Here is a 72,089-nt window from a genome sequence, read left to right on the forward strand (position 1 = left end):
CCCTAAAGTACACAAATGGTTTAAAAAAAAACACAGATAGTATTATGGCCTGGATGTTTTCGTTGTTATTAGAGACAGGGTCTTGCTATGAAGCCCACACAGGCCTACAGCTCCTACAATTCTCCTCAGAGGCCTCCCAGGCACTAGGAGACAAGCAGGCAATCACAGTGCCCAGGCGCTTTGGGTCCCACATGTCTGCTGAAGGTGTGGTCTGCAGCTGGTGCAGTTTGATGGACCTCGGGAAGCCGTGCCCTGGAAGGAGGCTGCTGGCATCTCTCACCCCTTCCGGTGTTTCTCTGCTGCTGGCCAGCATGAGGTGATCAGCTTTGCTACCTGTTATGATAGTCTGCCTCACAGGAGCCCAAATAGCATAACCAACCCCCATGCTCAAAGACCTCCATAGTCAGAGCTAAAGTAAAGTCTCCCCTCCTAAGTGACTTTCTGGTGTGTTGTCAGGGACAGACGGACAGACAGACAGATGGACAGATGGACACTGACTAACGTGGTGCGTCACCAGACACTCAGCATGTGCGGCACTGGATATGCTCCTGCTTTTGAAAAACACAAACAACAGTTGGGGAATTTTTATTTTTATGGGTTTTGTTTTTTGTTTTGTTTTGTTAAGGCAGGTTTTCTCTGTGTAGCCCTCATTGTCCTGGAACTCACCTGTAGACCAGGCTGGCCCTGAACTCAGAAATCCTCCTGCTTCTGCCTTCCAAGTGCCGAGATTAAAAGTATGCACCATTATGCCTAGCTAGCTGTGATTTTTTTTAAACAAAAAAGATATAAACATACAAGAAAGCTTTGTAGGATTATAGCAATAACATTAAAGTCATAAACAATTAAAAGCATAATTGGGCTTTCTCTAAAACGATCCACACTTCAGAGAAACTGAGGGGAGTATTTATTTATTTATTTATTAAAGATTTCTGCCTCCTCCCTGCCTGAGGGGAATATTAAATGTGTTCATCTCACTCTTAGTCCCCCACAAAGGAAATGCGCATATAATGACAGCTCGGAGACTGGCTAAAGTCAAACCACCTTGAAGAATTGGAAATGAATTTGTATTGTATGAAGAATAATTGCTGGAAACAAATGAATTCAGGCTCTCAAACTTGGAGAAACCACTGTTTGTATAACAGACCTTCAAAGCACAACAAAAAATTAAACCGAGAAGCATTATCTTAGCTGTGTGAAGTTTACAGCTGGCATGGGAAATACACAGCGAGTTTCAGAAAAACTTAACTCTGAAGTCCTTGGAAACAGGCTCCAAAATAAATAAATGTTGGGGAGAGGAGGAAAGGAAGGAAACAAGTCCGAGCCCAAATTCTTCTTATTTACATAAAACGTCTTTTTTAAAATAAAATCTGTTATGCTGATGCATATCTGTAATCTCCTACTTGAGAAACTGAGGCAGAAGGATTGCTGTGGGTATGAGACACCTCACAGACCTAACGTGTGAATCCATCCCAAGCATATGCAGACGCACACACATAGGCACATGCACACATGCACACACACAGGCACACGCACACACACACAGAGGCACACACGCACACACACAGGCACATGCACACACACACACAAGCACATATACACAGGCACACACGCGTGTGCGCACACACAGACACATGTGCATATGCACGTGCGCGCACACACACTCACAGCTTTTAACTCAGATTAACTCTAGGGCTCCACACTGCTGGAAAGAATTCCCAAATCACAGTCCAGGTCATTAAAGGAAGGACATTCCCAAAGATGGTATAATAGATGTAGCATGAGCATGAACTTGTGCCGTCAGGATAGGGGAGCTGTTTTCAGCATGACACTGGGATAGAGCAGTGTGTGGACCTGAGGTTCTCACCAACAGAAGGAAATAGCGAGCCCCACCTTTCAGGGTTCATGAACTCCTAGAACTGTAGGCATGTCTTATAAAATAAATGAATTAAGATGGTGAATTTTCATTCATCTTAAGTTGTAAGTAGATTATTGTCCTTACCACCATTGCTGCTCCTGTTTGCCCTGCAGAGGGCAAAGTGCTGGTCACTGCTCCATTGTGATGAACTGGGGAAGATTTTACATTAAATAATTATGAAAATCTATAGGCATCTTTTAAAAATGTTTAAATATTTTAATGCTTTATTAACACAAAAGTGATGCTTGGCTTTTAGTTCCGGTGTAGACATTTGAGTCAGATTGTTGAACCTAAGTTTGGAGAGCCCCATAGTGGAAGTTTGTTGCTGGCATTCATCACAAAGGTGCCTAGCCATAAGCCCTAGCCTTCTCCCGGTGTTCGCAAACACTTTATACCTTTTTATTCTTTTTTAGTGAGAGTTGAGAGAGATAAAGAGAGTCGGGGCAATGGCTACATCGCCCCACCCCTTACATGTCTATCATTGGCCCTTCCTAATATCTGAAACTATGAGGCATAACTCAAAGAAGATGGAAACAAAATTATGTTTTATGTTACATCACGAGGGACAAAGCTCCTTATCAAATGATAATGGCAAATGTTCCCCTCTTCTAATGTGTCAGAAGCCACATTAATTCAACAAGCTGAGCCAGGTGGTGGTAGCTCACACCTTGAATCCCTGCACTGGGGAGGCAGAGGCAGGGAATTAATTAATTAATTAATTAATTGTTGAATTAATGTGGCTCTGTGAGTTCAAAGTCAGTCTGGTCTACAAAGTGAGTTCCAGGCAGTCAGGGCTGTTACACAGAGACACCCTGTTTTCAGAAACCACCACCAACAAAAATCAACACGCTGATTTTATCTGATGCTCATACATGGTCCTGGAAGTGGATTGATATGTTCCGCTAGTTTTCCGCTGCTGCTCTGGCGAACAAGCGCAGTTAGGTCCCTGGCTCCTACAGTTGTGGAGTTCACAGTAGGCCTACAGGCTGTATTCATTCTGGAGCAGCGGTTCTCAGCCTTCCTAATGCTGTGGCCCTTTAATACAATCATGTTGTGGTGACCCCCCCCCCAGCATAAAATTATTCTATCACTATTTCATAACTTTAATTTTGCTGCTGTTATGAAACATAATGTAAATATCAGATTTGCAGGATAGCTGATGTTCGAGCCCCTGTGAAAGGGTCATTCAACCCACAGAGGGGTCATGAACCACAAGCTGAGAACACTGTTTTAGAGGCTTTTACATCTGCTGGTGTAGTCTAGCCTTTCTTGAGGGCAAGCCCTGGCACACTCCAGCTTCTCCGCTGGCATCTTCTTATCTCATGTCTACCTCTATCCTGCATGCCCCCTTGTGCTCTGTGGAAGCCACTCAGATGAGGCAGGGTATCTCCCTTCTCCTCCAATCTTAATCAGTCCTGCTAAGTCCTTCATTAAAACTGTCAGGTACCCTGCCATGCCAGGCTTATACGTATGCGGGAGCTCAGACAAGGGCCCTGCTCTGGCCCCTGTGTGAGTGGTCCCCACATGGCCATGCTTGAAACACTGGGTCCCCGCTGCTGTAGCGATTTCAGAGGGCCATGGGAACTGTAGCTGATAAAACACAGCTCATGGAAGTACGAGAAGGCCTTGGGTGTCCCATAACAAATGTTTCCTGGGGAGATGTAAAACACGTGTCCACTCACCCCAAACACAGAACCCACAATTGACCAAAGTTTGGAAACCACCAAAGTCCAACTTGAGAGCCAATGAGTTTTATTGGAGTGACTTCAGGAATATGAGTGAAGGGTTACTTCCAGAAGCAGGAATAACTCTAAGACAGCTGTCTCACCAAAGCACTCACCAGCATGGGTGACAACACAAACCCTGGGAGCCTGGAGCACCCTGCACAGCCTGCAGGCAGTTCAGCAGGTTGGAGGGTATCCTTTCCAAACGCTCTGGTCTAAACCTCTTCCTGGCAGCTCAGCCGGCTCCTGCTTCTTCCAGGCGTCTGGTCCCAGAGTCCTCTTGGCAGCCCAGATTCCCTTCCTCAGAGGGGGACTCTCAGCTTTTATTGCTAACTCTGGAAGAGGTGCATCTTGTGAGTCTGGTCAGTTTCAGGAACTTCCTGAGTTGAGTTGCTTACCTTCCTATTTAAAGAGCACATCTGCAGGATGGAATGTCAGTCTCAGAGAAAACTTACACAACAGAAGGTTAAGCCAAGCCCCAGGTTCCTATCCCACTCCTTAGCATGATGAATGGCCATTGCCACACATTTGCTCCGCCCTGAGCTGAGCTGAGCGACTGAAACAGTGAACCAAACAAATCTTTCTTTTTATTGTTTCTGTCACCAGTTAGTGGAACTGTTTGGAGAGGAGTAGAAGATGTGGCCTAGCTGGAGAAGGTGTGTTACTGTGGGGCAGGCTTAGAGGATTCAAAACCCAAGGCCAAGCGTAGTGTTTCTCTCTCTCTCTCTCTCTCTCTCTCTCTCTCTCTCTTCCTCTCTCTCTCTCTCTCTCTCTCTCTCTCTCTCTCTCTGTCTCTCTCTCTCCCTGCTGCCTGTGAAGGATTTAAAGCTCTCAGTTACTGCTCCAGCACCATGCCTATCGGCTTCCCATGCTTCCCACCATGATGGTCATGAACTGACCCTCTAACACTGTAAGCAAGCACCTAGTCAGATGCTTTCCTTAGTTATAAGAGTTACCTGGGTCGTGGTGTCCCTCACAACAGGAAAATGGTAACAATGCACTGGCTAGCCTTATGTCAACTAGACACAAGCTAGAGTCATCTGAAAGGAGTGAGCCTCAGTTGAGAAAATGCCTCCGTAAGATCAGGCTGTAGGCAAGACTGTAGGGCATTTTCTAATCTAATGGTTGATTAGGAGGACCCAGGCCGCTGTGGGTGGGGCCATCCCTGGGCGGGTGGTCATGCATTCTATAAGAAAGCAGGCTGAGCAAATGATGGAGAGCAGGCCTGTAAGAGACACCGCTCCAGCTTCTCTGTGGCCTTGGCATCAGTTTCTGCCTCCAGGTTCCACCCCTACTTGAGTTCCTGTCCTGACTGTTGATGACTGAGATGTGGAAGCATAAGCTGAGCTAACCCTTTCGTCCCCAACTTGCTTTTGGTCGTGGTGGGGTTTTGTTGTTGTTTTAATGATTTGTTTATTTATATATTTTATATATATCGGTGTTTTGTCTGCCTACCCTGAAGGGACTCTGTTCAACCAAGTGTGTTGAGTATGGCTTTGGCAGGCCTTGCCCTTCTCCCTCATTCCCTCTGCAGGGCTGAAAACCATTAGATTATGTTACTAGAGCTAGCCTCCAAAGTCTATCCCCTTATTTAGCTACTTCTTCCCCCTGAGGCTGACTTCCAAGGTCCAGCTATCAAAGTATTAAAGTCTAGCAATGAAAAGCCCTCTTTGACTCTCATAATTTACATGCCCAACCTAAATATACCACCGCATCCTTGCCCACGCTAGCATAGACATCCCCTTTTTTCTCTTATTAAAAATTACACCTGCAAGTTCACCTGCTGTTTTTCTGCCTGAGTCAGAAAGCAGCCACTTTAACTTTTCTTCCCCACTTAATAAAGGATCTCTCAGTGAAAACATGTGTTTGGGTTTGGTTTATGCCCAATCTGGGTCTCCTTCATACTGGAGGAGGGCGTCAGATTCCATTATGGATGGTTGTGAGCCACTCTGTGGGTTCTGGGAATTGAACTCAGGACCTCTGGAAGAGCAGCCAGGGCTGTTAATTGCTGAGCCATCCCCTTGGCCACGGTGTTTATCACAGCAATAGTAACCCGAACTAGGACATGGTGACAGTGAGGTTTAGTGCTCTGTTTCCCGCATTCTTGATGGAGCTGAAGTATGCACAAGGTACATTAAGACCCAAGTTGTGTTTGCAAATCAGGACTCAGTTCTGAGTCTTGACCCAGGTCAAAGCCTCTGTCTTTTGTCGAGAAATACTATGTACTCTTTCTGCAGGCACAGACAGTGCCATTTGCATGAGCACTTGTGTTTCTCTGGGATATGGTTAGTGCATTGATTATGCTGACAGCATTTGATAAATAAGGCTCAGCTACGGATACAGTTCCTACACTGTCTCAAGCTCCAGCAGCCATAATTATAGTCTATTGTGTAGCTAATCATAGCCAAGGAAAATTTAGTACCTATTTAGCGGCCATCATACCAGTTTACAGGAAAGCAAACAAAGACCCAGTTCCTTATCCCTGGGGATTGTCAAGACAAACAATATAAAAACATCAGGGCCAGAATGGAGTCCAATGGGATTGCTGTGCAGGCTGGGAGTGACAATTAGCTGATTGATCCTTTTACTCTTGACTTACATCATCATATATCAGTACCATATGATGATAACCACATCCTAAGCATTACTTCAGTAACAATATCGATTGAAGCTGCTGCTGGGTTATCCACAGATATTGTAAAGGATACAGACAAAGACATGACATGTAGGTACATGCGTGTCAAGAACTCCTACCCACTACTCACAGAAGCACCCTCCTTTCAACTTGTGTTCAGGTCCCTGGGACTTTTTGTCATCTCCCCCCTTTATTGAAAATGGATTTTTTTTCTCATACAATATGATTCGAAGGTTACCCTTAATGTGCAACGTTTGGAGTTTAAACCCACAGAAACTCAAGCAATGACAGGTCCAGTGTAAGAGTCCCTCACACAAACAAGTCCAATTTTCCCTCCGTAGAGCTGATGAAATCACAGAGGAACACATAAAGCAAGGCCACAGTGGTGAGCTGGCCGACCCGTCATCCATCAACTCCTTCTGCAGATCGCTTTGGTCAGATTGCAAGTCAGCTGTCTTCCCAGCTAAATGTGCCATTTACATCTAGGGAGGGGCGGGGCTCGGGAGACATGAAAGAGCACATGGTGAGGGAATTGGATATATGGCAACTGTGGGGCCACGGGAAAGGGAAATGGAGACGGAAAGGAAGGGAGAGGAAAGAGACAGAAAATGTGGCTAGAGGGAGGAGAAGCGATGCCCTGGCACAGCTGGGTCCACCAGCTGCTATCAGTGGGGACACACCCCTGTGGCTGGTGTACAGGCTGTTGTGAGGCACCTGGGGCACAGCTGGGTCCACCAGCTGCTATCAGTGGGGACACACCCCTGTGGCTGGTGTACAGGCTGTTGTGAGGCACCTGGGGCACAGCTGGGTCCACCAGCTGCTATCAGTGGGGACACACTCCTGTGGCTGGTGTACAGGCTGTTGTGAGGCACCTGGGGCACAGCTGGGTCCACCAGCTGCTATCAGTGGGGACACACCCCTGTGGCTGGTGTACAGGCTGTTGTGAGGCACCTGGGGCACAGCTGGGTCCACCAGCTGCTATCAGTGGGGACACACTCCTGTGGCTGGTGTACAGGCTGTTGTGAGGCACCTGGGGCACAGCTGGGTCCACCAGCTGCTATCAGTGGGGACACACCCCTGTGGCTGGCACAGCTGGGAACACCAGCTGCTATCAGTGGGAACAGACCCCCGTGGCTAGAGTACCGCCTGCTGTGAGGCACCTGGCAGGGTGCTGCAAACTCAGGTCCCTGCATGAGCTGTATGTGCTCTTCACTTCTGCGTCATCTCTCCGGCCCCAGAAAGAGATGTCTTTAAACCATCTAGGATAAATATTTCACACTGACTTCTCACCTGCTGGTCTCTGGCTCCTAAACACAGCAACTAATCAAGGAGCCCATGCTCCCATTTAAAACAACAATAACAGCAAAAACCAACGCGTGCTCACAGAAGCAATTCTAATACACCCTCCCCCACATCCTGCTCCACAAGAGGGACTCCTAGCTGGGAGATGGGAGATGAAGAGGATCAGTGGGAGTGAGGGGGGACGGGGCGAGTATGATCAATAAGATTGTGTACATGGATGCAGTTGTCACAACCAAAGCCTTTGAAGAGTGCGGAGTGAAAGAAGGAAGGAGGAGAAAGTGAAGTAAGGAAGGGAGGTCTTTAAGCAAGAGCCCCACCTAAGGCTGCTGGGTTTCCAGACTCTGGAGCTGAGCTGTCTGGTTGACCTTTGGCCTTTGGAGAACACCTCAAATCTCCGCCCCACACTTTATTCTGGAAGGTTCAGATGACATACACAAGTCTGAAAGTTCCTGGAGTATCTGCAGACGTGGACTGCAATGTGCCCTTTGGCCCAGTGCTCTAAAACTGTCCAGACTCAGAAACCAGAAGTTGAACCTCCTGCTGGGAGAGACGTTTCACCCTAAAGCCCAGCATGTGCTGTCCCTGCCAGTGCGCTGCCCACGCTGTCTGGGGAGCAGCACTTCAGAAGGGTGTGTCTCTGGAGAGGGCAGAAGAGGCCATGTTAGAAGAAAGCCCATCTATCATACAGCTCATATACCGAGGCCGTTATTGTCTCGTCTGCTTGAATTTGCAGCTTTCGTGTTCTTTGTGGCTTTTCTGCTTAGTCTTCACCTCTATTGATGGCTTGAAAAATAATTGATGTCTTGCTCTAACTGCAGCATGATTTCCTGTTTACAGATCTCTCATGCAGCAAATCTTATCCCTGACTCAATTAAGGTGTGTATCATCTCTATGCCTTTTGTTCAGTTCTCTGGGTAACTCACTAGATGCAGTATATCAGTCCCAGAGAGTCAGAGACAGGATGCCACGGACACTTTAGCTCTGATAATCGCCCATGCATCCGGCCGGATCGTACACGCCCATCTCTCAGGCCTTTTTATATAAGGCAAGGATAGTGTTCCAGAAACATCACTAATGGCCCATTTCCCTTATTCAGCTTCCTTTGAGAAGATTTATTTTTATTTGGTTCTGCACCAGCAACTGGTAAGTGCACTCACAGTTTGTGAAACACCTTGTACACCGGCACACAGTGACTGGCGGGCAGAATGCCGCCATTTCTCTGACTTGCGTCACAGATGACGTGACGTATTTAACTGTTCCACACATTTCCTTTACTGACATAAATGCTAAACAATAGAAGCTTCACTAACAACCGAAATCCTACAGGAAAGAAAAGAAACCTGTTTTGCTTTTCTCTTTGTTGCCGTATGGTCGGGAAAGAGAGTTTTTAAATCTAAATATTGCCCTTCAATACTGCCCTCCAAGCAGATTAAAGGACGTGCCAACCAGTCTGAAAAAAATCCTCCAGAGCCTGCTCCATTGTGAACTTTCTTCAGTGAGCCTTTGGCTAGGCTTTTAGGGAGTTGCCATCTTGAACCCCAGACATGTATGGAACATTAATCATGGTAATACAATGAGAAAGTCCTAGCATTTGTTATCAGGTTGACTCCATAAAACAGTTCTCTGAGTTGAATAATACTCAGCTTCACTTTGTATGTGCGTGTGGAACTGGAAATTGAACCCAGGGTCTTGTGTATGCCAGGCGAGTACTCTGTGACTGAGTTACAACTCGGGTCTTCCAAATTTACTTTTAATTGAAATGTCTCTTGGTCAGTCTGGCCACATAGATAGGTAGGTAGGCGGGCGGGCAGGCAGACAGACAGATAGATAGACAGGGCTCACAATATATCCCAGGCTGCCTCAAACTCAAGGTTCTCTCTTGCCTCAGCCTGTGCTGAGACCACAGATGGGTACCGTCAAATCCAGCAGTAAGGTTATGATTGTTCAAGTTATAAGACCCTGAGATTCCCCTGAGTAGGGGCAAAAAGTAACCCTTCTTGTGTCGCATCATATTTGGTGGGCATGTGGGGCCTGCCATCTCATATCATAGCCTGTATCAAAAGTCTCACTTTTTGGTTACCCGCGTGGGATAACGCGTTCTTTCCTTTATCTGTGCTATGCTCACAACAGCTCTGTGAAGCTGGTATTTATTACTCTCCCCACTTTGTGGGGCTAAGAGAAGGGAAGGAACAGGTTTGGCTTGCAATGGGAGGCATTAGCTGTGAACTCAGGGTTGTCAGCATCCGTCACTTAAACTGCTATGCTAGGCTTTGTATTGCTCCATTAGCACAAGATTATAGGAATAGACTTATTGCCAAGTATTCGCTCTTCAAAACACAGGCCTTCCCTTCTGCTGTGGAATAGAAAGTGGCCCACAAGTCATACTTCCCGACAGCGGTATGACTGGTGCCATCAATTTGGACTATCATCACAAAATACCATGGTCCAAGTGGCTTAACCATGACGCTGAAATCCAGGTCTTCTGACTTCTTCCTCTTCCTCTCCTCTGCCCTCTCTCCGGGGACTGGACCACCACAGACCATGAACAGGCGCTCTAGCACTGACTTACACCCCACCAGAGTGTCCCTCTTCCAAGTGCGCCAATCCTACCTCTAGGGCTTCAACTCCTAAGCTGGTTACTTCCCCAAGGTCATCCCTGCAAGTCCATCATTCTAAAGGCTAGGATTTCAGCGCATGAACTTGAAGGGACACAAGCATTCAGTGCACAGCAATGATGAACATAGGGGACTAGCTAACAAGAGCTGTTCTGTCCTGTATGCTACTATATGTGGCTGTATTATTAAATATTTTAAATATTATGGAAGTAAATTTATTCTAGGGTGACTGCATGCCAAAAATTCCTTCATACTTATGAGTGTTTATACCTGTTATCCTGGCCAAATTATTAATAACACCCTCTTTTACTTTCCATGTTTAGATGATAAACCATATGGTTGTTCTTCATATTACCAGCATTTCAAATATGAGTTTTTCTTTTTCTTTCCTTGTTTTTTGTTTGTTTGTTTGTTTGTTTTGTTTGTTTTTTGATTTCTGGTTTTTGGTTTTTTGAAACAGAGCTTCTCTGTAACTTCAGAACCTGTCCTGGAACTCGCACTGTAGACCAAGCCATGAACTCACAGAGATTCACCTGTCTCTGCCTCCCAAGTGCTGGGATTAAAGGCGTGCACCACTACTGCCTAGCTCAAATATGAGTTTAAGGTTATCCTTGGATATATAAGGAATTCCAGGCCACTTGTGAGATCCTGTCTTAAAAATAATTCAAAAATATGATGGTACGATGCTGTAATCCCAGCATTTGGGAGAGTTAGGATGAACTGCCTGGAGTTCAAGGTCACGTGGGAAAATACAGCAAGATGCTGCAGTAAACACACCCTGCTCTCTCCCTGCAGTGGGAGAATACAACAAGATGCTGCAGTAAACACACCCTGCCCTCTTCCTGCAGTGGCATCTCACTGATCAAAGCCAGCCAAAAATGATAAAGGATTTGGGAATTGGTTATTGTGGTCCACATAATACTAGCTTTGAGGCATAGGACAGGATGGAGAAGGCTAGAAACCAGGTTAACAGGTTAACAGATGCTATCTGGCAGCTAGAAGTTTCGGGTGCGGGTGATCAAAATGAAAACCTGTAGCAATGAAGCAGATTGCCACTCTGGCTCCATCCTGATGGTCCCCATATAACATGACAGTCTGGCTCCATCCCAATGGTCTCCATATAACATGACAGCCTGGCTCCATCCCAATGGTCTCCATATAACATGACAGTCTGGCTCCATCCCAATGGTCCCCATATAACATGATACAGGGGCACAAGGAGCATTCACACCTCCTGATCTTGGTCTCTAAAATACCTTCAAATGCAGACATCTAATGCTCCCTGGAGGAGGGGCTGCTTCAAGGTGGGGACAGGGCAAAGTAAGATGAGTTTCTAGAGTAAAGAGAATGAAGGGGCCATGCCAAAGGTCAGCTTTGTGGGAAGTCCACTGGCCAAATTCGAGACAATCTGGAGAGATGGTCAGTTAGCTGCATTAATAGTCATCTCCTAATGAACAAAATCGGATATAAATACATCATAGCAATAGCTACAAATAAATAAACAAGGAAACTTCTACCTTTTATTACCCAGTGAACAGAAAGTACTCATTAATTAACTTTATAATAAAAAAAATCCTCAAACAACCGTGTGATGATGACAGTGTCCACAGTGATGCAAGTCCCGTCACCCTGGTGTGATACAATAAGAAAAACGCAGTCTTACCACTACAGTATTCCTAGCAAAGAATGACAAACTTAAATCTCAAAACGACATCAGACTAATTCAAACCAGGGCGCAATTACACTGTTAATAACCTGTGCTCTTTAAAATGACAGGTTAATACAAGATAAGGCTGTCTGAGTTGTCCCGGATTAAAGGAAATCAAAATTGTGGAGAGAGTAGTGACCATTTGATGGAAGTCTGTGAATTGGGGGTTTTAGCAAGTCACTGTTAGGCGCCTGGAGATGGTGGCTGTGAACAGGAAGGTCCCTGCAGCTCAGGCTCACACTCAAGTACCAGGGGGTCATAGTTTGTTCTGTCTACACAATTGCTACAAGAGGAAAAGAAAGATGGTGTGTGCGTGTGTGTGTGTGTGTGTGTGTGAGAGAGAGAGAGAGAGAGAGAGAGAGACAGAGAGACAGAGAGACAGAGAGACAGGAGTAGGGGTGTAAATAAGACAAATGGGGAGCCATGTTAACAGTTGGAGATTCTAGGAGGATATGTATACAGGAACTTCCCATTATTTTCTCAAGTTCTTTAACACTAAATAGTAATAGTGCATTAGTCCAACATGATGAAGTTCCTGCAGGGTCCTGCCTTTAGCACTACAAAGTTAAAACATACTTCCCAACATTGAATGCGTAGTCGTCATCTAGGACGCGCTTGGTCTGATTTCTCTCAGCCACGGAGAGCTTTAGAAGCTGAGCAGATAACTCTCAGACAGCCTGACTTTCCCTAGCGCTAGTGTAAGGACCGCCATGAGAAATGTGTTGTTTATTCTAAATGACCCAGAATGTCTGACCTGGTTGCTTTGGTTGCTGTGGTTGTTTTGCGTTTATTTTTATTTTTTGTTTTGTTTGAGACAAGTCTCACTAGGTAGCCCAGGCTTGCACTGGATGCGTGTCCATCCTCAGCCTCAGTCACTGGATGTCAGTATTACAGACACATCACCCTTCGCTTTGCTTTGCTTTTATAGTGTTTTGGTTTTATGAAACAGTCTGTGCTAGTTAGTCCTGTCAACTTGACACAAACCTAGACCTCTCTAGTAAAATGGAATCTCAGTTGAGAGATTGCCTCCATAGGATTGGCCTGAGACCTGTTTCTGGGAGCATTTTCTTTATTAATGATTGAAGTGGGAGGTCCCAATGGGGGTGGTGCCACCTGGGGCAGGTGTTTCTTTCCCCATGTTGCTTGTGGGGATGATGGTATATATCACAGCACTAGAAAGCAAACTATGGGTCTCATTTAGAGCAGATCGGCCTTGAACTACTGATCCTGCCTTACTCTCCCAAAGGCTGAGGTTCCAGGCTTGCTTCCTCTTACCCAGCTTACCTGAGGCCATGTGCAGCCATGGGATGTCATCTTCCTTATGATTTTATAAACTGACTCGAGTGGGCGTCTGAGAGAAGCTTGGATGCAAAGGTCCAGGAGTCCAGCGAGGGCAGTGAGACTCAGGAACACACTGGGTACGGACTGACTTAGGAACACACTGGATATGGGATTCACAGGGCATGTGACAGATATCCTGAGCATATGGGTAGTTGGCAGTGACCAGGTAATCTGGAAGAAACTGGCGGAGGCTCAGGATTTAAGAGGCATACGTGGAGAAAAGAAATGCTGACTAGGAGGGCAGGTGTGTGATCTATTAGACATCAAAGTAGAAATGGTCACGGGATTTGTGCCCTCTTGGGGTGACAGAAAGGTTGTTAGGTTTTGAGAGAAATATCCAGAAGTCATCTGTTTAGATGTCATTGAAGGCTGTGGGTAGGATGGGATCGCCGGGAAGGGAAGGACGTAGGCATGGAGGAGCTGAGCCTCTGACAGAGCGGTGTGGACCTCAGCATCCAGGAGGAAGCCAATAAAATGGTGAGTTAAGAGGGAGCATCCTCCAGAAAGAGCAAGAACACCTGTCTTGTGCTGTGCTGGTCTATCTGCCAAACACTTCAACAGGGAAATGAAAACGAGGGAGAACCAAGCATCATGTTCAAATTTGCCAAAGTGGTGGAGACACAAACTAGAATTTTGGCTCAAAGGAAAACAAGGCAAGGTACGTGCGGCAACTGGAGGGACACACAACTTAAGTGTGGCCCCGAACTGTGAGCTGGGACAGCTGGGAATGCAAGTGTTTGCTTTTAAATCTGATGACATCACGCTTTATACCAACGGGAACAATACACCTCTCCACTGGGAGAGGAGGGGCCAATGAAGGAGGAGAGGGCAGTCGGACAAAGTCCTTGAGAATGTGCGAAACAGGACCCAGAGCCCAGTGACAAGGTGAGGCCGAGCAAACATGGAGCTGGTGCTCATTACTTATTTGTTGAAAGATTTGGCAGTGTTTGGTTTTCAATCTTCAAATACCATACAGTTTTGGATATCCTTGCACATTCTTGGATCTACTTGGTGTCTTACTGCAGGACAAATGCCAAGAAATATCTTTCTTGGTCAAAATATTGAAATAAGCATGATGGCGTGTGTTTGTAATCCTAACTTACAGGAGGCTGCAATGGAAGAATCTCAAGTCTGAAGTCACACCAGACACACACACACACACACACACACACACACACACAAATCCCAAAGTTGCCTTCCAAATTGTCTGTTTTACTTGTAATTACATAAATTTATGTATGTATTTAATTTTAGCCCTGGGTGTTTGGCCAGGGCCTGTTCATGATAAGATGGGGTCTCCTTGTGAGGCGTACCCTCAGATCATCTCACTCTTGTCTGAAGTTGAGCTGGGGCAGTGGAGAGATGCCCCAGCTGTTTTCAGAGGACCTGGATTCAATTCCCAGCACCCACATGGAGGCTCACAAGTGTCTTAACTCCAGTCCCAGGAGATCCAGCATCCTCTTCTGGCCTACATGTACATGGTGGACAGACACACTTGCAGGCAGAACATTGATATACATAAAATAACAATAAGCATTAAAAATAATAACATTATTAGTATAAAAGTAACAATAATGGCCTAGAATTATTAGTTCTATCCATCCTAGTCTACACTGTTTAGTCTGTAGTACTTCTCATCTTACTGGGGTTAACTTGAATTTCTTTCCTCTCCACCTTCATTTCTCCTTTATTCATTTTTGTTGTTTGAGATGGGGGTCTCTCCTGGAACTCACTATGTAGATTAGGCTGGCCTGAAACTTTATTCATTTTTGATTCTTCATTTTTATACTATGGGGCCAGGATCTGGGTCTGGAGGTGTGTGAACTGTGGAGGGCTTAGTTCATAAATAAGAAACCCCACCAGGTTCCTACAGAGGTGGGCAGGTCTTCTGTGAGCTCAAGATCAGACTGCTCCCTGGTCTACACAGTGAGCTCCAGGCCACCCAAAGGTAGTGAGACCCTGTTCAAAAATAAAAAAGGAGAGAAAAAAGGGAAGGGAGGAAGGGAAGAGGAGGGGGGGAGGAGAAGGAAGGGGAAAGAAAGGAAAGGGAGGGGAGAGGAGGGGAGGGGAACGGAGGTAAGGGGAAGGGAGGGAAGGGGAGGGGAGGGGAGAGGAGGGGAGGGGAGGGGAGAGGAGGGGAGGGGAGGTGAAGGAAAGCGCTCCCAGCTGCTGCCTGGTATACCTGTTCATAATTAATAAGACTCAAGAGAGTTTCCTCTAGCCGCTGGGCACCCAGAAAAACATTTCCATTTCTGTTAAGGGTCAGAGGTTAAGCACGTTAGGATGGAAAGTTCCACTGAGCAGAAAACTGCTTTGCTGAAGAGCGTTGCTTACCTTACTCTGGCTGGCATTAGATTTTTTAAATTCCTTGCCATGGAATCCATAGAGTCTGGCTGGGGTTCAGGGAGGATGGCACTCATAGGTCGCAAGACAAAAGACAGCAGCTGAGAGGGATTGCTCAGACAGGAGACTGGTTTAGACCTGTTTGGGACGCCCGTGGCTGCTCAGAAACCGGGCAGGCAAGGTCTTGACATCTAATTTGACCTTTAGTGGGTGAGTCACCGGATTCTCTGAGATCACGTGTCAAATCTCTTAAGTCTTAGCTTTCACAGAGAAGCTGGGTCTGTACAGGCTGTCAAAGAAGACTCAGCGGGTGTGTTGGTTTTCTGGCAGGTGAATCTTTCCGGCTGCTGAATGCTGGATCTGGCTTTGAATGGTGAGATAAGGCACAGTTCCTCAGCCACTAGCTGCGTGACTCAGTTTCTAGCAAGTTCTTGAGCTACATAAGGACATGGATGGCTGGGACTGGGCTACAGACATTTCCCTTCTTTTGAGGGGTTTTTATTTTCCTTTCTTTCTTTGTTTTTGTTTTTTTTTTTTTAATATAGTTAGACAGAGATTCCCCAGGCTGGCCTTGAACTTATGACGCTTTTGCTTTAGGATATGGGCTTTACTGAAAATGTCCTGTTTTTAAAAAAGTGTTCCACTGGGACTGGAGAGATGGCTCAGCAGTTGAGAGCACTGGCTGTTCTTACAGAGGACGTGGGTTCCATTCACAGCCCCCACATGGCAGCTCACAACTGCCGTCACTCTGCCTCCAGGGGATCTGACACCCTCACACAGACACATATGCATATAAAACACCTATGCGCATAAAATAAAAATAAATAAATTAATTTAAAAAATTGTTCCACTATCTATGACTTCAGAACTCTTTACCTAATGTGCCTCAGCTGGGTTAACCTCCTCTCAGTACTGAGTCCCTCGGTCCTCACTAATCAAGTCCACCTTGGATCAACCATCCTGTGTTTCTAACATGATGGTTTCTGACTTCACTCTTCAGTTTGTTTAAATGTTTTTGTGGGAAGTGAGTGATATATTTGTTGTTGTTTTGTTTGTTTGGTTTTTCAAGACAGGGTTTCTCTGTGTAGCCCTGGCTGTCCTGGAACTTGCTTTGTAGATCAGGCTGGCCTTAAACTCATAGAGATCTGCCTACCCCTGACTCCCAAGTACTGGGATTAAAGGCGTGCACCACCACCACGTAGCTAGTTTTTTAAAGGTCACAACTATCTGACTTTGGATTAGACAATTGAGGAGGTGTAAAGTTTTTTGGTAAACTAACGCATTCTCAATTGAGTAGAATTGAAAATTCTTTTTTGTTCTGTTTTTTTGTTAAGACAGGGTTTTTCTGTGTAACAGCCTGGTTATGCTGGAACTCACTCTGTAGACCAGGCTGGCCTCGAGCTCACAGAGATATACCTGCCTCTGCCTCCCTAGCGCTGGGATTAAAGGTATGTGCCACCACAGCCCAGCTGCTGCTGTTCTGGGACAGTCTTATACAGCCAAGGCTAACTTCAAACTTTATATATAGCAAAGGATGGGCTTGAATTCCTGATCCTCCTGCCTTTAGCATCCAAGTAATGGGATCACAGGTGTGCGCCACCATGCTTGTCTACTAAGGTGTGCCCAGATGGAAGAGCGTTTGGAAAGTTGCCCCTTCGAGAGTCTGTTCCTATATCGCTCTCAATGGCACACATAGAGATACCCAGAAGGATCGATAGATTGCATTCTCAGTGAGTTGGACCACATGCAAGCATGCTTGAACTGGGCCACATGGCAACAGCTGTCCCAGAGCTCACTGCTCTGCAGTCACTGTGCTATTGTGACTAAGTGTACCTCTGAGATGGGACAGAGTTGCCTGCAGAAACCCAAGAGCCTCCAGGGACATGGCCCTGCCCCCCCCCCTCCTCCCATTGCTGTTGGCACTACTTGCATGGTGACTTTGCAGGTTACTGTGCGCCCTTCCCTCTGGGCCAGTTTCACTTACAGATTCCACACACTGAATCAGTTTTCCTTTAACTTGCCACTGGGTTGTGCTTTTTCCAAGGGCAGCCCCTTGTGGACCCAAAACCCAAGATCAGTTTTTTCTCCAAACATGAGTTTGCAAGCCTGACATCACTCCCCACCCTGCTGGTCCACGAGGCCTATGTCCTCTTAGAGATAGGGCCCTGTTCTTTACAGCGCTCTACCAGCCTGGTCCAAACTTGTAGTCTAAGCATCAGCCTTTATAGTGTGTGTGTGTGTGTGTGTGTGTGTGTGTGTGTCTGTGTGTGTCTGTGTGTGTGTGTCTGTGTCTGTCTGTGTGTATGTGTGTGTGTGTGAGTCTGTGTCTGTAGGAGAGTGACAATAACAATTGAAGAAAAAGAAGAGGCCCTGATTTCAAGAGGGAACAAGGGTGGGGTACATGGGAGGAAGGAAAAGGATGAGGAAACTGTGTAATTATATTTTAGTTTATGAAAAAAAGAAAGTGCAGCGTGGCCAGATTGCTGGCCTGCCTGATAACCGTTGCTAGACAGGAGTCCAGCTGCTCTTGTCCCCAGTGTTTCCATTTTTATTGCTTCTGATAAATGCTTGTTTGACTTTTATCAGGTTATAAATATCCATTTCATGTAACAGGTTTCCTCATTTGTCTCCCTTAGAGTCCATTTTGCAAGGAATTTTGTTGAAAGCAATGCCAGCCCATAGCTCCCCAGTCCAGGGTGTATGTAAGAACTCTATTAAAAGCCAGGGCTTTTACATGTATTTCATTTGTCTGCTTTTTTAAAGCAGGCATAATTCTATAGCCTATGCTGGCCTGTAACTCACTATAAACCCAGGCTAGCCTGTGACTCACTATAAACCCAGGCTAGCCCCAGACTTACAGCAATTCTTTTGTCTCAGGTTCCCCAGCACCAGATTACAGACACTCATCTTGTACTCATACTCCCCCCCCCCGTGTGTGTGTGTTTGTGTGTGTGTGTTTGTGTGTGTGTGTGTGTGTGTGTGTATACACATGTATACATGTTCATACATAAGTCCTCAAAGCTGCAGCTGGACATGGTGGCCAGGCCTGAATCACAAGAACTTGAAATGGCAGATTGTAAGGTCAAGGCTAGCCTGGACTACAGAGTGAATTCAAGGCCAGCCTTGGCAACTTAGTGAGATTCTGCCTCAAACTAAAAATCATTCAAAGGATGTAGTATATAATTCAGTGGTGCAGTGCTTGCATGGCAGGTACAATTTGATCCCTGGGGAGACGGGGAGGGAGAGAGGGAGGGAGGGAGGGGCAGAGGAAGGGAAAGAGAGAGAAAGAGAGAGAGAATAAGGAGGAGAAGGGAAAGGAAAGAGAACCAAGATGAAGGAAGCCTAAGGGTTGGGAAGATAGTTCAGTGTTAGAACTCTTGCTAAGCATATGAAAAATCCTGGTCTAACCCAAGAACCAAGCACAGTTCAAAATGAAACAGCATTGGAACAAATTAGGAGCCATCTTTGATTCTCCAGTCCCAGTCTCTCATATCCAAGAAATCAGCAAATGCTGGGAACTCTTCCAGGGAAGTGTCACATCACCCTATCCTTGTCCCCCTTGTCACCACAATGCAGCTCAAGTCACGTTTCCTACCTCCGAGCCCCTGAAAGAGCTTGCCCAGCAGCTCTGGTCTGTAACCCAGCACATGGGGCGACCGCAGGAGGCTGTGAGTCTGAGACCAGCCTGGTCTACATAGCAACACTACCTCAAAATGAAAGGAAAAGGGAGAGAGAGAAAGATCGAAGATCCACAGAGTAGAAGTCATATTTATCTTTGGGGATTTTGTTTGTTTGTTTGTTTTGTTGAGTTGTGGGTTTGTTTTGCTTTCATATAGGGCCTCACTAGGTAGGTCATGTTCTTTGTGCTCACAGAGTCCTGTCGTCCGTCCGTCCATCCGTGCCCCACCCCCCACCGCGCGCACTGTACCAAGCACAGAGGAGAGGAAGACAGCTAGCTGGGGTCCAGCAAGAACAAAGTACAACGACATAGACACTGAATTAAAATGTCGCAGTGCCAAGGGGCATGGTGGCAAACACCTTTAGTCCCAGCACAGGAATCAGAGGCAGGTGGATCTCTGTGAGTTCGAGGCCAGCCTGGTCTACAGAGTGAGTTTTGGAACAACCTGGGCTATGCAGAGAAACCCTGTCTCAAAATAAATAAATAAAAATAAAAGTCACAGTGAAGCCTGTTTACTCTTATCCCAACCACAATAAACAACTAAACAAAAATGGAGTGAGTGGTGCTTAGCCTTTCCCTGACCACTGCAGTATCTCTTAATAAAAATTATATGGCCGTGTCTTTATTTTTACCCAGCTTTAAATATTCTCAGTTTCTTCTCTGAACATTTCCTGGTTATTTGCAACAGGGGCATTTGGTTTCGAGGCACTTGGGGAGTTTTTTTGGGTTTTGCTTTATTACTCTGTCTCTCTGGTTTTGCCTTTTGTTTCTTTGTGATAGCCTTGCTCAGTTGCCCAGACTAGCCTTGAATTCACAGTGATCCTCCTACTCCAATTTCTGGACTGCTGGGTGTGGTCTTCTCAGATCACAGCGCCTGTTTCTCTGCCAGACTCCGAGGTCTCTGCACTAACCTAAGAGTCGTAAGGTACAGCACATTGTCAAGAGAGCATCGCACAACCCAAGCCATGGAGTGTGGTCAGACATCTCCGTGAGGAATGAGCCGGGGCCTTTGACCTTCCCTTCAACTTCATCCTGTTCCTTATTTTCTATTGTGGTGCTGAGAAGCAAAGCCAGGGCCTTGCACACATTCAGCACACCATCCTGAACTCAATCCCGATTCCATACAGTTTAAATGTGAAAATAATAATGTGCCTGTTCCTAGACCACTGGTGTTGAGTGTGTGTAGCCAAAAATGGTAGAACACATCTGTAATCCCAGCATTGAGGCAGGCTGAGGCAGGAGGGTTGTCTTGAGTTTGAGAGGAGCCAGGAGTACTTTGCTGTGTTCCATAGGAGCCTGAGCTACACTTGTTTAAAACCAAATAAAGTGAAAAAAAGAAAAATAGATTAAAAGATTTTAAGCTGAACAGTGGTGGCACACACCTTTAATCCCAGCACTTGGGAGGCAGAGGCAGGTGGATCTCTATGAGTTTGAGGCCAGCCTGGTCTACAGAGTTATTTCTAGTATAGCTAGGGATGTTACAAGGGAAATCTTGTCTCAAAAACCAAATCAAACCAAAAAACAAAATTTACCCTTGGATGAGTTCCATGATTTTGCAAGCTGAACTGCTAATTAAGATGGTTGCCTTGGTAACAGCTGCATCAAGTGCCGGCTTTCACAGTCTTGACCCACAGAGAGCTGTCTTAAAGTAACTCAGCAACAGTGAGTAAGAGCTACTAAAATGCTTATGTATCAAATAAAAATTATCTCTCAAGGGCTCGGGAGGTGGCTCACCAGGTGAAGAGCTTGCCAGGTCCCCAGACCTCCCCAGCAGAAAGAAAATAGCCTAAAAATCCAAGCAGGAAGAGAAGAATAAAAAATCTAGGATTAGCTGGTTCAGTGACTGTGTTTCAGGAACTAGCTGAAGATAAAGTTAGATTGTAATCTTGAGAATAATTTTGAGAAACAGGGAGTTTCCCCCTTGTGATTTTAGGAACTAGCTGATTATGACCTTGACTGATCTTGAGGCAGGGAGTTGTCCCCTCGTGACTTTCTGTGACACCCTCCATGCCCCTTTCGGATTATTGGGCTGTGGTTTCTTCCTATAAAAACCCCTTCTCCAGATCACTCGGGGTCGAACTCTTCCCCTGCATGGGTTATGAATCTCGGCCCCAGTGCACTGGCTCCCGTCTCATCTCATCAATTAAAGCCTCATGTGATTGCAGCAGCAAGGATGGTCTCATGTGAGTTACTGGGTGGGAGGGTCGTGTTATCCCAAGACTTGAGTGAGAGTCTCCCCGCACCGGGGGTCTTTCACAGGCAGTATGAGAACTCAAGTCTGGTTCAACACCCACATAAAAGCCAGGCAGGTGTAGCAGCTGCCTGTCACCCCAACACTCGGGAGACAGAGCCAGGATCCCTGAGTCAAGCAGGCTAGTTAGACTAGGAGTTACTGAGTTCTGGTGCCACTGAGAGATCCTGTCTTAGTAAGTGGAGAGCAATAGAGGAGGACATCTACAGTCAACCTCTGGCCTCCACAGGCATGCACACATGGTTCACATGAACCTGCACACACACATACCAGCACGCATGCATACCACACACACACACACACACATATGTCAGCACGCATGCACACCACACACACACACACACACACACACACACAAAGGCCAGAAAATTGCTTATTGAGTATGACATTTTCAAAACTGTCAGCGTGGAAGAGGACAGCACAATTATCCTCTATTGCAGTTGAGTAGGCTTCTCTTATGAGCTATGTGATGCCATGTTCAGATTTTTTTTAAGGTTTTTTTATTTTAGGCACATTGATGTTTTCTCTGCATGTATGTCCGTGTGAGGGTGCCCAATCCTATGGAACTGGAGTTACAGACAGTTGCCATGTGGGTGCTGGGAACTTAACCCGGGTCCTCTGGAAGAGCAGTCAGTGTTCTTAACCACTGAGCCATCTCTCCAGCCCCAGGTTCAGGTTTTTGATCATTTCTGAACAACAGAACAAAGTATGTTGTGATGTTGACCCATACAATTTAAACCTCTAGAAGTACTTCCTCAACTAAAAGAGCCTTTCTGAGGCTGGTGAAGAGCTCGGTGGGTAAAAGTGCTCACTGTAAGTCTGATGACCCAGGTCAGCCCCAGGACCCACAGGTCTTCTGATCTCCACACAAGCATCATGGCAGTTCCCCGGACAAACACATGGGATTTAAGAAAGTAAAACCTTCTTTCTCAATAAGCATTCATTTGATCAATTACACTCCTACATTTTTTAGATATGGAACTAAGTGAAACACAACTCATCATCTTGAGAAGTTTGTCATCAGATAAGAATGATTTGGGGACCAGATGTGTGCATACACCTTTAATACCTGCATTTGGGAGGCAGAGGTAGGTGGTCTCTGAGTTTGAGGCCAGCCTGGTCTACAGAGTGAGTTCCAGGACAGCCAGGACTACACAGAGACACCTTGTCTGGAAAAACAAAACTGTTTCTCTCTTTTCTACTGCTCAGCAGTGAAGAGCATTGGCTGCTCTTGCAGAGGATCGGGCTTACTTCCCAGCACCCACGTAGTAGCTCACAACTAACTCCAATTCTAGGTACCAACTAATAGGTTTTCTGTCTCCTGATAATAAGTTTCTCCACTAGCCCCTGAAAGACTGATCACCAGAGACACAGCCCCAACTACACCAATCAGAGGAAAAGATGGGCAAACAAGGTAAGAACACACTCAACACCACAAAGAGCAACACAACACCAACAAAAACTACTGGTCCTACAACAACAAGACTTGAACAACCAAATATAGATGAAACAGGAGAAAATGACCTAAAAAATAACTTCAGGAGAATGTTTGGGGCCCTTGAAGAAGAAATAAAAAAATTCCCTCAAAGAAATGGAGGAAAAAACAAACAAAAAATTGGAAGAAATCAACAAATCCTTTAAAGAAAACCAAGAAAAAGCAATCAAACAGATGAAAGAAACTATTCAAGACTTGAAAACTGAAATAGAGACAATAAAGAAAACACAAATTGAGGGAATTATAGAAACAGAAATTAAGAGAAAGCCATCAGTAACCACAAATGCAAGCATATACAGCAGAATACAAGAGATGCACCCGGTGGTGGTGGTGCATGCCTTTAATCCCAGTACTCAGGAGGCAGAGGCAGGTGGATCTCTGTGAGTTTGAGGCCAGCCTGGTCTATGGAGCTAGTTCCAGGACAGGCTCCAAAGCTACAGTGAAACCCTGTCTTGAAAAATCAAGAGAGAGAGAGGGGGTGGGGGGAGAAGAGAGACTATCAAGCGCTGAAGGCACAATAGAGGAAAAAGACTCATCAGTCAAAGAAAATGTTAAATCTAACAAAAACTTAACACAAAATATCAAGGAAATATGGAACACCATGAAAAGACCAAACCTAGGAACAATCGGTATAAAAGAAAGAAAAGTCCAACTCAAATGCACAAAAAACAACAAAATCATGGAAAAAACTTTCCAAAACTAAAGAAAGATATGGCAATGAAGATACAAGAAGCTTACAGAATACAAAATAGAGTAGACAAAAAAAGTCCCCTTGCCACATAATAAACAAAACACTAAACATACAGAGTAAAGAAAGAATATTAAGAACTGCAAAGGAAAAGGACCAAGTAACATATAAAGGCAGACCTATCAGAATTACATCTGATTTCTCAATGGAAAAAATGAAAGTCCGGTCAAACATTAAGAAGATATTAAGAGATCACAGATGCCAGCCCAGACTACTATACCCAGCAAAACTTTCACTCACTATAGATGGACAAAATGAGATATTCCCATGACAGAATCAGACTTAACCAATACCTAACCACAAACTCAGCCCTACACAAAGTACTAGAAGGAAAACTTCTGTTGTAAAAGGAGCAGCCAGCTGCTTCCCGCTGCCCTGCTAGCTCAGTTGGTAGAGCATGAGACTCTTAATCTCAGGGTCGTGAGTTCGTGCCCCATGTTGGGTGCCAGATGAAGGCTTAAGTCACAAATGATCTCACACCAGTTTGGAATTATGATTAATAGAATGGTTATTTATTTAAAGGGGAAAAACTTACAGATCATCATCCCAGAAAACAGTCCTCTGCGCAATCAGGAAAGGAGTCTAGGAGTCAGAAGCAGAGCTGGAAGCAAGAGAAAAAGCAGAGGGCAGTCTCTGCTTTTTTAAAGCAAAAGAGACCACACCCCAATGGGCTGGTATTTCAGCGGCTTTTGGCAGAAGGAGCGGAAGGAGCTCCTGCAACAAACTCCAACCCAAAGAAGTTGGTTACATCCACAAAAACACAGACAATAGGTGATTTCATGGCAGCAAATCCCAAAGAAGAGGAAACCACATATAATAACATCACCACCAACAAAACTAAAATAACATGAGCTAGCAATCATTGGTCATTAATATCCCTTAATATAAATGGTCTCAACTAACCTATAAAAAAACAGGCTAACAGATTGGACATGAAAACAGAATTCATCCTTCTGCTGCATACAAGAAATACACCTAAACCTCAAAAATAGACATTGCCTCACAGCAAAGGGTTGGAAAAAAATTATTTAACCAAATGGACCTAAGAAACAAGCTGGTGTAATTATCCTAATATCTAACAAAATAGACTTCAAACTAAAATCAATCATAAGAAACAAAGAAGGACATTTCATATTAGTCACAAAAAAAATCCATCAAGAGATAAATCTCAATAATGAACATCTATTATGCCCCAAATGCAAAAGCACCCTCATATGTAAAAGAAACACTACTAAAGCTTAAATCATACATTAAACCCCACACACTTATAGTAGGAGACTTCAACATCCCACTCTCACCACTGGACAGGTCAGTCAAACAGAAAACAGCAGAGAAATAAGGGAACTAACAGATGATATGACTCAAATGGACTTGACATCTATAGAACATTCCATCCAATCATAAAAGAATATACCTTCTTCTCTAGCACCTCATGGAAACTTTTCAAAAATTAACCACATACTTGGTAACAAAGCAAACCTCAACAGATACAAGAAAATTGGAATAACCACAAGTATCTTATTGGATCACCATGGCTTAAAATTAGAATTCAATAGCAACACTAATTCCAGAAATCCCACAAACACATTTAAACAATGCTCTCCTAAATCATCAATGGGTCAAGTAAGAAATAAAAGAAGACATTCTAAAATTTAATGAAAATGACCACACAACATATCCAAATTTATAGGACATAATGAGAGCAGTATTAAGAGAAAAGTTCATAGCACTAAATGCCTACATAAAGAATCTGGAAAAATCCCACACTGGTGAGTTAACCGAATACCTTAAAACCCTAGAACAAAAAGAAACAAACCCACAGGAGAACTAGAAAGCAAGAAATAATCAAATCGACAGCTGAAATCAACAAAAGAGAAACAAAAAAAATAATACAAAGAATCAATAGGAGAAAGAGTTGGCTCTTCAAGAAAATCAACAAAATAGACAAACCTTTATCCAAACTAATCAAAAGACAGAGAGAGAATATCCAATTTAACAAAATCAGAAATGAAATAACAACAGACATGGAAGAAATCCAGAAAAACATTAGCTCATATTTCAAAAACCTGTACTCCACAAAATTGGAAAACTTTTTAAAAATGGACAACTTTCTGGATAAATATCACTTATCAAAATTAAATCAAGACCACATAAGCAAATTACATAGACCTATAGCTGCTAATGAAGTAGAAACAGTCATCAAAAATCTCTCAACCAAGAAAAGCCCAGGACTAGATGATTTTCTACAAGATTTTCAAAGAAGAAATAATACCAATACTCCTCAAATTGTTCCACACAATAAAAACAGAAGAAGCATTGATGAACTCTTTTTTTTAAATATTTATTTATTTATTTATTTATTTATTTATTTATTTATTATGTATACAATATTCTGTCTGTGTGTATGCCTGCAGGCCAGCAGAGGGCACCAGACCCCATTACAGATGGTTGTGAGCCACCATGTGGTTGCTGGGAATTGAACTCAGGACCTTTGGAAGAGCAGGCAATGCTCTTAACCTCTGAGCCATCTCTCCAGCCCGATGAACTCTTTTTTATGAGGCTACAATTACCCTGATACCCAAACCACACAAAGATATTACTAAGAAAGAGAATTACAGACCAATTTCACTCATAAACATTGGTGCAAAAACACTAAAAAAAATTACTGGAAAACCAAATCCAAGAACACATCCAAGAAATTATCCACCATGATTAAGTCAGCTTCATCCCAGAGATGCAGGGATGGTTTGGCATATGAAAATCTGCCAATGTAATCCACCATATAAACAAACTGGAAAAAAATATGATCATTTCATTAGATGCTGAAAAAGCTTTCAACAAAATACAACATCCCTTCGTGATAAAGGTCTTGGAGAGAGCAAGGATACAAGGAACATACCTAAACATAAAAAAGTCAATATACAGCAAGCCAAAAGCCAATAGCAAACTAAATGGACAGAAACTCAAAGTGATCCCACTGAAATCAGGAACAAGACAAGGTTGTTCACTCTCTCCATATCTGTTCAATATACTGCTTGAGGTTCTAGCTAGAGCAATAAGACAACAAAAGGGGACCAAGGGGATACAAATCAGAAAAGAAGAAGTCAAACTCTCACTATTTGCTGATGATATGATAATTTACATAAGTGACCACAAAAATTCTACCAAGGAACTTCTGCAACTCATAAACACTTTCAGTAATGTAGTAGGATTAAAGATTAACTAGAAAAATCAGTAACCCTCCTTTACACAGATCATAAATGGACTGAGAGAGAAATCAGAGAAACAACATTCTTCACAAGTCACTAGTAGCCTAAAATATCTTGAAGTAATTCTAAATAAACAAGTGGAAGACCTGTATGAAAAGAACTTTAAATCTCTGAAAAAAAATTGAAGAAGACACCAGAAAATGGAGAGATCTCTTATGCTCTTGGGTAGGTAGAATTAACATAGTAAACATGGCAATCTTATCAAAAGCAATCTTCAGATACAAGGCAATGTCCATCAAAATCCCAGCAAAATTCTACACAGACCTTGAAAGAATAATACTCAACTTCGTATGGAAAAGGAAAAAATCCAGGATAGCCAAAAATCATCCTGTACAATAAAGGAACTTTCGGGGCATCATAAACCCTGACTTCAAGCTCTACTATAGAGCTACAGTACTGAAAACAGCCTGGTATTGGCATAATAAAAGACAGAAGGACCAATGGAACCAAATGGAAGACCCAGATATCAATCCACACACCTATGAACACCTGATTTTTAACAAAGAAGAAAAAAATATAAAATGGAAAAAAAGAAAGCAAATTTAACAAATGGTGCTGGCATAGCTGGATATCAACATGTAGAACAATGAAAATAGATCCATATCTATTGCCATGCACAAAACTCAAGTCCAGATGGATCAAAGACCTCAACATCAAATCTACCACACTGAAACTCTTAGAAGAAAAAGTGGGAAGTTCACTTGAACCCATTGGCACAGGAGACCACTTCCTAAATATAACACCAGCAACACCGACACTTAGAGAAACAATTAATAAATGGGGCCTCTTGAGACTGAAAAGCTTCTTTAAGGCAAAAGACATGGTCAACAAGACAAAATGACAGCCTACAGAATGAGAAAAGATCTTCACCAACCCCATGTCAGACAGAGGGCTGATCTCCAAAATACACAAAGAACTCAAGAAATTGGTCATCAAAAGAACAAATAATCCAATAAAAAAAAGTCGGGTATAGACTTAAACAGAGAACTCTCAACAAAAGAATCTAAAATGGCTGAAAGACACTTAAAGAAATGTTCAACATCCTTAGCCATCAGAGAAATGCAAGTCAAAATAACTCTGAGATTCCATCTTACACCTGTAAGAATGGCCAAGATCAAAACACTGATGACAACTTATGCTGGAGAGGATGTGGAGTAAAAGGAACACTCTTCCATTGCTGGTGGAGTGCAAACTGGTACATTCCCTTTAGATATCTGTATGGTGGTTTCTCAGAAAATTAGAAAGCAACCTTCCTTAAGACCCAGCAATACCACTTTTGGGCATGCACCCAAAGGATGTTGAATCATATCACAAGGACATGTGTTCAACTATGTTCATTGCAACATTATTTGTCATAGCCAGAACCTGAAAACAGCCTAAATGTCCCTCGATCAAAGGGTAAGGAAGATGTGGTACTCAATGGAGTAATACACAGCAGAAAAAAATATCTTGAAATTTGCAGGCAAATGGATGGATCCAGAAAACATCATATTGAGCATGGTAACCCAGACCCAGAAAGACAGATATCATATGTACTCACTCATAAGTGACTTTTAGACATAAAGCAAAGGAAAACCAGTCTACAATTCACAACAAAAATTCAAAATTTCAGAGAACCTAGACAACAAAGAGGATGCTAAGAGAGACGTACATGGATCTAATCTACATGGGAAGTAGAAAAGAACAAAATCTCTTGAGTAAACTGGTGATGTGGGAGTCCCCTCTGCATGTTGCTTTTCTTGGTTAATAAATAAATAAACAAACTGTCTTGGCCTGTTGATAGGGCAGAACTTAGGTAGGCAGAAAGACAGAACTGAATGCTCCGAGAAGGAAAGAGTCAGAGAGACGCCATGGATCCACCAGAGACAAACACTGGGAATTTTACCTGGTAAGCCACTGTCATGTAGCAAAACACAGATTAATAGAAATGGGTTAAATTGAGATGTAAGAATTAACCAATAAGAAACTAGAGCTAATGGGCCAAGAAATGATTTAAGTAATACAATTTCTGTGTGGTTATTTCAGGGCTAAGCTAGTTGGGCAGCTGGGATGAACAAGCGGGCTCTTCTCCCACAAATTGGGAGCATGACAACCATGGGAGAGGGTAGAAGAGGTTGGGAGATGAAGGGAGAGGAGCAGGGAAAAATATATAGCTCAATAAAAACAATAAAAATATGATAAAATGAAATGATTAATAAATAAGCAACCTCCCCCCCAATAGATGCCAGTAAATAAAACACACAGAAATCCTAATCGGACAAACTCTAACAGGAAAACATTAAGCAATCATCTAGTAATGAGCGCTCGTAACTACCAGAGTATGGAAATTGTTATTCTGTCTCAAAATAAAGCAGGTCTGTGTGTGTGTTTCCACAATGGAAACCTCAGACTATTTAGAACGGATACACTGGAGCCCATTTAGAAGGCAGCTTGGGTGGCAGTCTTTGATGGTAGGTGAGTTAGGCAGGGTGCTCTGGTGAAACCAGGCCGATATAAAGTGTATCACTACAAAGGGGGATTATTAGATTAGCTTGCCTGATATGGGCTGGGGGTCTAACAGTGGCGGGCTGCATACTGCTAGCTGCTCAGTCAACGAGCACCCCCAGTCTGCTCGGTTGTTCTGCACCTGTAGGAAGCCCAAGAAGCAGGAACTTAATGATAGTGCGGGAACAGCACCAGCAGTAGACACTCGGGTGCAAGCGAAGGCAAGCAGGGGTCACGGTTTTTACTCAGACCTCCGTGTCTGGGCCACCAGTCGTGAGATACCACCCACTGCAAGGGCAGATCTTGCCCCTTAGCTGACACTCTCTGGAAACAACTGTAGGTTGATTCCACATTCTGTCAAACTGAGAATGGCAGATAACCACAATAGTAGCTCCGCTTTAAAGTGAGCCGCCTTCCTGTCAGGAGTGACGACGGAGTGAGTGGTTCTCAACCTTCCTATTGCTGAGGCCCTTTAATACAATTCCTCATATCGTAGTGACTCCCAGCCACAAAATTACTTTCATTGATACTTCACAACTGTAATTTGGCTACTGTTATAAATTGTAATGTAAATATTTTTGGAGATAGAGGTCCATCAAAGGGGTCTCCACTCACAGGTTGAGAACCGCTGACCTAGGGTGCATCAGAGATGCTGAGCTATTCAGGGACTCACTTGCCCTGGGCAGCCATGTAAGAACTATGTGTTAGTAGCTACATGTACTAGGAGCCAACTTTCGCCTTTGGTTGCCCATCTCCACGGGTTTCCGGCCTCATAAAGCCATTCCTTTTGCTGCAATTTTTCTTGATTTTGAGTTAACTTTTTTAAAAGTGTCAAATTTCAAGCGAAGAATTAAAGAAGGCTTCCATGAAAGAGACTATTTAATCAGACCCCAAGGAAGCGAAGGAGGGAGGTATGTAAATGTGTGGGCCAAGGGGAAGGCACTGGTGGTAAGCGAGGGCGTGCTTAGAGTTTGCCTTTTATTATAAAGCCACAGAGTACTTTTCTTAAAGGATTTTAGCTGCGTTTATAGACAGATGACGGCTAACTAACCAATGGCAAGGTAGCCATGTTTATCTCCGTTTTCTGAATCTGAGAGCGAGGAGGAAGATCAACAGAAGGAAGATTTAACAGAATGAATGCAGGCATAGGCGTGGAGCGACGTTCCTGGGTAGTAAAACTCAGTGACAGTACTAACCTAGCATGCCCGAAGACCTAGATTCTATCCTGTGTACAGAGGTGGAGGAGGGGATGGAGCCGGAGGGGAAGGGTTCATGCTTCACTTGGGCCCCTCTCCTGGTGATAGCCAGGTGCAGCGCCTCCTGCTGGTGGAGGCCGACGTGGAGGCGGTAGGTTTCTGTGAAGCTCCGTCAAAGTGGTGACGATCACAGAAACGCTGGTTTGGGGTTATTGAATGCCCATGGAATTAAATAAGACTACGCACTGCAGGGGTGCCTATAAAAGTTCTAGGTGGCCATGTTCTGTGTCTGTTTGTGTCTGTATATGTCTGTAATCCTGGCTAACGGAGGTTGAGGTAAAAAGAGCAAATACTCAAGGGCTTAAAACCAGTCTGAGTGACACACCTGCCTGTCGTTTGGCTGTGGAGTAGGTGTCCTCCCTGCAAACGGCTGGCATGAAGGTGAGCCCAGCAGGGCGCCAGAAGGTTGACAGCCGTAGACAGACTCTTTTCCTTCCTCACTGAGCCCTCCCCTTAAAACCTCGCTCCTCAGCCCCAATCTGCTCCTGACCCTCCTCCTCTTCACTGAGGCCAGAGGAAGCACCGCCCACCACGCGGTACTTCTTCCTTGTAATCTGGACTAATCGAGGACCGCGGCCACGCTACTCTTCGCTGCTATCCGGTTTTGTTTAAGGCAGAGCTGAGAATTGAACCCAGAGCCTCCCTCAGCCCGCATTTTTTCTTTATATTAAAATAAACTTGTTTGTGTGTGTCCTGCGGATGCACGAGCTCCGTGAGCGCATGAGGTCGGGGGAGGGTGTCCAGTGTCCTACTCCATCACTCGGCCTTATTCCCTTGGTCCAGGTCTCTCCTTGAGCCTGGAGAGGTGGTCCACCATCGCTATAGAGTTCCAACACAAGCACACCAGGCTTTGTTTCTTTTCTTTCTTTCTTTCTATCTTTCTTTCTTTCTCTTTTCTTTGTGTGTGTGTGTGTGTGTGTGTGTGTGTGCTTGCATGCATGTGGGTGCATGAAAGGACTTCTCCAGTCTTCTCCAGCCTTCCTTCATACTGAGGCAAGGTTTCACCTGAACCCAGAGTTCACCCCTGAATCTACCTGATGTCTGTAAGTTGGACTATTCTGGATTTTCCTTTCGCACGGATTCATATAAAATGTGGCTCACTAACAATGTCTTTATGTTTTAGCATGTATCAGAATTTCATTTACTTCTGTTGCTAAATAATAATCTCTTGTGTCGGTCTGCCACGTTTTTATTCTCCAGTTGCTTCTGTTATGCTTTGGGGCTGTGATAAGCAACGTTGCTGTTGTTTATTCCATTTCTTTGGGCAGTGCTGGGGATGGAACCCATGGCTTTGCACACGCTAGGCGATGCTTTCCCTGTATGTTACATCCCCAGCCCTGAGTAGCAGTTTTTGTGTGGACGAAGGTTTTCATTTCTCTAAGAACGAAATGCTGGGCTCTGGATTGTGAATATGGCTTAGTGGCAGAGTACTGGTCTGGCAGGCATAAAGCCTGAGTTGTAGTCTCCAGTACCACAAAGGGAGGAAGAGGGGGAGTGAAGGAAGGAGGGAGAGGGTGGGCACCGAGAGGACCTTCTAACCTACTTCCACCTAAAAGGAAGGGGTGACTAACAAGGGAGCGCCTGATCCCTGTGAGTGTAAGCACAGCACTCTTAGGATTTGATCCACAGCTCCTCAACACAGCCTTGCTCTGTCAGGACCTCAAACCCTGGCCTCGATCCTTGGAATTATTCCCTTTATCCTTGCCTCTTGGCATGTTCTCTTCTCTTCTCCCGGGACACTTCTTGGCCCGTCTACCGGTATAGATACTACTTTCACTTTCCTTGGAAGTCTATTTTTCTGCTTCACAGACCAGAGGCACCTGTAGGATTGCCTGGTTTCAAAGCCTTCCCAGAAGTAGGAGGGGTGCTCACCACTGAGCTTGGCCAAGTCTCCTGGTTTTAAAGCCATCGTTATCCAACCAGCGAAGGAACCAAGTGTAAAGACTTGAGTGTTTCTCAGTCATTCCCCACAGCAAAGCAGGACTGTCTGAAGAGACACAGCATCCTCTCCTAACGTGGAAGAAGCGTTTGTTTTCCAGCGGGAGGAAAATTAAAACGGCAACTCAACATGGCCTCGTGGCTTGGGAATTGGCCCGTGGAACCTCTCTCTGGCATGTATGAGGCCTGGACTTCTTCCCCGGCACTGAAGAAAAGCAATCTCACAAGTGTTCAGATATCTTCTGTGTCATGGTGTCTACAGAACAGAGACAGCCAGTCTCCAAGCTGTGACAAGCGCAATGAAACCGCATGCCTGAAGACTAGAGAGAGCAGAGTGGCCTGCTGAGGAAGCCCAAGTGGGATGTCCATGCTCCCCTGACTCCCAATGGGGCTCACCGTCCTTCTAACCTGTTGCTCAGGGGACTGTGCTAGTCTTTGCATCATTTTGACGAAACACAGCTTAAAGGAGGAACAGTTTATGGCTCATTGCTTTAGGAGTTCCAGTCCATCGTGGCGACGCGGGCCGAGCAGAGCCAACCACGGTGTAGTGGACCAGGATTACAGCGGGTGGGAGAGCCTGTCTGCATTCTGGGCTTCCTCCTTCCACCCGAGCCCCCAGCCTCAGGGAGAGCACTGCTGCTGTTCAGTGTGGGTCTCGCCTTCTTACCTAACTCTTTCTGGAACCATCGTCACAGACCTGTGCTTAGCTAAATTTGGAGCTTCTCATCCCAATCCAGTTGAAAACTAGGAAACTAGGCTTTACCACCACGGTTGTACTTGTGAGCCAGGAGGACAGCCAGCAACGAGAGCAGAGAGGTGTGTGCCTGACACCCTCCCGAGCTGTTACTTCACCCTGATCCTGAGTAACAAGATATCCGAGAGGACTCTCAGTGCTAGCCCAGGATTTGTGGTGCTTCAGAAACCAGAAACCTTGAAACAGATCAATGACTGTTGCAGTAAGTGTTTGCCTGTGGAAAGTAGATACTTTGTGACACACTGCAGCTCGCAATGCCGCTGCAATGAGTAAATGTGCAGGGAGATGAGGGAAGGCTGGCGGAACAGAGCAGAAGAGCAGGGAGCCAGCAGGAGAAAGAGGGAACTGGAGACATGGCAGCTGTGATGGAGAAAGGCTTGTTTTCTGGATTGGGCTCCCTCGAAAGACCTCGATGGTCTGTGCTGCCATCAAAGGCCAGATGGAAGTCCACGAGTCGTGCTGCCCCTGGCTATTAAGGGCAAGAAAACTTGCTTTGCAGTGGTAGTGATGACTGCAGACTCATAATTGAAAATGAGAGACATTGAAGACACCTGTGGCCCCCTCCCGCCCTGCTAAAAAGAAACAGTTCAATGCTATTGGAGAGAGTCCTTAAAAACTGTGATAAAGAAGCTGAAGTGTAGCTCTTCACAGTTAAGGGATTCTGGGGGGGGGGGGGTGAATGGGGAAGAACTCAGTTTTCTTTAAGGGGATGACCACTGGGAGTTTAGCCATACTCCAATGAGTGTACGGGCAACAAAATTGGACCTGATATATATTTTTTTCATTTTTGGAGGAGGGCATAGGGGTGGGAGGGTGGACCTGGGAGGAACGGGAAGTGAGTGTGATCAGGGTGCATTGTATGAAATTCCCAAATTGAGAGAGAGAGAGAGAGAGAGAGAGAGAGAGAGAGAGAGACTCACCATCACCGGGTATTCCAGGTGGACACATCTAGTCCATCATACCCTTTGGAATGCTGGGTAAAGGGATCAAGGAAGCAAAACAGGTTCAGAAAGTGCTCAGTACCAGGTCACCAGGTCCCCATGCCCTGTCTTTTATGCCTGTTACTCTCAGAAACTCTACAGGAGAAGACTGTTGGAGGAGCAGCAGAAACTCAGAGTCCTCTGGAGTGGAGCTGAGTGTGGAAGAGGTGCCCGGGTTGACCCCACTGAAGGCTGAAGGAAAGCACGAATCAGTAGGCCAGAGGAGGGCACCAGATCTCAGTACAGATGGTTGTGAGCCACCACGTGGTTGCTGGGAATTGAACTCAGGACCTCTGGAAGAATAGCTTATAGCAGCCCTTAGATGTTTTTTGTGAGATTGTTTTTGTTATTGTTAACTGTGTGTATGGGTGTGTGTGCATGAGTGCAGATGCTCTCAGAGGCCAGAGGCCCCGGAGCCAGCCCTCACCTCCTGTCTCAGAGGCCAGAGGCAGAGGTTCAGAGGCCCTGGAGCCAGCCCTCACCTCCTGTCTCCGGGCATCCGCAGCTGAATCGGTCCTCTGGCTTCAGAGACAATGGAAGCAGCAATTGGAACTGAGCACAGGGGCACACATTTCTCTGCTCAGTTTTGGCATTAGCAGGGAGGGAAGAGAATCCGTGGTCAGACATTTGAGGCATCTCTGGCACTGGGGTTCAAAGTGAGGGAGAGGCCTCTGGCCAGGGTGTGGAGTTCCTCGGGAAGAAGAGGCACCAAGTTTGACAGCATCCTTTATGCTTGCAGTAAGTGATGCAGGCTGTGTACATGGCAGATGTGTTAGCATAAAATGTGACAGATTCAGTAAGATACGGAGCATAAATAAATACGGAGCAAGGGTTTATATGTCTAGGACACTGTTGACATGAAGTGAGTATGCTGGCTCTGGGAGTCACCCAGCATTCACACAGGGACTCGGAGGCCAAGCAGGTAGCCACCCCAGGGGACAATTCCCAAGACCAGTGCTGTCTTCTTCAGGGTTCCCTCAGTGGGTGTGACACAAGACAAAACTAGACAATGAGAGCACTTTCCCTAAATTGCTTTCAAAAATGTTCTAGAAAGTTTTAGAAGGAATTCTGTGGTGAGCTGGGTACCACCTATGGGACAGCTTCATCTGTAATATCAGATCATTACCAACTCGCATGCAAATGGTGTCCCTGGATTCCCAGGCTGTGCTATCCTTGGAGGAGAAAGGGGTCCACCTTCAAAAGAGGCTTGCCTCTGCCTCGGGCAGGCCACTTCCGGTCAAAACCCCTCGGCACCAAACTTGTCAGGGTCCAAGCTGGTTATTGTTGTTGTTATTGTTTAGGTGAACACACAAAATACGGGGTCCACCATAGCATCTTCTGTCACACATGCTAAGGTTGTTTTCATTTTGCCCTCCTCCATCTGTTCTCCTTCCCTCACCACGTCCGAGCTCCTGCTGTCTTCTCACACGTCCCCCTTGACCTCTCACCATGGCATTTCCCACCCCCTTATGATCTCTCCTTCCCTCTCCCATTCCCCTTTCTAGTTTTATAACCTGCAAACAAACACATATGAATGCATACACATATATGCGCACGCGCACGTACGCGCCTACACACACACACACACACACACACACGTTTTAAATCTCGGTTCTGTGTTTGAGAAAACACTCATTCTTTCTGAGTCTGGATTATTCTTGCTTAACATGAGGATTTCCGGTTACATCTATTTTCCTGCAAGTATCATAATTTCATTTTTCTTTACGGTTGAATAAAAATTGTGGTTATGAACTGCGCCCTAACCATTGTAGAGTCTACCCAGTCCTTCCCAGGTAATCATTCTTAATATCAAGCCTCTTGCCTGCAGCCCTCTCCTGCCAATATTTAATGCCCTGGAAATCTGTATGGCTACATCTGCAGATGGCTGCCTTCCAGGCCCTCCCCGGGAACTAGTGGCACCACAGCGCCCCCTGCTGGCAAAGTCTCAGAAACCACTTTCTAGGTCGCCTAGCTTGAACTTGGCCGTGAGGTTCAGAGTCCTAAACTAGGCTTCTTGATTCAGGCCAGTAATCCCATTACTAAGGAGATTTAGGCTGCAGGATCTTGAGTTCACGGCAAGTCTGGGCTACAAGAAAACACAAACATGGGGTCCACTACCGTTGTTCTTTGGAGAGAGAGCTATGAAGAGATGTCTTTTCTTCTGGCTCTCTCTTCCCGTTCTTTCCACGGGGTTTCACTGTGAGAGGGAATGCCAACGACACTGGGACAGACCTCCAGAGGAGACTTCACATGGAGGAAAACGACCAGAGAATAGCAGTGGTAAATCCAGGGTGCGGTCACCTGAAGCCTCCTTCACAGGACTGCACTTGCTGGACAGGAGCAGGCGGGATGGGAAAGGAGGCACTGGGTGAGCAGAGCAGAGCAGAGCGTGGGCAGAGCCCTGGCTTTCCCCCTGGCAGAAATGACCTTGGACTCTGACCCTCCTATGCCTACTTCCAAGCACCAGGTTACTATCATGAGCCACCATACCTGGCTCTACCCTTTTCTTAACTACAGTTTTTTTGTTATTCATTTTCTTTATTCTGGTGCCTTCCAATCGTTTTCTTCTTCCTTTGCTAAAAGTATCCTTTTCTAAGCTGGGCAGGGTGACATATGTCTGCAATCACTTGGCTGATGGAGGCAGGCGAATCAAGAATTCAAATGTAGCCTCAGCTACAAAGAAAGATTAAAGCCAGCCTGGACTATATGGTATCCTATCTAGAAAGAAAAGAGTACTTGCTTCTGCAGTACATACACTAAAATTGGAACAATGCATGGAGGATTAGCATGACCCCAGAGCAAGGGTGACATGCAAATTCATGAAGCATTCCATATTTTTCGCAGTGAGGTGACCCAGATCCAGAAAGACAAACATGGCATGTCCTCACTCACAAGTGGTTATTAGCTGTAAAGTAAAAGATGACCATGCTACAATCCACAGACCCAGAGAGGCTAGGTAAGAAGGAGAGCTTATGGGGGACTCGTGGATATCCAGGAAGGGGAGAGAGGATATTTTGCTGGTGGAATAGAGGTGGGCTGGGTTGGAACAGGAGGGATCAACGGGGGGGTTGGGGATGATGGGAGAAACCACTGGAATTGGGGGGCATTTTGGAGGTGAGGTGGAAACCTAGTGCAGTGGAAACTCTATGGAATCTGTGACAGTAACCCTTGCAGAGACCCCTGGGAATGGGGGACATGGAGCCTGAACACAGGCCATCTCTGTAACCAGGCAAGGCCACAAGTGGAGTGTTGGGACCCCAACTCAGCCACAAAACCTTTGACCTACAGTTTGTCCTGCCTATGGAGTGTTCTGAGACCAGAGCCTAGCAAAATCCTCATCAAAGAGACCAGAGAGACTTCATCCAGCAACTGATAGGACCAGATGAAGCAACTCAGAGCCAATCTACAGGTGAAACTTAGGGAGTCCTGTGGAGGAGGAGGAAGAGGAGGAGGAGGAGGAGGAGGAGGAGGAGGAAGAGGAGGAGGAAGAGGAGGAGGAGGAGGACTCAGAAGGGTCGGGGACACCATGAGAATGTGGCCCACAGAACTGACCAGGATTCATGGGGACTGAAAGAGGCCAGGGAGCCTGTGCCACTCTGACCTAGGACCCCTGTATATGTGTTGTGGTAAGTAGCTTGGTGTTCTCATGAGACCCCTAATGGTGGGAGTGAGGGATTGCTGACTCTTTTGCCTACTTATGGGACCCTTTTCCTCCCGCTGGGTTGCCTTGTCCAGCCTTGATGGGACGGTATATACTGGTCTTATTGTAGCACATTAGGCCGTGTTTGGTTGTTATCCCTGGGAGGCCTTCTCTTTTCTGAGGGGAGACAGAGGGAGGGTGAATCCGGGGAAGAGGAGGAGTGGTGGGGGAAGACTGGGGGAAGGGAGAGAGGGGAAACTTCGGTAGGGATGTAAGAGATGAGAGATTTTCAAACTGTGTTTAAACATTTTCCATTCCTCCTTCAGTGTGAGTTTCCTACAATTTTTGTTCACACTTCATTTTGTAATTCAGTAGCCAAAGCCTTGCTTATCTTGGCTCATTTCTGAATTCTTACACAAACGCCCGTACTTGCTAGACAAAGACTAAAAAGAAAGCCTGGACTTCTCCCTGAATCTGCTCAAAGAATTCCTCCTTGTGGTTGGGGATGTGGCTCAGTTGGAAAAGTGCTTGCCTTAGATCCATGAAGCCCTGGGTTTGATGCCCAGCACCACGTGAAAACGGACGTGGTAGCTCACACCTATAACCCTAGCACTAATGAAGAGGAGACAGGAGCGAGGAACCCCAAAGTCATCTCTCGGTGTAAAGCGAATTTGAAGCCAGCCTGGAATATGTATGAGCCTACCGCTAAATAAGTAAATAAACAAATGGCTCCCTGGCTGCCTTGTCTCTGTACTGCCGTTCACGGTGACCTACAGCGGCACTTTGTTTCTGATTTCCCACCCTCTCCCCACCAGACTTCATGTTGAAAAGATTTGCCCTACTTTCCTATCCCGTATTCCTGATCGTACAGCCTCAAAGTCAAGGGAAGACCAGCTTGGTCCTTACTACATTAAAGCTGTGAGAGGGCAGGCAGGATGGCTCAGTGGGTAAAAACACTCAGGGCTCAGCCTGATAACCTGAGTTCAGTCCCCAGGACACACACAGTGAAAGGGTTAACCCAGTTTCTTCAAGTCGTCCTCTGACCGCCATACACACACACACACACACACACACTTGCTAAACAAATAAGCAAATGTTAAAAAATTGAAAATCATTTTTCTCTGCCTTGGTTCTCTTGGGTCGTACCTCTCTGTCTCCATCCCTGTCTGTGTCTCCTTGTAATTCATAAGAACCAGAGTATGGATCACGTAAGTGTCTCCATTTTTACATGCGAGGGGCAGCTACGCCTGAGCTGAAATTAACACCCTTTCAGGAGAAGTATGTGTATTTTTAGAGCACAGTAAAATGAAAACGGGAAGACCAGAGTTTTAAAATAAGCCTTTTCTATAGAAATTCAGAATGGCAATGTTTGGACAGATGGGAGCGGGGGGGGGGGGGGGCGTCCGTGAGAAGAGAATTAGTCAGAGTCACCCCTTGTGCATGGGGCAGGCTCATAAACTACAGCTTTTCACACTGGGATTTGAACAATGAACAGTTCCCATAGACTATTGTGTTTTGGCGTCTCTAATTAAGGGCTAATTAAATGCCTATTTTATTGCATGTCTACTTTTTCAAAAGTTTCAGGGTTTCCCAGATTCCTGCTACTGTGTGTACTGAATCAGCCTGTCGACTCAGCTACCTGCAAACATGTTCCTAGGACAGAAAGATGATCTGAAAGCCGCCTTCAAAACAGGGCACATAGCTGGAAGCTTCATCACTCGTGGGGCCGTGGAAACATGGGGACCGCAGAAGACCCCAGCTTTCCCCTGTCACAATCCTAGTTCTAGTCACGATAAGGCATAGCCTGTTGTTCTCCTCCGTTGATTGTTCTTTCTGTTGTGGTGCTGAGGACAGAACCCAGGGTCTCTCATCTGCCAGGAAAGTGTTCTACCACTGAGTCATACCATCAGTGGATAGGATAAAATCAAAAGTAAGAGGGTGTGTGCGTGCTAGTGTGTGCACGAAGATTGCAAGGTAAGTGAGAAATACAATCGAACTTTATTTTATGCATAAAGTATTTTTAAATTTTTTGTTTGTTTTTGTTTTCTGAGATAGGGTTTTTCTGTGTAACAGCCCTGCCTGTCCTGGAACTCACTCCATAGACCAGGTTGGCCTTGAATTCACTGAGATCCACCTGCCTCTGCCTCCCAAGTGCTGGGATTAAAGGCATGCACCACCATCACCCAGCAATTTTTAATTTTTTGGTACAGTTGGTTACATTTGCAGGAACACTCTTCCACCGGGCCACATCTCTAGCTCTCTTTAATCTTTAAAAAAAAAAAAAAGCAGAGCAGCCTTCGGAGATCCCGTGGATCGGTGTCTTGCTTCAACAGTATTTGGATGGAACAGACCCGGGGCCTCCCTTTGTTAGCTTCCACAGCTCCTCATCTGCAGTCGCAGCCTCCAGGACCATCACCTCACCGCCTTCTGCTCCCAGGACCAACCAGCACCGTCTATTTGCGGATAGCTCCAAACTGCATCTCAGCCGTGACCTCCCAGATTCGTCAGAATATTCCACCGAAGTGGAGGCTGCCGTGAACCGCCTGGTTAACATGCATCTGAGGGCCTCCTACACCGACCTCTCTTTGGGCTACTATTTCGATCCGGATGATGTGGCTCTGGAGGGTGTAGGCCACTTCTTCTGCGAATTGGCCGAGGAGAAGCGCGAGGGCGCCGAGCGTCTCCTCAAGTTGCAGAACGATCGCCGAGGCCGTGCACTCTTTTAGGATGTGCAGAAGCCATCTCAAGATGAGTGGGGTAAAACCCAGGAGGCCATGGAAGCTGCCCTGGCCTTGGAGAAGAACTTGAACCAGGCCCTCTTGGATCTTCATTCCCTGGGCTCTGCCCGCACAGATCCTCATCTCTGTGACTTCCTTGAAAACCACTTCCTGAATGAGGAGGTGAAGGTCATCAAGAAGATGGGCAACCACCTGACCAACCTCCGCAGGTTGGCTGCTGAGCCCCAGGCATCTCTGGGCGAGTACCTCTTTGAGCGGCTCACTCTCAAGCATGATTAGGAGGCCTCTCCTTCCAAGGGGCTCCCACCTCTGCTCTGCACCAGCCCGCCTCAGGCCCTTCACCCTAACCTCTCAAGAAGCCACTAGGCAGCTTTGTAACGCCCTGGAGTCCCTCTCAAGTCTTGGACCAAGCAAAAATAAAGCCTTTTGAAACAGAAAAAAAAAGCAAACAAAATAAAAACTTTGAGACAGAGTTTCTCTAAATTTCTCAAGATAGCTCTAAATGTGCAATCCTCTGCCCCCCCCCCCCCCCCCAAGCAGCTGGGATGTCAGGCCTTCAATCCCAGACTGGCTCATAAGAGGACTCTGATTATTAACATAGGAGACAGGACATGCTGTTGCTGGGCTGGTGTGCCGAAGCTAGCCCGGTGTGCCGAAGCTAGCCAGGTGTGCCGAAGCTAGAATGGGCCCCAGCCCCGCCTTGCTTCCCACATCCCTAGATGAAATCCATTGCTTGTTCCCTGAATTCCCAAACTTGACATCCTCCAGGATTTCCTTCCTCAAATGGGTCCCTCTATTGGAAATAAAGAGCAATGCAACCAGGTGCTGTTGGGCTTTAATCCCAGCACTCCAGGAGGCAGAGGCAGGCAGACCTCTGATTTCAAAGCCAGCCTGGTTTACAAAGGAGTTCCAGGACAGCCAGGACTACACAGAGAAACCCTGACTTGAAAACCAAAACATTTAAAAAAAATAATAAGAATTTAAAAATGCAAAACAGCCTGCCTTTCTCCCAGCTTGGCATGTATTCAAGATGCCAAGCTGTTCCTCAAACTATTCCTTCCTTGATCTGGATGTTGGTCACCTGGCCCCACTGGCCACCATGTTTTAAGCCGAGACTGTCTTGATTATATTGAGCATATTCCTATGCTCAGGAATGTCCTCCCGCAAATGCTGCCTGGGTGGGTGAACTGGTTTAGGGGAGTCCCACACCATCACTATGCTCAGGAATGTCCTCCCGCAAATGCTGGCTGGGTGGGTGAACTGGTTTAGGGGAGTCCCACACCATCACTCTTCCACCAATCAAATTCTACATGGAGGAGCAGGGTGCTAAGGTGACAGACAGAAGCAAAAGCCATCATTACCGGGAAACATCTCGACTGTGGTAGGCGCTCGGAGAACTGTAGACGAGTGTCTAAATCTGGCACTGGGGATCCCGTGCCAACACATCTCCATCTTAGTGCTAACTAGGTCGCCTCAAAACCACTGCAGGGAACCCACACAACAGGTGAGCTCAAGGGCTGGGTGCAGTGGGGCACACCAGAACTCAGGAGGCGGAGACAGGACTGATGTGGGTTCAAAGCCAATGTGTACCACAAACGAAGACCCTGCCTCAAACCAAAGGCAGGGCACTCGGTCTCAGAGCTGAAGATTTATAGCTTGGAGGATGGGAAGCCACACTTGGCGTGCAGAACTTTGCACAGGGTGGATCTCATCTAGGCAACCCTTAACAGGGCGGCTGTACTTCCATTTTGTCTTAGTGGCATTTTCTGGATCCTGTCCCTCAAGGATAACAGTAGACAATGCTGCGCAATGCAGGGCAGCCTAGCAGCCTGAGCTGCTGGCCTTATCCACCCAGGTCATGCTTTTGAAAACTCACTGTGGAGTCTGCCCAAGATATTTATGACCCATGGTAAACTATTTCTTCAAATGTCTTGTAGTAGACTTTAAAATTCAATGCAAGCACATTAAATGATATCTTGCTTTGTTTTAGGAAGGCATTCCCTGGAGACAGCAGGAGAGGCGGGCAGTCCCCAAAGAGTGCCAGTAGGGCATGCCCTGGTCCGGAAGCTGTCCCTGCAGCGTCACTGTGCCCGTCAGGGTAGCTCTTCCTGCTTTTCACTGAATTATCCTAAGAGCCATGATTTTAAGTTGGCTCGGAACTGAACTTGTCAAACTGATTCCATCCCATGGAAGACACCATCGTCTGTAGAGGTCGAAACTCCTGTGAGTCTTTGGAGACTTGATTGGAAGCAAGTGGTGCAGCCGCTCTGTTCAGCAGCATCCTAAAACCTGTGCTTCCCCGGGAGAGAACTGAGGGAGGTAGGAAACGTTTGACCTTTCCTGCCCGGAGCGGCTTCCATAGCACAGGCTGTGCGAATGCCATTTAGGGGGCTCTGACCTTTTCCTCCCTTTCACCAGACCTGGCCTCTGTAGATGCCTGAGTAGAAGCCACCTGTGGCTCTCCCAGCCCCTCCTCGGGTCTTCCTAGAAATGATCCTATCGTGAGATCTATGTAGGGAAACAATATAAAGCCTTGAGTGTGGGGTGTGACGGCTCTGGGAGTGAGGGTGCTTCTCGCCAGTCCTGATGGCCTGAGCTGTCCCCAGACCTACATGGTGGGAAGAGAGAACCAGCTTCCACAGGCTCTTTGCCTTTGCTGGGGCACCAACTGTGTCCCCCAATAAACAAACACAAGTGTATGTGTGTGTGTGTGTGTGTGTGTGTGTGTGTGTGTACTCTCTTGAACTTACAACTGAGTCAAAGCCTCAGTGTCGGAGCCAAAGGGTCTTCTTGCTTGTTTTTCTTCCTCTAAGTACTCTGGAAGACCCAGGCGTGGGCTGAAAAGTTAGCTTGGGTACTAGAGTGCTTGCCTAGCGTGCATAAAACCCCAGCTTTAATCCTTAGCATCAAATAAATCGTGTATGCTTGTATGTACAATTCCAGCTCTCGGGAGATGGAAGTCAGCTACACGGCCACTTTCAGTCCGCCTGGGATACATAAGACCCTGTCTCAGACAAACAAAACAAAGCAGCGATGACCAGCAGAATGACAGAATCCATGTCAAGTCTCATTTGGCCCTTTCTTTTTCTCCTTTTTCCTTTTACTTTTCTTTTGTTTTTTTAAGACAAGGTTTCTCTGTAGCTTTGGAGCCTACCTCACTCTGTAGACCAGATTGGTTTCGAACTCACAGAGATCCGCCCGTCTCTACCTCCTGAGTGCTGGGATTAATGGCGTGTGCCACCACAACCAGGCTGTCTTTTTCTCAAATGTCCTGCCACTGACATTTGAGTATTGAAAACAACTTTTACAACAAAAGACTTTTTTATTATTATTACTTTTAAAAATTGTTTTTAGCCAGGCGGTGGTGGCACACACCTCTAATCCCAGCACCCAGGAGGCAAGTGGATTTGAGTTCAAGGCCAGCCTGGTCTACAGAGTAAGTTTCAGGACAGTCAGGGAGGGTTACACTGTCTTTATAAAAAAGATTTAAACAATTATGTATTTTTTGAGATTATAATTACCTCAGTTTCCCCTTCCCTTTACTCCCTTCTACCTCCCATATATCTCTCCTGGGTCTCTTTCAAGTCCATCACCTCTTTTTTCAGTGTTCTTTTATATGTGCATATATAGGTATATACACATTATATACGTTACCTGTGTGAATATATTACACATACATACACATATTCACATACGTGCAGCCTGCTCAGTCTTTTTGCTGTTCCTTGAATGTATGTCGCATGTTTTCAGGGCTGACCTTTTGGTGAGCTCTTCCCTGGGTAAAGCTAATTCTCCCAGTCTCGGCACTCCTTAGTTGGCGAAGTTCTTTGTGTAGCGTTGGTCCCCCGCGACCACACTCGCCCCCCCCCCATTACTCTATTGTCGTCTTTGTGTAGCCCACATTTAGGCAGTCATGTTGGAAGTCTTTGTGTGTAGTTTCTGACACAGTTTCACAGCAAACTCCCTGCCCCTCTGGCTCTCACAGTCTCTGTTCCTTCTGTGTGTTCTGTGTGTTCTGAATGCATCTGTTGGGACGAGGCTGCACAGCTCTGCGTTTTGACTGGCTGTGATTTTCTCTAATGGCCTTTGTTTAGGATTAGTATTAGTGGTGTTGTTTGTTTTTCGAGACAAGGTTTTGCTGTGTAGCTCTGGTTGTCCTGGAATTCGCTCTGTGACCAGGCTGGACTCGAACTTGGAGGAGGATTAATTTTTCATTATTTGTAGTTATCTGTACATGTTTGTGTCTGTGTGAACATTCATCCCAGTGTCTTCAGAGGCCAGAGGCATTGGATGCCCTGGATCTGGAGTTATAAGAGGTTGTGGCGCCAGGAACCGAACCCACGTCCTCTGTAGGAGCACTCTGCACTCTTAACTGAGCTGAGTCGTTTCTCCAGCCCACCTGGTTTTCTTTATATGAGACAAGGCCTTGCTAATTTTTCAAGGTGAACCTTGAGTTCTAGATCCTCCTGCCTCAGCCTCCTGAGTGGCTAGGATTAGAGGTGTATGCCACCATACCTGTCTCAAACCATATGATGGACACAATGCCAACCAGTACCTCAGCCTTGCTCTTCTGGACTCCTGGTCAACTTGAGGTAGGGGAAAGAGACAGGCTTTGGACCAGAAAGGAAGAGAATTACAGCCTTGCTAGAAAGTTCAGGAATATGGCTCAGTGGTAGAACTCTTGTCTTGAGGGTGCAAGGCCCTGGCTTCCATCCCCAGCACCGCACTTGCTCACTCGCTGTCTTGAGTGTGCAAGGCCCTGGCTTCCATCCCCAGCACCGCACTTGCTCACTCACCGTCTTGTGTGTGCAAGGCCCTGGGTTTCATCCCCAGCACCACACTTGCTCACTCCCTGTCTTGAGTGTGCAAGGCCCTGGGTTCCCCCCAGCACCTCACTTGCTCACTCCCTGTCTTGAGTGTGCAAGGCCCTGGGTTCCCCCCAGCACCTCACTTGCTCACTCCCTGTCTTGAGTAGGCAAGGCCCTGGGTTCCCCCCAGCACCTCACTTGCTCACTCCCTGTCTTGAGTAGGCAAGGCCCTGGGTTCCCCCCAGCACCTCACTTGCTCACTCCCTGTCTTGAGTGTGCAAGGCCCTGGCTTCCATCCCCAGCACTGCACTTGCTCACTCGCTGTCTTGAGTGTGCAAGGCTCTGGCTTCCATCCCTAGTGCTGCACTTGCTCACTTGCTGTCATCCCTAGCTGGGTGATCACTCACAATTTGACACCAACTGACTTGAGGCCCTACAGTACCTGTTGGAACCGACAGAAGGGGAAGCGGATCTCTTACCGATTATTGCTAGCTTCAGATGATGTCCCATCTCCCCGCTGGGCTTTCTTGCTAGTGTTTACAGCTGTCTGGAATCCGTCAAGCACTTGTTTATTTCCTCTGAGTGTTCCTGCTCCACCTCCTAGGAGCTCATCAGGAGCAGCAACCTGGATGACCGCCTTTGGTCGGGTCATTCACCATTGTCAAGGGGCATGCTTGCGTGGAGAAACGGGTCAGTGGATCCTGACTGGCTGAGTGGAGGTGAAAAGAGAGTGAGGCACGTGACAAAGGCACAGCAGCTGAGCTGTTTGGGTCTGTTTTGTTTTTTGTGGACTTGTACTGGACCACAGCAATGCACGGACCGTGAAACTCAGCTGGAGCTGGGTCCTCTCTGTTGTACCTGAGATCTTTCCTCGATTCTTTAGCTCTGTCCAAGAAAGCATGCTGAGGGATTATCACTAGATGGTGTGGATGAGAACTTAGCTTTAGGTACAGGGCATTTGGGGGTAGGTTGGCTGGCTCGCCCTAGTCTGTGGAGCCTTGTGGCTTCTTAAGTCATCCTGGACGCAGAGCTGTAGCTGTGACGGCAGTCCTTCAGTAGGTGGCGCTCTCTGCCAGAACACAGTCCTTCACAGTCCAGGGCTCAGCGTTACCGACAAGTCCTTGGAGTGCTGGGTAGCCGCGCTTCCTACTTCCCAGTCTGTGAGCCCCTCCCACACGCCGCCTCCCCTTCGTTCCTCTCCTCCGGTAGCGCTTTAGCCAGCGGTGTGGAGGGCGTGCTGATCTCCTAAAGCGACCAGGTGAGGGAAGGAAGAACACCGAGCTAACTCTTGTGCGAAGTCTAATTTGGTTTCTTTTGAGGTTTCATTTACTCAGTTATTCACCAAATTCGCAGATGTGGTGGGGTTTCGGGGTAGGAGCAGATTCTGAAACCCGGGTCTGCTGTTTATCGGCAGAACCAATTTCTACGTCTCAGCTTCCTCTTCTGTAAAGGGGGCGCAGGGCGAGAAGGCTCCTCAAACACTTGCTTCAAGGATTCACTAAATCCTGATTTCCAAAGTACAGGAACAAGTTTGTCAGATAAATATAGACTATCAGTATGCTGCTATGACCTGTTTAACTTCGTAACTGACACGTTATAACAGATACTTAAAAAAAACTCCACCTTTTTTTCAGGTTTATTTTTACATTGTAATTTATGTGAGTGTGTGTATATATGCCACAGGATGTGAGTGCCATACAGGAACCAAAAGAGGATACTGGGATTCCTGGGGCTGGACTTGGAGTACTCTGTAATCCCACTGTCAGGTTCCCAGTGTGAATGCTGGGAGCCAATGTCAGGTCTTCTGGAAGAACAGCAGTGACCACTCTCTTACCAGAACTGTCTCTCCAGCTCCATGGTGGGCTTGTGCGTGCCTGTGTGTGCACATGTATGTGAATGTGCGTGTGCGTGCGTGTGTGTTTGACAGTGTCACGCTACGAAGCCCTGGCTGGTCTGGAACTTACTATGTAGAACAGGCTGATCCCAAAGCATAGATTTCCATCTGCCTCCCAAATACCTGGAATGTAAGTATGGCTGGCCACTCATGTTTCCTTGATGTACACCTTCAAATAGCCTAGGGAACGGGCATCCTTGATTCATATTTTGCTGATGAAGGAAGTGAGGACAGGAGGGGTTAAATGACTTAAGGGGTGCTCAGGCTCTTCGGTTCACTCAGTGGGAGGCCTGAGGGTAATGGCTGCTCTCCAAAAGATACTTTTATCTTCCCTCACTGCAACGCAAGGAGTTCTGGGTCCCCGCTAGTGGGCTAGTGTGGCTAGTCGGCGTCTGAACCGCCATCACTGCAGTCTTAAGAGCTTCCTCGTGCCGCTGTGGTGGCGCACACCTTTAATGCCAGCACTCGGGAGGTAGAGGCAGGTGGATCTCTGAGTTCGAGGCCAGCCTGGTCTACAAAGCCAGTTCCAGGACAGCTAGGGCTGTTACACAGAGAAACCCTGTCTCGAAAAACAACAACAACAACAACAACAAAGAGCTTCCTCTGCAAACAGCAGCAGAAGCTGAGGGCTGGACACTGACCTCATCTTTTAGGTGTGCTCTGTCAACCTGTCAACAAACTGAGTAAGTGGACTCTGAAGGATTCTGGGAAGCCACCCTGACTTCAAGGGTGAGCAGGCAGGAGTGACATTAACACTGTGGTTCGATGTGTTCGTGTGCATGGTTTTATAAGAGTGTCTCCCTACGCAATCCTCAGCAGCTTCAATCATGCTGGCCTCAGTTTGTGGTGATTCTCCCGGGTGCTTGTCTTCGAAAGAGGCCTTCGAAACTCTTGGGACACAGTCAGAGGTGATGGACCACACCTGTCTCAGCAATGAGGAAGAACAGGCCGGGAAGATTTCAGGTTCCAGCGCACCGGAGACTAACTAAAAAAACCAAAACAAATCTTTGATTAAGAAATTATAATAAGGGAACTGGGCGGCAGTGGTGCACGCCTTTAATCCTGGCACTTGGGAGGCAGAGGTGAGTGGACCTCACTGAGTTAGAGGCAGACTGCTCCACAGAGTGAGTTCCAGGACAGCCAGGACTGGTACACAGAGAAACCTTGTCTAAAATCTCCCCATACACAAAAAAAGAAAGAAAGAAAAGAAAAGAAAAACGAAATTATAATAAGGGCTAGAAATGTAATTCAGTGGTCAAATACCTGGGTTCTATTTCTAGCAGGCACGTGCGTACACACACACACACACACACACGAGAGAGAGAGAGAGAGAGAGACAGAGACACACAGAGAGAAGCCCAAATTCTTCTTGCATTTTTAGCAGAGTGGTAATAGCTGTATTTGTTTTTCTATTTCTAATTGATATAGTTGTATAACTGGGATTTGGCCCAAGCCTAAGGTGTCCGTGGAAACCCTGTGGGTGTCAGGGACTTGTGTAACCTCCAGCAAACACCTAGCCACGTTGCGGTGCTCGGTGCTCTTCCTCACCCCGAGGTGTCGGTCTGCTGAGTCACCTCCAGCCTGCCTTCCCTCTGGGGGACGGAGAAGGCTGCTCTGTAATAGAACCATACTCTGTACTGGCAAAGCCTGCCCATTCTGGAGGCTCTGCTGAAGACTGGGCTCTTCTTGGCCTGGTACCTAGCAGAATAAAAAGGGTCACAGGCCACAAAATAGATTGTCCCTCCTTAGTTATCTAACGTCTAAAAAATAGGACCCGCGTGGACTGTGTGGCGTGTATGGTAGGCCTTCGGAGCACATGGGACTCGTTTACCTCGCTGGCGGGACGACATGCCCGGGAGTGGGCTCCGCACTCTTACCCATCCTGTTCCTGCCTGCGAGTCACCTTCGGTGGGGTCTCTCTGCTGTGCCTTGCTTGCCTCACTTACAGTGTGGAGGACAGCACTGCCCAACGCAAGGCTCTGGACCGGTAAACAGCCCCCTTGTTCCCAGGCAAAGGCTTCTCATTGTGTTCCCTGTACTTAGGTGTTTAGTAAGAGAGCGTCTTTTTTTTTTTTTGTTTGTTTTGTTTTTTGTTTTTCGAGACAGGGTTTCTCTGTAGCTTTGGTGCCTGTCCTGGAACTAGCTCTTGTAGACCAGGCTGGCCTCGAACTCACAGAGATCCGACTGCCTCTGCGTCCCGAGTGCTGGGATTAAAGGCGTATGCCACCACCGCCCGGCAAGAGAGCACCTTTAAACCCTCCACACACTGGGTCTAACCGCCTGCGCGGCTTGCTCGGGCAGGGCTAATTTACGAAGACTGAGACGCCCAGTGGGACTGCAACAATAAAAAGGCCTCTTTGCGAAACTGGGTGTTTATCATCACCGCCATTGAAAGCAACACCGGACTCGTGAAAGAAAGAAACTCTGTCGTTTGGAGGGGCAGGTTAGGGTCAGGTCCCCTGCAAAGGATTTTCCTACTCTCCGGCCCCAGCCTCAGTGTTCCCTCATTCTCAGCCTTCTTTCCTCCCTCCCCACCCTCCTCTGACGCCCTGCTCTCTGATGACGAACCTTCAAGATAACATACCACAAAAATCACAGAGATGAAATCAGGCGACAGGGCCGAGCCAGAGACCTAGTGCGTCGGATTGAACCCTGAGAGGAATCTCTGGACAGTCACCTCATTGGCTGGAGGATCAGAGGGGGTCATGCGCGACCTTTATCCAGGTGTGGCATTTTTAACAGATAACTAGACCAGGCGAAACTAAGAGTTGAGGTGTTTTGCCAAGAGGGTGGAGGGGTGGTGATGTCCTTCCTGCTCCCCAGCTGCCTCCACCCCGGCTGAGATCTTATCAGCAGAGGTGCAGAGACTCCATAGAAATGGAATCTTCCAGAGCTTTTATCTCACTCTTTCTACTTCTTTTAAAAGCTGACCAAGCTGCTTTCAAGTTTAAACAATACAGATAATCCCATCAGAAAAGAGCCATAATTCCCCGCCCCCAGCTCCCCCAGAGGAGAAACCAGAGCAGAACCAACTGAAATTCTCAAGACTTTGCTCAAGTGTGATGAGTCTACTTTGGAGCTTTCTCTGCCATCTGGGGTCATCGTGGAAGGCTGACAATAATGGAGACCTTTCTCCCAGCTTCTGCCTGCCCTCCAGACTGGGCCCCTTTAAAGCCAGGCTTCTCAGCATGGATTGCCTCTCCAAGGCTCAATGCTATTGAGTTAGTGGGTCAGCTTTGCTGGCACACTCCTGTAATCTTAGCATTGGGGAAGCTGAGGCAGGAGAATCACTGAGAGTCTGAGGCCAACCAAGCTACACATCTCTTTCCTGTCTCAAATTGTCCCCCTCCCTTCCTCTCCCCTCCCTCTCTATTTTTCCACCCCACCCACCCACACTCACTGTGTATGGAAACATACAAATTTTCTTTCTATGGATAATTTGGAAGAAAATTGAATCCCCAGTTATTAGAAATAAGCCCAGTTCCTCCCATAGATAACGTGAGTTAGTTCAGTTGGTAGGAATCTTGGAGTTGCCTACCAGGAAGAGGGCTGTGCCCTTCCAAGACAGACTTCATCGATGTCAACTGGTTCCTCCACTCTGGTCACTCTCAGACCCTCTTTCTCTCTCTCTTCCTTCCTTCCTTTCTTTTCTCAAATTTACTTGCATTTGTGTTTTGCCATGGGTGCCAGGTCCCCTGGAACTGGAGTTGCAGACAGTTGTGAGCTGCCATGTGGATGGTGGGAATTGAACCTGGATCCCCTGGAAGAGCAGTCAGTGGTCTTAACCACCAAGCCATCTCTCCAGCCCCCAGACCATCTTTCTTTCCTTTCTTCCCAAACCAAGGGACAGCACATGGCCTCACTTTTCACCTCGGAGACTGGGTAAAAACAGCCCTCTCCACCTAATCAGAAGGACCAAGGAAACTAGAGTCCCTTTCAGCTTCTGGGGGCTGGACATCTAAGAACTCAGTGTGTTCTTGGGAAGGGGACACAGAGACCCTCAAAATGCAGAGGGTAGGGTGGCTCAATGTCACAGCTTGCCTGTCCAGGGGCCTCTGTACTTGCAGGCTGGCCACTCCCTCTGTCACTCACTTCCTTTTTGACTCTGAGTCCTCCTCTAGCAGTTGCAAACCATTTACTTTAAGAGTGCCCCAAGGGCTGGAGAGATGGCTCAGTGGTTAAGAGCATTGCCTGCCATTCCAAAGGTCCTGAGTTCAATTCCCAGCAACCACATGGTGGCTCACAACCATCTGTAATGAGGTCGGGTGCTATCTTCTGGCCTGAAGGCATATATTGTATAATAAATAAATATTCAAAAAAAAATAAGAGTGCCCCAAGATGGAGAAACAGCACCCAGATAGCAAACTCATCCCTTTCCCGGCATTTCTTGGTTCAGATGAGGTCAGGCAGCAAACCAGTCATCCCTGAAGTGAGATTCAGGCAGCTCAGGGAGGGCCCTACTCCAAAATAGATCCCGTGCAAACACCTGAACTACTGGTGACCAACTCATCCCTTTCTTGACTGACAAATATTTACCTAATACACCCCATACGCCCCTTCCGTTACAAAGAAAGTGTGCCTAGTCTCAGGATGAGCATGATGTTGGTAGCTGAGTTGAGCATTATGGTGCAAACTGGTAAGCAAGACAGAGCCAGGACATTCACTATAATTTTGAGGCCAACTTGAACTACATAGTGAAGTACCAGGCCGGCCAGGTCTACACTTGGGGATCCTGTCTTTTTTTTTTTTTTAATATTCCATGAATGTAATTTACAGTCTTGTTTTGAAGGTGACATCATCGTTGGGGGCTGGAGAGATGGCTCATTTGTAAAGAGTCCTGGCTGCTTTTCCAGAGGTCCTGAGTTCAATTCCCAGCACCCACATGGTGGCTCACAACCATCTCTACTAGGATCTGCAGGTCTACATGCAGAGCCCTCTGTCAGGGCTCAAGTAACCCAGATGACCTCAGACTAGATCCATGGCGGAGACTGCCTCCCAGGTGCTGGGACAAAAGGCACACAACCATGGCCGGCTTCCAGCTCTCCTTTAAAGACGCCTTAGAGACACCCTTCCCAGAGTTGTCCATGATTTTCCTCGCCTTTCTGTCTACTCCGGGAAGGCTTTCAGAACGGAGCTGAGCTGAGCCCACCTTTGCCGAGTCCCTGACCTTTGTGAGCCTGACTGTCCTGCCGGAGAGGAGGCTTGAACAGTCCTGTGACTGTTGACGCCTGGGGGGCAGCAGATGTTGAAAGGGCAGGTGGGGGTTCAGGAATGGAGGCGCCCAGAGACACGTAGCTTCTTTCACAATCTGGCCTGGGGCTGATCCTGTGATTGGGCGTCTCAGCCAAGAATGTCCCCAGAATCCCAAGTCACTTTAGACACCGTTTCCCTGTCCTGTGTTCAATATCCTCGGATAGAGTGGGTTTACGAGCAGAGGATAGCGGGCTCCTGGGGCTGTTCTGCTGCAGGGTGTGAGAAAAGGGGTGGATCTTCTCTTTGGCTTTTTGCTTTAGTTTTTCTTGAATCTATGGCTGGGTGTGGTGGTCGTGATTTTTTGTTTATTTGTTTGTTTGTTTTAATCCCAGCACTCAGGAGGCAAAAGCAGGAGGATCTCAGAGTTCAAGACTAGTCTGGTCTACAGAGTTAGATCCTGGACAGCCAGGGCTACACAGGGAAATAGTGCCCTAGTCACGAAGGAAAACTCGCTGAGTTCCTTTCTCCGTGCATTCTAAGCAAAACTCAAATAAATGAGACACGCTTCATAGAAATCTCCAATGATTTCATCTTTCCCCAACATTTTTGTGACAGGAAAAAGAATGATTGACATGTCTTCCCATGTGACCACATAAAAGAGACAGACGTCTTTATGTTTATTGCAATAATATTTTTTTCTAATTTTTTTGAAACCAGGCTGGCCCGGGCTTACTGTGTAGCCCAGGTTGTATTTGCAATTTTGCTGCTTCAACCTTTCTAAATGGTGAGCTTACAGGAGTGAGGAGTGAGCCTCCGCAGCTAGCCGATAACGTCAAACTTTTCAGTTTTATAAGGGATGCCTCATAGCCCCATTTTTATGAAAGTGAAAATCCCCCCCCCAACTTAAAAACCAAGAGTAACCAAAAAACAACAAATAAAAGCTGTGCCTGCAAGGAATAAATAATCTCTGGAGGTTATACTGGCAGCAATTATTGTGGGCTCACCCATCCTAAGTTTAGTCAACCACAGATGGAAAGCATTCGTGAGAAAAGGCTTCAATGTCAGGTACATACTAAGGTTTTGCTTGTTATGACCCCCTGTGCACTATAGGGTAACAACTTGTACAGCGTGTCTTCTGTTAGGCAATGGTGGACCTGAGATCCCTACGCTTATGCATTACAGACACTGAGAGAAAACAATTGATAAATGGAACCTCCTGAAACCGAAAAGCTTCTGTAAAGCAAAGAACACGGTCAGCAAGACAAAACAACAGCCTACAGAATGGGAAAAGATCTTCACTAAACCCACATCAAACAGAGGTCTGATCTCCAAAATATACAAAGAACTCAAGAAATTGGACACCAAAAGATCACATAATCCAATAAAAATAATGGAGTACAGACCTAAACAGAGAACTCTCAACAGAGAAATCTAAAATGGCTGAAAGACACTTAAAGAAATGTTCAACATCCTTAGTCATCAGAGAAATGCAAATCAAAACAACTCTGAGATTCCATCTTACACCTGTAAGAATGGCCAAGATCAAAAACACTCATGACAACTTATGCTGGAGAGGTTGTGGGGAAAAGGGAACACTTCTGCATTGCTGGTGGGAATGCAAGCTGGTACAACCCCTTTGGATGTCAGTGTGGCGATTTCTCAGAAAATTAGGAAACAACCTTCCTCAAGACCCAATAATACCACTTTTGGGTATATAGCCAAAGGATGCTCAATCGTGCCACAAGGACATGTGCTCAACTATGTTCATAACAGCATTGTTTGTCATAGCCATATCCTGGAAACAATCTAAATGCCCCTCGATCCAAGAATGGATTAAAAAAAAATATGGTACATTTATACACAGAAAAAAATAACGACAACTTGAATTTTGCAGAAAAATGGATGGATCTAGAAAACATTATTTTGAGTGACGTAACCCAGATACAGAAAGACAGTTATTACATGTACTCACTCATAGGTGGTTTTTTTTTAAATTTATTTATTTATTAAAGATTTCTGTCTCTTCCCAGCCACCGCCTCCCATTTCCCTCCCCCTCCCCTAATTAAGTCCCCCCCCCCCTCAGCCCGAAAAGCAATCAGGGTTCCCTGTCCTGTGGGAAGTCCAAGGAACCCCCCACCTCCATCCAGGTCTAGTAAGTTGAGCATCCAAACTGCCTAGGCTCCCACAAAGCCAGTACGTGCAGTAGGATCAGAAACCCAGTGCCATTGTTCTTGAGTTCTCAGTAGTCCTCATTGTCCGATATGTTCAGAGAGTTCATAGGTGGTTTTTAAACATAAAGCAAAGAAAGCCAGCCTACAAACCGCAATCTCAGAGAACTTAGTCAACAATATGGACACTAAGAAAGACTTACATAGATCTAATCTACATGGGAAGTAGAAAGTATAAAAAGACAAGATCTCCTGAGTAAATTGGGAGCATGGGGACCTTGGGGGAGGATTGAAGGGGAGGGGAGAGGCAGGAAGGTGAGCAGAGAAAAATGTAGAGCTCAATAAATATCATGGGGAAAAAAAGAAATAAAGTCTAGAGTCACAAGAAAAAAAAGAAAGGAAGGAAGGAAGGAAGGAAGGAAGAAAGAAAGAAAGAAAGAAAGAGAGAGAAGGAAAACCCAGTGGCACATACCTGTCATCACGTAGTCTGCTGCAGGAAGAGTACACACTCACTCAAGGAACCTAATGAGACCATGTCTCAAAAATAAAATAAAACACATCACAGAGACTTTGTTGGAAGGAGTCTTTAAGTCTTTAATGCCTATCGGGTCAGCAGATGGCTTAGGGAACACAGAGCTTACCGTGAAAGTGCAAGGACCATAGTTCAAATCCCCAGCACTCTTCATCCCAGCACTCAGGAGGCAGAAGCAGGATCCTCATGGCAAACTGGACAGCTAGGCTAGCAGGAATTGATAAATTCCGAATTCAATAACAGATCCTGCCTCAGAAAACAGGGGAAGAACCACTGAGGAAGACCCCATCATATTTCCAGGCCTCTGAGCTCTCATATGTGTGTATGCACACACACAAGCACACACACACATGCATGAACACAGAGCACACACAGGTGCATGCACACACAGGTGCGTGCACACCTACACACGTGCCAACACCTATATGCACAAACAAAAAAGAAAGAGGAGGAGAAAGGTTGAAAGAAAGAACAACTTTACTCAAGGCCATAGTGTGATGTTTAAGACCAGGCCAGTGCGGCTGTGAACCCTGGTGGACCAGGGACTTTCTTAGGAATCACAATTTGACAGAGGTTGATATTCAGATAGGGCAAGGTATGGTTCTCAATAGCTTTCCTTGAGAACAGTTTCCAAACAGAAGTTTTGTTTTTCTATGATGCTACTAAGAAGTAGTTTGACATTTTTCTGTAACGTTCCCCAAGGCAGATAGACCCAGGGGAGTTCAAGGCGTGGGCAACCCAACAGTGCTGGTATCTGTCTTCATCTCCTTTTTGTGGGTGACTGAAAAGTTTTTTGTTTTTTGGTTTTTGGTTTTTCGAGACAGGGTTTCTCTGTGGTTTTGGAGCCTGTCCTGGAACTAGCTCTTGTAGACCAGGCTGGTCTTAAACTCATAGAGATCCTCCTGTCTCTGCCTCCCGAGTGCTGGGATTAAATGCATGCGCCACCACCACCCGGCTCTGAAAAGTATTAAACACACAGAAGTGCAACGTTCTGTTGCAAAACACTGATCTCCGCTCAAGCCTAGCAAATTTTCATTTTGCTTAGATCTTTGTTTAAAAGGTTGTGAAGCATTAGGAAGCATTGGTGCCCCTTTGCGTTACTTCTTCAGTCCATTTTTCTCACGCCAGAATTAATTACCACGCCGAAGTTGTAAATACACTTTCTATCCATGTGTTTAATTTTTATTTATATGGGTGATTCTAGAATAAAAATGCAGAGTCAGTGAGATGTTTCAACAGATGACCGGAGTCCAGTCTCCGAGACCCACAGGTGGAAGGAGAGCTCCTTTCGTGGTGTGCAGAAGACCTTCCTGTACCAAAGAAGTAGGGGTGAGGGCTCTGTCTAGGCACGAGCTCAACTTCTCCACGTAAAATGCATTGTAGAGCTGTCAGGTGGTGGCAGCAACAGCCCCTTTGGCCAGCAACTCGGTTAGATGCAATCAAACCAGGGCTCTGCCTCCCTGCATTGGGCACTTTCATTTGGAGTGCCTTCTTATGTGTTCTAGGAAGCTTCGACTTAATCAGTTTCCCACACTACCTCTCAAATGACCTTTCATTTTAACTGTCTCTTCATGCTCTGCTTTCCTTCCCCTCTCTTCCCTTTATCCCCCTTCCCTCCCCTTCCCCCCTTGAACCTCTTATTCTGCCCTCTGTCCTATCTATATCTATCTATTCTATTTTCCTTTTCTAGGGAAATCTGTCTGTCCCCTGCTAGTCTCTTATTCTATAACTAACCTCTCTGAGTCTATGGATTGTAGCTTGGCTATCATTGTCTTAACTGCTAATATCTATATATAAGCAAACACTTTCTGGGTCTGGGTACCTCACTCAGGATGATCCTTTTCTAGTTCCATCCATGCACCCGAGAGTTTCATGATCATGATTTCGCTCTTCTTCTCCTTTTCCTCCCCTTCTCCTTCTTCTTCGCTGAGTAGTACTCCATTGTGTAAATGTACCACATTTTCTTTATCCATTCTTCTGTTGAGGGACACCTAGGCTGTTTCCAATTTTTGGCCATTCTGAATAAAGCAGCAATGAACATGAGTAAACAAGTGTCTCTGTGGCAGGAAGAAGCATCCTTTGGGTATATGCTCAAAGGTGATAGAGCTGGATCTTTTCTCTTTTTACTTGGATTTATTTATTATATATACACTGTTTTTCCTGCATGTATGCTTGCACACCAGAAGAAGACACCAGATCTCATTACACCCATTCCAGATGGTTGTGAGCCACTGAACTCAGGACCTCTGGAAGATCTCTCCAGCCCCAAAATGACTCTTTTATTTATTTATTCACTTATTTAGAGACAGGTTTCTCTGTAGCTTTGGAACCTGTCCTAGTACTCTCTCTGTAGACCAGGCTGGCCTTGAACTCACAGAGATTCACCAGCCTCTGCCTTCCTTGTGCTGGGATTAAAGGCGTGGCCCACCACCGCCCTGCCCAAACTGGATCAGGACGTAGACCTATTCCCAGCTTCCTGAGGAAACACCAGGCTGGTTTCCATAGAGATTACGTAAATTTGCATTTCTATCAGCCACGTGTCATGTGAATGTTCCCCTTACACCACATTTTCACCAGCAAGAGCTGTCACTTGCTCTATTGATCTTGGCCATTCTGACAGGTGTAAGATGGAATCTCAGAATAGTTTCAATTTGGATTTCCCAGATGGCCAAAGATGTTGAACATTGCTTTAAGTGTTTCTAGCCCATTTGAGTTTCCTCTTTGAGAATTTTCTGTTTAGATCTGTATCCCATTTTTTTAATTGGGTTGTTTCTTGATATCTGTCTTTTTTTAAAAAAAAAATCTTTTTTTTTGTTTTTGTTTTTTTGAGACAGGGTTTCTCTGTAGCTTTGAAGCCTGTCCTGTCCTGGAACTAGCTTTTGTATTCTAGACTTGTAGACCAGGCTGGCCTCAAACTCACAAAGATCCACCTTCCTCTGCCTCCCGAATGCTGGGATTAAAGGCGTGCGCCACCACCGCCCGGCCTTTCTTTATCTTTTTCTTTTTTTTTAAATTCTTTATATATTTTGGATATTAACTCTCCACGGGATGTGTATTTGGCAAAAATCTTTTCCCATTCTGTAGGCTGCCACCTTGTCATAATGACGGTGCACTGTTCTGTTTATTTCATATTTTGTCTGTGGTTCATGTGGGGCTCGGCAGTGCCCTGCCCTGAGCTGCATGTGGTTCAGGGATTGAACCAGACCCTCGTGCGTGGCTCCGCAGTGCCCTGCCCCGCACTTCCACTGTTGAAGAGCTGTCTGCTCTGTACTCACCCTCACAGCTCTGATAAATGTCACATCCACGGCAAAGTCAAGGGCAGGCATTCCTTCTTCCTTACCGGTCCTTCCAACGTTTCTCTTTCCTTCCTCAGCATCCCAGACACCTTGCCGGCCCCCACCTTTCAGTTACATAGAAACTGCCCAATCCTCATGTTTACTGTAAACCAATCATGGCGTTCCCACAGACACTGACACTATTGTGTGGTTGTTGGGTGAAGGGTCACTGATAAGGTCAAGTGCACTGTAAGTGGCCGAGCTGAGACACACCCAATTTGTCACCAGAACGCGGAGTTTTACCACATGCTAATGATGGGCAACATGTGTGTGCATGTGATTGCATGTGCCTGTGCACACACGCGTGGCCGGGGAGAGAGAGAGAGAGAGAGAGGGGAACAACTGCTCCCCGAGGACTTACATCAACTGTTATCTGTTGAGCCCCCAAAGGTGCTTCTGTTGGCAGCACTTTCATATACACCACCGACGTCAGCTTCCTTTACCCCTCCTTCAGCTAGCTCTTGCTTCCCTTCCCGTGTTTAATAATACGATGGTGGGGCTTTGTCCAACATTAATTAATGTGTTATGGTAAAGAGAGCATTTATTTGGAGTCAGAGATGGTGATTTCAAGGGCGTCTTTGTCACTTGTCAGCTGGGTGACCTTCAGCAAATTATTTAGCCTCTCTGGCCCTCTTTCCTAATTTGTAATGGGTGAAAAATAATAGTACCCACCTCGTTGGGGTTGTCTGGGAATCAAACAAGACAGCAAAAGGCTTTGACAATTCTAATCTCGTTGAGAGATATAGAAGAAAGAACTTAAAATCAGAGTCAGAGATCTGGATTCCTAGCTTCTCTGAATATGGCAGAGAGGGCGAAAGGGCAAAAGTGGGGTGAGGAGGGGCAGGGATCCCAACCTCAGACAGCCTGTGCCTCCTGTCCCTCTTTCTTCAGCAAAAGCGTAAGTTAGTACAAATCATGGCACTTGAATAACCACATCAAAAGCATCAGATCAGATTTCAGAGGCCTCCGTGGAGAACTGGACTGCGGGAAGAGAGCATCCCTGCAGACGGAGTTCCTGTTCCTTTACTGGTCAGCCAGCTTTCACTGCCTGTCCACACTGCGTGCCGGCTGGTGTTATTTGTTTTGCTCGTTTGTTGGTTGGTTTGGAGGGATAGGATCTCTCTCAGGTAACCCTCATTGCTCAAATCTGATAAGGAGCTGATGACTGACCTTGAACTTGTGGTGATCCTGTCCCCACTTCCAGAGAACTAGGACCTCAGGTTTATGCCCTGTGATGGATTCAGGCCCTGTTGAGATCACACCCAGGGCCTTACACATGCCAGGGAAGTACTTTACCAATTGACATTAACCCCAACCCTGAGTGTTGTCTTAAATGCTGTGATGCTGAAAGGAGAGGGTGGGGTGCCTGTGACCCCAGCAGTCAAGAAGTTGAGACAGGAGAAGGGGAAGTTCAACTCCATCCTCACCTACAGAGGGAGTTTGAGGCCAGACTGGGAGATATACGAGATTATCTCAAAAATAAAATGAATAAAACCAAAAATTACAAGACTGTTGATGGAATGTGAAGAAATGTGCACATGGTGCTATGAACACACATGCAAGCACACACATGCTCACACTTGCGTGCACACACACACTCAAGTCCACACACACACACACACATTGGGAGAAGCGGTCCTGAAGCAGGAAAATCACAGCCATCAGAGGGAAACATGGACATTTATGATTTATCAGTGGTCAGCTCGTGCACTCAGAATTCCTTTAGCTGCAAACTCTCGACAGACAGAAGATACTTTAGAAATATTAACGTTTTATTTACTAAAGTGTGTGTGTAGAGTGATGCTACTCAAAAGCACACGTGAGCAAGCAAATACATACCCCCCCCAGAAAAACAAACAAAGACTGCGGGGCGTGGTTGGTGCTGGTGCGCTCTTTTAATCCCAGCACTCAGAAGGCAGAGACAGGTGGATCTCTGTGAGTTTGAGGCCAGCCTGGTCTACAAAGTGAGTTCCAGTACAGCCAGAGCTGTTACAAAGAAAAACCCTGTCTTGAAAAACTAAAACTAAATAAATAAATATAAAATTCATCTTTAAAATATGGATAATTATAATCAAAAAGTTAAACTGTTAATCATTGTTATCTCTGGGTATTTTAAGTGTATTTGATAGGATTTGTTTTTGTACAAGGCAGCCAAGGTTGGTTTAAACTTACTGCAGAACTGAGAACGACTCTGAACTCCTTCCACCAGTGCTAGAACCACATGTAGTAGGCACAACCATGCTCAGCTTTAATTTTTCCTTGGTCTTAAGTATGTATTTTTCCCTTTCTTTTTTCTCCCTCCTCTGCTTCCTCCATAGGCATGGATAGTCTATGTAATGTAGGTAACACAGATAATTTCCATTTGATGTTAAAAATGCTAAAAATGTTAATAGTTGGCAAAATCTAGCACACTGACAATACAGTGGAATTTTATAAAAATGTTCTATATACAAGTGTTTGCCTGCATGTATGTAAAATGTATGTATGTGCACCTTGTGTGAGCAGCACCTAAGGAGGTCTCAAAAGGACATTGGCTGCCCTGTAACTGGAGCTACAAATGCCTGTCAGTCACATGTGGGTGCTGAGAACTGAGCTCAGGTCCTCTGCAAAAGCAAGGAGTATTCTTAACTGCTGGCCCATCTCTCCAACCCCAGCCCCTTTCTTTGAGACTTGGTTTTGCTATATAGCCCAGGTTAGCCTCAGACTAAGCCTTCTCCATTTACTGCCTTCTCCTCCCAAATGGTGAGGATAGACAATGCTCAACAGAATCTTTCCAACAGTTCATGTTGGAGAGTTTGAGTTCATTGATAAGTCTAAGATTAGGGCCAATGTTTGACAAAGATGTTAATTCAGTAAATTCTGATATACAGCCTTGCTCTACTTGGTGACTGGCTATGCTCTGAGAACTCTGCACTTAGGCAGTTTCCCCAGGGACTAAACATCAAAGGCACACACAGCTAAGATTCTTCGTGTGCTCGTAACCCAGGGCAGCAGCTAAACAGGGTGGTACACACCTAGAATCCCAGCTACTTAGGAATCTGGCCAACGGCTCTCAAATTTAGGCCAGTCTGAGCAGTTTAGCACTCAAAGAGCTAGAAGACCAGACTGTGGTTCAGAGGTAGAGCATTTGCCTACCATGTATGAAGTCCTGGGTTCGATCCCCAGCACTGAAAACAAGACAAAATTGGGTACAAGTCCAACCTAATGGTTTACCTGTGTAGCTTCTGATGTTCAGAGGATTAAGGAAAAGGGTTAGCTTGATTCTAGCCATTGGGAGTCAGGCCGGGCAGCAGAGAGATGCCTGGAGCCAGGGGTGGTAAACATGGAATGTATGAAGTTGCTGGCAGCCTGGTACAGCAGACTTTCAAGGCATTCAGTGCCAAACTCGTGTTCTACTATTACATACCATCTCCAAACTCGGGGAGGGAGTCCAAGGCTAGCATGCATTATATAAAACCATGTCTTAGGGGGCTGGAGAGATGGCTCAGTGGTTAAGAGCATTGCCTGCTCTTTCAAAGGTCCTGAGTTCAATTCCCAGCAACCACATAGTGGCTCACAACCATCTGGAATGAGGTCTGGTGCCCTCTTCTGGCCTGCAGACATACACACAGACAGAACATTGTATACATAATAAATAAATATTTAAAACCATGTCTTAAAAAGACAAGCAGGGCCAGTGAGATGATTCAGCCTGTAAGGGCTCCCAACACCAAGTGTGATGACCCGCGTTCGATTCCTAGAACCCACATGGTGAATAGAGAGAACCAGCTCCTGCGAGTTGTCCTCTGACCACCGTATGCACACGATGACACTTGTGTCTTGTGTGTCATACTCTGTTTTGACGCACTGGACATTGGCCCGGCTTGTCCCTTAGTGGGGAAGCCCTAACATGGATGAAATGACCTCTAGCTGGGCTTGCTGGCTTGTGCCTGTAATCCCAGCACCGAAGAGGCAGAAGCTGAGGACCAGTAGGGCAAAGTCAGAGTCCTAGGACAAACAAGACCTTTTCTGAAGCAAAACAAAACACAGACCCAAGAGAAATGAGGGCTGAAGACCCAGTGCAGTTGGTAGAGTGAGTACTTGCCTAGCGTGTGTGAGACTGCTGCCCTGACGTCAACCGCACACTATCCCCAGTCTTGACGTTAGGTTGGAGGTCTACACTCAGGAGGTAGAGACAGGGAAATGTGGAGGAGTTCAAGGCTACCCTAGGAACACAGTGAGATTAAGTTCATCTTGGAACTCATGCCAACAAGCAAATAGAACTAATCACAAATGAAACCCACAAAAAACAAGCAAGCAAGCAAGCAAAGAGAAATGATCTCCACCAAGAGTGTATATGACGTTGACTCTGACAGCCAGCTGCTACTCCTCCAGGACTAGGGAAAAGAGCTGGAGGGGGAGGGGGTGATGGGAGCATCTGAAAAATAACTTTTCCCCCCATTCTTCCTGGTGCTGTGTGTGGGGAGGAGGCAGTTAAACAGGGCTTCCAAGAGCTAGGAATCACCCGAAGTCTAGGGTAGCCCATTGCCCCGAGGGACACGGAGTAATGTCAGGCTGTCACGCTCACTAACACATGCCTAATCTAATGGTTTAAAGACTGAACCACTCCCCAGCCATGTGTCAACTCATACCTGTGTCAAAGCCCTGGGAGCAGTGATCTCACACTGCTTCTTAGAGCGTTCAGTGAGCTGACCAATTATTTCGTGTTTATCTGGGCTGCCTCCCACAGAGTCCAGAGATCTGGCCGGCTACTTCTGCAGATCGGCCTGCTTTGATTTTAGTTTTGCCTGGCTAGAAAAACTGCCCTGCCAGGTGTGGAGGTTCTAGCTAGCATCTTGTCATTCCAAATATGGACAACCAGAAGCCACTAAGCGTTGGACTTGAAAGAAGTCTGGCCAGGCAACTCTCAATCCGGGTCCCAGTTCGCACTTAAACGGAGCTCCCCACCCCCACCCCCGGGGGACTCTGTGCACAATGAGGTCAGGGAGCCAGGGCCCACAAGGGTCAACATCACTTCCCTTTCCGGGAGAGCCTGGAGCCCGGGAGCCCCGGGAGCCCCTGGAGCCTAGGTTCCTGAGAGACCAATGAATACTGATTATTTGTGTTGGAGTTCATCGGAATTTCAAAGAATCTAGGTTCTGTGTCACAGTGTAGCACATGGAACAGGAATGGGGGGGGGTACAAAGAGAGTTTAGAGTCGTTTGATCCCTAGATTGAGAATATTTAAGACAAAACACTGCCCTGCTTCAGGTAAGAAGGTTCTCCCAGCTTCTCTGCCTCTGGGGAGCCCTTTTGAAAGAATGTGTGAACAGATTTAAGGTTTTTTTTTTTTTTTTACTTTTGGGCAGAAACATGTTTCCGAAATAAAAAAAAAAAAATCCCCACTGCCCTTTTAGAGAAAGAAGAAATACAAAGAGAGGAGGGGGCAGGATCAATTCGTTTTCTCCCATATTTGAGCACTTTATTTGTTTATTTGTTTGTTTATTATTTTGAAACAGATCTCACAATTTTGCTCTGGCTGTTCTGGAACTCACCAGGTAGCAGCAGGCTGGCCTTGAACTCACAGAGCTCTGCCGCCAAGGGCTGGGATTAAAGGTGTGCGCCACCAGCACAGCACTTAAGATTTTTTTGGTTTGGGTTTTTGAAGACAGACTGGTCTAATTGGGGATTCTCATACCTCAGTTTCCCACATGCTCCTGGGATTGCAGTTTTGTGCCACCACAGATGGCTTTTGGACAAGCCAGCCAGCTGAAGCTCCCCAGCCTCGCTCACTCTCCAGGGTTGCCAGGAGCCCACGCTTTGAGGCCTCTTTTAGCTCATTCTCCACAGTGCCTTCTCTGGATGTAGCACACGGGTCTCTGACCTTTTGTGTGTCCCTCAAGAATGCCCTCTCCAGCCTGTTCAACCTGAGATCCTCTTCCCAGAACTTCGCACGGGACACTATGTCATTTAAGCCTCAGTCCCATGTCCCTCCTTAGAAAGGCCTTCTTGAGCTGTGCACAGTCCACACAACTTTAATCCCAGCACTGGGCTTTCTGTTGAGTTTGAGGCCAGCCTGATCTACATACTGGGAAGAAACTTTAGTTTAGTGAAAGAGTCTGGGGGCTGGAAAGATGGCACAAAGGTTAAGAGCACTGACTGCTCTTCCAGAGGTCCTGAGTTCAATTCCCAGCAACCACATGGTGGCTCACAACCATCTGTAATGAGATCTGGCGCCCTCCTCCCTGTGCCCAGAATGTTATATACATACTAAATAAATCTTAAAAAAAAAAGAGTCTGTGAATAAATGCAGGGAAGAAGAAAGTTCTCGGGGGTCACCTTTGTCTTGAGCCATGGAGTAAAGGGCTCAACTGAAGAGTAAAAACCCAGCTAGACCTCCTGGTTCGGGTGTGCGAGAAGCCCTGAGAGGCAGTGTTCACCGCTCTCATACTGCAGGCCTTGGGTCTTGAACTCGTCTGTGAAAATGAAGAGGAAGAGGAAAATAAAGACGACACTTTCTGTCTCGATAGTTGGAGCTGAACACAGGGCTTCACACATGTTAGGTAAGCAGTCTAATGTGGAGTTATTGCTCCGGCCTTAAGACTTGCAGGCGTCTGTCCTTCTGAAGGGGCTTCCTGCTCCTTGAGAACCAAGCCTGGTCTGCTTTGACTTTGGTTAGTGCCTATACCAGACATGAAATCTATAGATCATAGATGCTAGGCAATTAATAAAAAAACATTTAGCAGGGCAAATATAGGCAAGCATATATAAATAGCTTATTATATATACCACATCATGGATCATACATATGGTATTGCATTTTTAGTTAATACTGGCAAAGTAGTTTCTTGCGCATGACTTTAGGAAACACTGGCTTTTTTGATCAACTTTATTTGGGGTTTGTCTTTAGAGTCCGATGTGAAAATAGGCAGGGTGTACCTTGGCGCCTGGGGCAGAGTGGAGCTGGACAGCAGGCTCTCGGTGCAAAGTCAGGGTTTAAGCTTCCTTATTGCAGGAGAATGGGACTGAGCAGCAGCCCAGGTGAGGGACAGCTGGAATTTCCTGCAGGGAGGTGAGGGTCACCCCACCCTGCTTCTGCCTTTGAGCACCGAGATTCTGGGAACCAGCCCAGCGGGGACTCTCCAGGGTGCAATGGGTGGGAGTTGGAGGGGTGGGGACTGAGGGAGGGTTGGGGAGTCAGCAAACAGGCTCCAAGGTCTTTTTCCATAGATAATGCGGGTGGGGAGAGGGAAACTTCCTCAGGGAGAACAGAGAGGCTGTGTAAGACCCATGCTCAGGTGACCCCAGAGAATTCCAGGCTTTTGCCTGGCCCCACCTGTAGGGCAATTGTTCTGCAATCTGCAGGACAGTTTGGCCCAGGTGTTTATCTAAATCCAATCTTGGGGGGGGGGGAAGGAGAGGAGAAGGGGTTTCTTCCTGGGGAGGGTTGAGGACAAATGACACAGCTCATGTGACAACCTCTGGCTTTATTTCCACACAAATTCTTTAAAAAACAAACTACTTAAGAAAAGAAGTGTGACCTTGTTTTTCCAAAGTCCCCTCCCCTACCGTTGTGAGTCTGTTCTGTCCTCAGTGACCAGGCCTCAGAGATTTAACTCTGCCCCACATGTCCAGACCCTGCTGAAGTCGCCTATTTTATTTCCCTGAGTTTGGTGTCAGTGTGATCAACGAAAGGCCACCTTTTAATGTAGTCCGTGGTACATGTTTGTGCCAGGACAGGGCCTGCATGCAGAAAGGGTTAAGTATATGTCTGGTGAGTCAATGGAGTCAATACAAGCTCCTTCCCGCCTGGTGTAACTAAAGTAAGTACGTAAACAAACAAACAAATTATCAGGTGATCCCTAAATAAAACAATGGCAAGGTCTCTTCAGCAAACCTCCTTTGGGGAATGTGGACACTTCTGTGTCGAGAACGTGGCCTTTGGAGGAGAACTCACAGGGGGGTTAATAGGCAAGCTGCGACCAAGCAGACTAGATAATTCCTCATGTTTGTGATGATTGTGGAAAGAAGGGGTCTCCCTCCTTCCCTCCCTCCCTCTTTTCTTTCTTTCTTTCTTTCTTTCTTTCTTTCTTTCTTTCTTTCTTTCTCTGAGACAGGGTCTCTCCGTAGATTCCTGTCTGTCCCGGAACTCTCTGTTGACTAGGGTGGCCTAGAACTCAGAACTCTGCCTGTCTTTGCATGGGATTAAAGTCATCCACCACCACGGCCCGGCTAAGAGGGGCTTTTCAAGTATGCTAGAACACTGTAGGCATTTAAGTTCCCACTTATATGAATTATTTATAATTCGTGTCAATGTTGTGACCATTCAGCAGGAGAAAATGTAGTACGTTCTTGGTGAATGAAAAGGAGCAGTCACCTAAATCCATGAGATGTAGCTGTTATTGTTGTATATTGTTCATTCATTCATTAAGCAAGCAAACAACTCGGTCTTGTGCAGCCCATGCTGACTTCCAACTCCCTTTATATCTGAAGAATCTTGAACTTCTAAAAATTAAAATTTCCCCCACCCCACCCGTGAATGTGTGTGTGTGTGTTTGTGCATGAGTGAGTGTAGGTGCCCTCAGAGGGCAGAAGAGGGCATCGGAGACTCTTGAGCTCAGTTGCAGGAGGTTGTGAGCCACCTGACAGGGGTGCTACAAACTTGGGTCCTCTGCAAGAGCAACAAAGCTCTTCTTGCTGAGCCCAAACTTGAACTTTTGATCCTCCACCTTTTGCCTCCTATATTACAGACTTGTACTTCCTTCCACTCCTCCATCCTGTTTTATGTGGTATGGGGAATCAAGTCCACAGCTTCCTGAATGCTAGATAAACACCCTCGCAAATGAACTACATCCCTAGTTCTATTAGCTAATATCTCAGGATGTTAAACACCCTGGCTTACAATGTTTATATGCCACTATCACTGTGGGATAGGGGTCCAAGGTGGGTTAGAAAGAACACACCTAATCGGGTGGTCGTATTTAGCATGACTTGGCCACCAGGGGCGCTAGCACATCCAGTAATCTCAGCATCTGGAAGGCTACTGCAGGAGGATCACTACAACTTTAAGTCCAACCAGGGCTACCTCATAGCTCCAGGCCAGCTGGAGTTAGCAAGACCTTAGCTCAAAACCAAACATTATGTTGGTAGAGGAGGTACCTTGTCTTAGACGCTAGACCAGACCTTGGCTCCAGTGGGGAGAAGCAGGAAATAGAGTCCTGGGGAAAGTGGAAAGGGAGCCAGCAGCTCAGTCTGGAGGTGGGAGTTCAAAGCTTAGTGGAGTTTTATTGTATTTTGTATTTTTAGGCTGGGATTGGACGGAGGGTGACAGAGGGTCTCAGAGAACTCAGATTGGACTCAAAATTGCCAGGTAGCCCAGGCTAGCCTTGAATTCCTGATCCTTCAGCCTCTACCTCCTGAGATCTGGGATTACAAGTATGTACAACCACAATCCGGTTTGTTTTTCCCTTCTATCCAGACCTCAAGAAATCTGTTTGTCCCATCTCCCCAGGTCAGAGTGGAAGTCGGCCATGCACCTGGCCAGGGGGCCCATCCTAGCCTTATTAACTCGGCGTCTTCTGCGAGTGACGTTAACATTCTTGCTCCTCATTTTTCTACTGCGCAATGAGATGATTACGAGGGCTGTGGTAGTTTAGGTGGAAGGCTGAGTCCAGAGAGCGGAGGAGGGAAGAACTGGTCACACTTGAGCTGCTGACCCCTCGCCTGGACAGACGCCATTGCCACTGGTCAAATGAGAATGCCCTGGCAGCCAGCACCCACCCCTAAAGACTGCAGGAAACCTTAGTGTGTTTAAGGTTGAGGCCTAGGACTGGGCATGTAGCTCAATGGTAGAGCACGCGTCTTCTGTGTGTGACATCCTGAGTCTGAGATCAAGTCCCATATACAATGAGGCAGAAGAGTTATAAACTACAGGTCTTAGTGGTCATGTTTGAATTTTACTTATTTTTATTTATTTATTTTTGAGATGGGGTCTCTCTGCATCACCCTGGCTGTCCTCCAGTTCACCCATAGGCCTGGCTGACCTCTCACGCACAGAGACCTGCCTGCCTCTGCCTTCTGAGGGCTGTGATTAAGGCTGTGGGACACCATAGCTGCCCCGATGTAATTTTAAATAGCAGGGGAAGAAAGTGGAAATTTCAGGTTATAAAACGTCTCTCCCTAAAACTGATTTAAAAACAACAGCCTAGATGTCTATCTATACATGAATAATAAAAATGCAATATATATATACAAAATAGAATATTGTTCAGCAGTAAAGAAAAATGAAATCATACATTTATTTTATACATTTTTTAAATATATAATTTATTTTTATTTCATGTTCATTCGTGTTTTGCCTGCATGTATGTCTGGGTGATTGTGGTCAGAAGGCCTGGAACTGAGTTACAGACAGCTATGAGCTGCCATGTGGATGCTGGGAAATGAACCCGGGTCCTCTGGAAGAGCAGAGTGCTCTTAACCACTGAGCCGTCTCTGCAGCCCCCATAAATCACATTTTTTAGGCTATGATTTGAGGTGGGATCATACTGTGCTGCCCTGGATGAGGTGGCAGTGGTGCCCTCGTCTCAGTTGCCCAGGGTTTAGCCCCAGGTGTCCTTCCAAAGCTGGCTTATGTCAGTATTTTAGAAGGAAGTGACATTCACACAGTCCTGGGTTCTAGTCCCAGCACTGGTAACAGATGTGCTAACAAATACCCACAATTCCAGCATTCAGGGGGTGAAGGCAGGAGGTTCAAAGGGTCATTGTTGGCTACAGAGCGAGTGCAAGGTCAGCCTGGGCTAAAGCCGGGCGCTGGTGGTGGTGCAGCCTGTAATTCCAGCTCTTGGGAGGCAGAGGCAGGTGGATCTCTACGAGTTCAAGGCAAACCTGGTCTACCGGGCAAGTTCTAGGACAGCCAGGACTGTTACACAGAGACCCTGTCTCAAAAAACAAAACAAACAGGCAGAAAGAAAGAAAAGAGAAAGAAATAGTAAAGGCAGAAGCAGTGAGGGGGTAGACCCCACAGCTGCAGGGCAGATACTGGAGGAAGACAGACAGGGTCTAGTGAGTGGAGAGAAGTGGGGTGAGCATGAACACCCTGGTTCTAGCTGAGGGACTAGAAGCTGGGATGGGGGAAGGGTGCGGGAGGCTCCCTTTTTCTCTCCCCACCTGATGCATCAGGAGACTACCTGGTCATCTTGGTCACACTTTCAGGTCATCAGTGAACCCCCAGAGCTGTTTGTGCCCTGGGCAGCTCTGATCCCTTACCTCACGGGACTGGGGTGCCCATTAGTAACGCTCTCCTATAGGAGTGCTCGCTACGTAAGTGCTCGTAATCCATGCCGGTTGTTTACCGTTCTAATTCTTGTTCTCTAACTCACTGTATCACTTCCCAAACCTTCTACCGCCTGCCTTCTGTCATATCCTGCACCCAGCCGTCCTTCTTCCTCCAGCTCACTGAAGATACCCAGTTAACCACTTTTTATTTGAGACAGAAAGTTACTGCATAGCCCTGGCTGGCCTAGAACTTGCTATGTAGACCAGGCTTCCCTCGAGAGATCTGCCTGCCTCTGCTTCCTGGTGGTGGACCTAAAGGCCTGTACCCCTACACCTGTCCCCCACCCCCATTTGTCCTTGAGGCTTCAGCTGAGATGCTACTCACTCTGGGAAGTTCTCCTGAACCCCCAAGCCCAGGATTGGAGGAGGGGGCCCAGCTGATGCGTTGGAGAGCGCTCATTGCACTGGTTTAGTAGTCACGGGGAGAACTGGCCGAGTGTGGCCTCCTCCCTGCACACCAGTTGTCTGTGTGTTTGTTCTCGCGGACAAATGAAAGAGCAAAATCTGGGGGTGAGACTTGGACGGGAGGTGTAGACTAGGGACTGGCCCCACCAGGTGTCCATCAGGGAGGGAACAACGTCATCGAGGGTGAACCCTGCAGGCCTCACCTCTCACCTGCTGCCCACTGAACTCTTCCGGAAACTGTCCCCCAGGACTCACCCCTACTTCACTTCTTTTTGTTAGGGTTGTGACAGAAGTTTTTGGTCTCTTTCATAGGTTCTTTGATTTGTGTGTGTGTGTGTGTGTGAGAGAGAGAGAGAGAGAGAGAGAGAGAGAGAGAGAGAGAGAGAGAGAGATCCTGCTCTCCTGCCTCACTTCCTTCCTGAGTGCCGAGGCTACAGGTATGTGTCGCCACACCTGGCTTTATGCTCGTCTCTTGGACCCCATAATTTCAGCTGTCCCTTATCGACTCTTATCTCCTCAGCTAGCTCCAGCATTGCTCCTGAACTCCTGACCTGGATTCGCAGCTGCTCCCACACAGGCCATCTGGATAGTTCCAAGGCGGCCAGGTGGGACACTTCATTCCTCCCACTTCTCCGGGCAATGCGCACTGAGCTCTCTCCCCCGCTTCCAGACTAGTAAATAAAGGTTCCCATATGCGGTCACCTAAACTAAGTCTTAGAAGTTCCCACTGTCCCTCCACCTCTCTCCCCACATCTTTCTGTTCCCCCTCCCTGGGTCTTCTCTATCTTGCCCATGAAAGTTTCTGTTTCGGTTTTTTTTTTTTCTGGAAGCTGGGAACAGAGGCCCTCGAGCATGCCACGTCAGCCCTCTGCAACCGAGCGGAGCGCCGGCTCTTCAGGCTCTTCAGAGTTTCAGTCTGACTCCGGCTCACCGTCACACCACTCCTGTCTGACCCTGCGCTGCTCTAATAGGTTCTTAATTGGCTTCTCTGTCTTCAGGTAGCTTCCCACGGCTCAAAGCACGTAGCCAGTCTGGCCATGCAGGTCTTTCACTTGGGACCTTCCAAGCCCTCGAGGTGTACAAAATGAAGGTCAGCCCTTAGCCTGGGCATTTGCAGCCTTCATAGTCTGAGTCCAACCTGTATTTGTCTCCTGTCTCCCGAGCATGCTCCAAGAGCTATTGATAATACAGATTTCTGCATCAAGGGCTTGCTCCGTTGTCAGAGACTCCTCCATATGGGGCTAGACCACAGTCATCCGTCCATCCATTCATTCATTTGTAGTTAGCTGTCTCTGCAGTGCTGGGATAGAGCTTGGTGCTTGCAGGCTGCAAGACAAGTGCCAATCCTGAGCTGCCTCCAGTCCCACCCCACCCCCTTTTCTGAGACTGGCAGTTTCTGCATAGTTGAGGACAGCACACCCCATTCTCTGGGGTAATGACGGTGAAAAATGGACAAAGGGATGTTTTTTTCCTCTTTCTTTCTTTCTTTTTTCTTTTTTTTTTTTGAGTCTCATATAGCTCTGGCTAGCTTCAAAAATTTTTATGTAGCTGAGGCTGACCTTGAACTGGTGATCCTTCTGACTCTGTCTCTTGAGTTCTGGGATGACAGGGGTATACAACCA

At 46.5% G+C, this 72,089-nt stretch overlaps 1 non-coding gene and 1 pseudogene across 1 annotated transcript; both read left to right on the plus strand.

Annotated features, from left to right (window-relative positions):
- The first annotated feature begins 37,169 nt into the window (after positions 1-37,169).
- On the plus strand, positions 37,170-37,276 carry LOC121458578. Its single transcript, XR_005975859.1, has one exon. It is a non-coding gene; the product is annotated as a U6 spliceosomal RNA (small nuclear RNA).
- Positions 37,277-40,417: 3,141 nt separating this feature from the next.
- On the plus strand, positions 40,418-41,110 carry LOC121458317 (annotated as a pseudogene).
- The last annotated feature ends 30,979 nt before the right edge of the window (positions 41,111-72,089 follow it).

Source organism: Microtus oregoni, unplaced genomic scaffold (assembly GCF_018167655.1).
Source record: "Microtus oregoni isolate MIOR12 unplaced genomic scaffold, Mior012 000017F_ref0000208, whole genome shotgun sequence".
Lineage (NCBI taxonomy): Eukaryota > Metazoa > Chordata > Mammalia > Rodentia > Cricetidae > Microtus > Microtus oregoni.